Source organism: Perca fluviatilis, chromosome 19 (assembly GCF_010015445.1).
Source record: "Perca fluviatilis chromosome 19, GENO_Pfluv_1.0, whole genome shotgun sequence".
NCBI classification, from domain to species: domain Eukaryota; kingdom Metazoa; phylum Chordata; class Actinopteri; order Perciformes; family Percidae; genus Perca; species Perca fluviatilis.
This window is the reverse complement of record NC_053130.1, coordinates 7997262-8069350: the sequence shown is the minus strand read 5'-3', so window position 1 is coordinate 8069350 and position 72089 is coordinate 7997262. Positions and strand designations below refer to the sequence as shown.

General features: G+C 39.9%; 2 protein-coding genes across 5 annotated transcripts in view; both read right to left on the bottom strand.

The window, feature by feature from the left end:
• Positions 1 to 3015, bottom strand: part of bean1 (brain expressed, associated with NEDD4, 1) — a 52728-nt gene extending 49713 nt beyond the window's left edge. For 2 of the 3 annotated variants that reach the window (XM_039784812.1, XM_039784811.1), the window contains exon 1: positions 2411 to 3015. The gene's annotated coding sequence lies outside the window, so the exon portion shown is untranslated. The remainder of the gene's footprint in view (positions 1 to 2410) is intronic. The other variant, XM_039784813.1, reaches the window with a different exon arrangement.
• An 8451-nt stretch (positions 3016 to 11466) lies between these two features.
• cdh5 (cadherin 5) lies at positions 11467 to 48691 on the bottom strand. Of its 2 annotated transcripts, XM_039784807.1 has the most exons (15): positions 47801 to 48691; positions 37655 to 37888; positions 37019 to 37298; positions 36314 to 36436; positions 34361 to 34528; positions 34036 to 34217; positions 31991 to 32095; positions 31578 to 31720; positions 31341 to 31474; positions 29921 to 30030; positions 28971 to 29073; positions 22941 to 23071; positions 22548 to 22662; positions 18184 to 18316; positions 16866 to 17250 (listed from the first exon to the last, which is right to left on the bottom strand). In XM_039784807.1, the coding sequence occupies exons 2-15, from the start codon at positions 37886 to 37888 to the stop codon at positions 16866 to 16868; spliced, it is 2346 nt and encodes a 781-aa protein (XP_039640741.1). In that variant the 5' UTR covers positions 47801 to 48691. The 2 variants fall into 2 exon arrangements, with proteins under 2 accessions (XP_039640742.1, XP_039640741.1); XM_039784808.1 differs by lacking the exon at positions 47801 to 48691 and having other exon boundaries at positions 11467 to 17250.
• Between the last annotated feature and the right edge of the window lie 23398 nt (positions 48692 to 72089).

Here is a 72089-nt window from a genome sequence, read left to right as displayed (position 1 = left end):
ACTGTATGTCCATTTCTATTGTCAGTTGCATTTCCAGTATGTGTGCATAACTAAGTACAACTGTACTTATGGTAGTTATGCACACATACTGAACTTAGAAGTGGCTCTGCAAAATAAAAATGTTAACAACAAACATTTGGGATATTAAAACTTTCATTTCATGTAGTCACATCCTCCGTACTTTTGTACATGTAATTTCTTAGAGAGTATGGCTGTTGCTTTATCCTCCATAATTTATTTGAATGTAAACACAACATTTATTTAGTATATACATACATTTTGTTGAATGTTAACTAAGCTAAAGCCTGCTACATGCACTCCTTACAGTACACTGTTTCCATTGACAGATATAATCTGCACTAAAGATCTCATATATCCAGTTTAAGCTTCATATATCCAGTCTTAGCTTTTTGTACCTCCGCCCAGAGGGTGGTTTGTCTGTCAACAGGATTATGGAAAAAACCCTGGCCCGATTTTAATGAAACTTGGTGGAAGAATGCAACATGGGCCAAGGAAGAACCCATTAACTTTTGAAGCGGATTCGACTCACGGGGCGGAAACACAAATTGTTTTTCACTTTCTGTAACATTGCGAGATAGGGCATGGCCTTGGTCATGCCCTCTCCAAGTGCCCCTTTAGTTATTCAATTTGTTACAATTTAAAGAGTCAAACATGTTGAATAAATCTGTAAGTGAGAGTAGACTGAAGTCAAAGGGCTTTTTGTAGCGTTGACCTTCACAGTTGAGTGGAGAGGGATAGCCACTCAGATAACACATGGAAGGGCTTTGATATCCTCTGGGGAGCCGAGAACTAAGACTGCATGCAGTCCTGATACTGTGAGGCTCTTTAGATCAAACTGTCATCAGATGTCACTGGAAAAAGTCACACATATTAAAACTGGAAATGTGGCTTTTAACACAACAACACAGATGACCCCACTTCCAAGGGAACTGTATATTTTCCTCTTGGCTATCCTATGCATTTTATTTTTCCCATCTAGTTTCTTCAATCCAGTTCATGTATTCTGTTTTTATCTTGGCCCATATGGTCTCATTACATCACCTGCACCTGTTTGGATTTCCTCTATTTTATAGGCCTAAACAACTGTTATATAACACATGCATGTTGATCACTGATAAAGTGACCTACTGTATGACAACATTTGACCTGCACTGTTACTGTTACTGTAGGGTTGTAAGGCTTTTGTACTTCACTGCTAAAACAAGAGAGTTTAAGTGTGTAGGAGGGAAGCCGGGGAGGAAAGATGAGCGAGAGAGAAAGATCCAAAAATCACTATAACTCGCCTACGAAAGCCCTTTAGGGACCGACAGTGTGTTTGTGGTTAGCAATAGTAAATTTGCTTCATGTTACTTTTGCAGTAATTGCCTGTAACGGTACCATTGTGACATTTTTAGATGAACAACACAATGTAGGCTATAGGGAGTTCTTGTTGGATACTGTGTCTGTAAAACACAGTTGTGAGTGTGTTTCTTTGTATTAATATTGACATCCATCATGATTGTCCATCAAATATTGCCCGTAGCTGATGTGATCTGATGACTGCAAAGAACATTCAATACTCCTCAAAGCAATCACTGACCCCCCTCATGTTGTGTATGCATATGCATCCGTCATGCTTCTGCACTCATTTAATCAGGTTGCTCCAGTGGTGGAAGACATGTTTAATAATCCTTTAGGTAAAAGTAGTAGTGCAGAAATCTAAAAAGTACACATTTACAAGTGAAATACTTAAGTTTCTTAAGTAACAGTACTAAAGTATAGTCAGCTAAATGTACTCACAATATCTGTAAAAAGTAAAAGACCTCAATAAGCAAAAGATTGGCTCTTGCCAGTATCAAGTATTGGATTATTAACACTGATGCATTAATGCATAAGCAGCATTTATTTATTTACAGTTAGATAGTTAAATCTGTAAGAATGCATTATCTATTATTGAGCTGATCATGTTTAAAAATAATCTAAAAAGTAACCAGAAATGATGTCAGTCGGATACATTTAGTGGAGTCAAAAATATAATTTAGTGCAGTGGAAGTTGCATAAAATGTACAAATACCTCAAACGTGTACTTGAGTAAATGTAGCCTGTAATTACATACTACCTAAAGTGTTTATTAATATCCTGTTAGTGCACCTACTGGAATATTACATAATAGCATTGTGATACTGTAGGAGTTAAAAAAAAAGAAGATAAGAGGATAATGTCAGCATAAAGTCACTCTTAAGTACCAAAGATATTAACTGCAACCATACCTCCCTATTACTCCCTAATCTAGTGGTGTAGGCTACACTTGTATATTTGTAGTTTTATGAGAGAGAGAGAGAGATAGTTTAGATAGAGATGGAGAGATACAGTAAGAGAGATGGAAAGCGAGATTACAGAAGCTTCTTACCTGCAAAGAAGGTGTAGAAATGTGTCCACGCACAACTAGAAGTCCTTTCATCAGCTCCTTAATGTCGCTTCACATCACTGACAGCAGCAGCAACAACAACACAATGATCCCCCAGTCCTCTCTCTCTCTCTCTCTCTCTCTCTCTCTCTCTCTCCCTCTCTCTCTCTCTCTCTCTCTCTCTCTCGGGACTTGGCCTCACCTCCTCAGAATAGCGCTTCGTTAAACTCTCGGTGATACCCGAGATTTACTCGCACGATGATCAACACTGAGCAGAGAAGCGCTCCGATCGTCCGAGCATCCTCCTCCGAGCGGTCCCGTCCTTAGCCTACAACATCCTCGTCACCATCACTGTCACCACCCTCCAGTCCGCAGATCTTTTATTTATTTGTCTTCTTTCTCTATGAACATTACTCTGTCGATAGCGGTATCGCCATTAGCTCTTATCTGCCTTTTTCCCCCCCCGCATCCTCATCATGTTCGTCTGACTCTGTCCTGTCTCTGTCCCGTGCCTCGTCCCGTGGCTCGGCTCCGCAGCCCAGTAAGTGTGTCATGCTTGGGGAGAGAAGCGCATCATTCAGGACAGACATATTCCGATGGTGAGACAGGAGCCAGGAAATGCCTCACCAAACACAAAAAAACAAAAAAACAAAAAAAACGTGATGCTCTGAGAAACGAGTGCAATGATTGAAATCACCCCAGAGCTACAAGTCACAATGTTAGTGAACTGTGAAAATGACATTAAAATCCCAACAAAACCGATGACACATAAATAAAGTGATGTATGTGTACACAGGTAATAAAGATATGGACAAGGACAACCAAGCTCAACAAAGATAAGTTAAAAAAATAAATAAACATAAAGCTGTTATGCAGGCTACATGTACAAGTAAGTACAAATATGTAGGCTTATATATAAAAAAGCAACAATGACCAACAACATACAGTACAATGTCTATATACAAGTGTTACTCTATACATTTTAGACAAATACAAACAGTGAAAAGAAATACATATTGAATGGGTAATGTACAGTATGCATGTTTACAACATGCAGGATTTACCTTTAACATATTTTAAACTGTAAATATATTATTTAAAAATTGTAGGTGAGTTGATGTTTTAGTGTTACAGGCCTACATGGCATGTGGAAAGAAACCCATTGGGGATGTTATATTGAATTGTACGCCAGATATTAATTAGGTATGACAAGGTATTTTATTTACAAAGAATCAAGGTGCACCCTTAAAATATACATTCAAGTCCACACCTGTCCACTTTTGTGTACTTTTGTTGTGTTTTTCATGGTTTGGGCCCCATCAGCATTTAAATTTTAGACAATAGTGAGGGTTTTCCTTTCCTTTGTTTTCAAGATGACAGTGCCCTGTATACAAAGTGAGCTACAAAGAAATGGTTTCCCAGTTTGGTGTTGAAGAACTGCCGTGCACAGAGCACTGAGCTCAACCCCATCCGACACCTTTGGGATGAACTAGAACGCCGACTGTAAGCCAGGCCTTATCACCCAACATCAATACACCAACAAAACCACATTAGGGTTTACGAGTGGGTTAAAAGGGTCGAGGTGAGGGATGAAAAAGGGCCCGCCAGGGGATTGAGCAGGGTCGGACGCACTCTGGTGTGGCTGGAACTTCTCGGAAACTGTGGTTTCGAGACTCGGGGTGTCGATGAGCGTCTGGCTTCATCATCCCCCAAGGTTTAAGTCCAGGTTCTTCTTGTTGTAAGGCGATAGTGTTAACCACTGAGCTACCATGGTGGCCTACTAAGAGGGGAGAGAGGAGAAGAAAAGGGTTTGGGGACCTTTTTTACAGCAGACATTTTGACTTGTCATTGTAGGAGAAGCACAGCTGAGATTGATAACCTTAACGATGGCTCAATTCCATCAAGTGTCCCAGTAAGCTGTTTCAGTGAGTCAGCATGCACAATACCAGGGCCTCTCCTAAGTGGAATGCAGCCATCAGTAATGGGTTTAAATACACCTGTGCGTTTCCTACCATGACATGTCAACATGTCTGCCGTGAAAAAGGTCTATTGAGATGATCCTAAGAGAGAGGGTTAGACACACATACATAGGTCTGAACAGGTGATTTTCTAAATGAGTCACAGGTGGGTCAATTAGTGAGAGGCAGGTGATTTGGATTAGTGGGGAAGAGAGAGCCGGAGCATGTTCAATCTCAAAACGGTGTGCACCGTTTTGCCACAGTTTCCTGTTTTTATTTCTTCCTCGGAACGGTGTGAAATGGTGTGCAACAGGCTTTGAAATATGTTTTCTCTCGTTTATTGGCTGTGTCACAGGTGATACCCAATCAGCAGAGACCTGTCTGTAAACATGTGATAATAAAAAGGCAGAGCAGGGTGTTCAATGCACCCCTTTTCTGTTTAAAAAAAAAACGCATTGCTGCGTTTTGTCGGGGCTGAACGTGGCCGTGGTCTTGTTTCTGAACCTCAGTTATAATAACTCCATTGACTCACCTCAATACTGCTTGCAGGACAAATTTCACTTTCATAAAAGACCAGATATTTTGATACATATATTTTGATATGTTAAAGTAGGAAATAATGAAATTAATAATGGCTGGATTGCTTTGCAGACATTTTCTAATCTCTAATGCTTCAATTGATCTCAAGTTTAAACATTTTCGTTTTTCATTTTGAATAACATTTTATTAGGGGCTATTCTTCAAATGTAATAATTTTGCTTTTGATACATGAGATCATTTTTGATATTTGTTTCCTTCTTGGAATGAAATGTGTAATTAACCAAGATGATTTGAGTGCTTCTTTTTTATCACAGCCGCATAGCATTCTGTAAAAGGACAACATGTATTGTATCAATACAGATTGATTTTAAGTATAACATTTGAAAAAGCATAAAAAAGAGGCATTTCCTTCTCTGACATGTTTGAGTAGGCATCAGGGAACATTTTTTGTAGGACGGCTTTCTTGAATAAATTACAATTTACTTATTTTTTACAGATTTACAGAGTGTATTTTTATAATTTGCCACAAAACCAGACAACTTGTATGAATGGAAATGACCCAGGGTGTATTTAGTGCTTTAAACCACAGTGTGGCGACAGAGCACTGCCAGTTTTAAGCCAGTTGTCAGTTTGGCTTTTCTTTAGGTTGTGCTTTGTGTTGTGTTTTCTCGTTTTGGTGATTAATAAATGATCTGTTATCTCATTTCCCATGCACGTAATGAGTATCAGAGATGGTAATTAATATTTAAGCAATTAAGTTAAGCTCAAAACAAACCGAATCGTCACACATAGACTCTTGGAGACTCTCGGCAAAGTGTTCCCTTTTGGCCAGAAAACTCTGTTGTGACATGTTTGCCTTTTGGCTTTAATTTAAAGACCTTTTTTTATATTGGATTCGCAATTTCCTAAGCATCAATATCAATTTTGAATCATTTAATCATATATCTAATTTCTCAATCTGCCAGATTTCACTCATTTAGGCCGGATATCCGTTGCCTTGGGTTTCCTTTGTCTTGGCATTTTAAACTCCGGTGGATTTATGAGGACTATGGTTAACTGCTCCTCAGATCTCTGCAGGGTAAATCCAGACAGCTAGCTAGACTATCTGTCCAATCTGAGTTTTCTGTTGCATGACTAAAGCAACCTTTGAACGTGCACATGTTCCACTAAAATAAGTTCCTTCCGAGCCTATTTTGCAGCGGCACCACGGCTTTTCTCTGGTGACGATTGTGATTGGTTTAAAGAAATGCCAATAAACCAGGGCAGGTTTTCCTCCCATCCCCGAATGCTATATGGAGTAGCCAGACCCTCCTCCAGTGCGCTTTGGAGGAGGGTCTGGCAAAGCGAGACTAGTTGTTCTAAACTATCCAAGACTCTTTACACTGGATATGGATACAACTTACTACTACTCGAAAAGGGGCAATCAAAGAGGATGGGGAAAGGGGATATCCTCCTCTTCACATTGTTGTGAAGTATTCACCGTTCACAGACAGGACGTTAGTCAAACAGCATTGGCAGTCATTGTTTATATCACCCTTCGTGTATGTTTTCCTTTACATTACAGCAGCTGATAAATCAGTCTTTAGTGTTGTAGCGCATAACGCCAACATCTCCCAGCTGATGAGTTACCAGAGCATGTCTTTCTTTTCCAAAACAGGTTTCCAGTAAACACTGTCTACATCTGCCGCAGCCCCTGCTTTTGTAGCGGTTGTTTTGAACCCAGGTTGGTCTGCCAGCGTGTCAGTGGAATGTTTGATGCAGCTCTGCTTTTGTGATGGTTGACTGCAGTGCTTTTTAAACTAGAAATGAGGACCAGGCCTGTTTCCAGTAGGCATCCATATGGGAGGGGTGTATTTGAGTAATCCTGCTCTACCATGACTTACACGTAGGGAACCGAACCCCTGAATCTAGAAATGCCGTGTCCTACCTTCTTAGCTACATGCCACAGCTTTATTTCTGCCTTTGACGAAGACAAAACACATCTGCTTTACAGACCAACAGAGGACATGAAACAAAAGAGACCCAAAGGCAAATCCTGATCCACAGCATGAGGCCAGAACCTGTGTGTGCCACAGTGTCTAGTCGGTAGATGTTTGTGTTAAACCACAGTGAAATATTTGCACAGACAACCCAAAGAAAACAGTTTGTCTCCTCCTGCAATAACAATAGAGACAGAGTTTTTTATTTATGAGATTTTATCGACAGATGCGGGCAAGTTGGCAGGTATTAGAAACAACACTAGCTTGTCTCTGACAATGGAAGACATTCCTCGTGTTGAACTGGACAGAGAGACATACAATCTGTTTTAGAAGCATGGCTTCTTGTTTAAACTCATTGAAATGTATTCTTTTTTTAAGATGATTTTTTCGGGCATTTTTGGCCTTTATTTCCACAGGACAGATGAAGACATGGAAGGGGAGAGAGAGGGGGAATGACACGCAGCAAAGGGCTGCAGGTCGGAGTTGAACCCGCGGCCGCTGCGTCAAGGAGTAAACCTCTATATATGTGCACCCACTCTACCAACTGACCTAACCCGGCCACGTTGAACTATATTCTGACTTTCTTGTTTAGATTACCACGTTAAGTGCTCCAGGTGTAATGATCGGGAAATGTGCATCAAATTAAAATATTTCTGCATTCACTGAAATAGTTAATAAAAACGGTCGTGTCTAAAGTTTTTATATTTCCCTCTTAAGTGATATCTAGTGTGCAAAATAATATTAGTGTTTCTTTCAAAGTTCCCTTTAAAAAGCTTTTAATTGCGATATTTCTATGGCTGCAGCATCACATTAAGTAGAAAAATTAGGGTGATTCCTGACTCCTTTCATGGGTTCACAGTGTGATTTTCTTCCCCCTAAATTTTAAAAGGGTTTGTACAGAAACTGATTTTAACTGGCGTACTTTATACTTTAATCTAAGTAAATTGATAGCAAAGTAATTTTACTTAAACCTATGTTTAAATATAATTAGTAACTTTACTGGAGTATAATATTCTAGTAATCGTTCCATCCCTGATGAAGACATGTAGGGTTTTTTACTTTGATATGACCTCAGTTAAGGCACTTTCCTGTATTAAGATGATATAATTATGTTTAAATTAGGTAATGAGATATCAAAAGAGAATACCAGGTTGGAAAACATACCCCCGAAAAACTTGCTCATATCAAAAGGCCTAGTACACAAACTCCCCTGATGTAAGTGTAATAGATTACATTTCTGTTGTTGCAATGTGCGAAGGTAGCTGCTACTCTCACATCCATCTGTGCTGTTTTTTCATGCTAACAGACACAAACATAGCTGCTCGTGACAAGACGTGGAGTATTCTCTAACTGGATTACATGCTCTAGTCATGTAAACAGCTACCCGTATCAACTCCTTTTGCACGTAAACACATACTGCAGCCCACTTCAAAATTCAGACTTTCTTTGATCAGGCTTCAAAGGATTATCCATTCGCAGTCTCCATGTAATCGTATTCAAGGATAAAGCTTGCCTCAGTTTAATAGTCTGGTTTTGTAGTTTGACCATAACGCAATGTTTAGCATGTTGCCTCGAGCTGGTCCTGCCCCATCCTCGCCACAAGTAGACCAAAGTTGAGCTTGAGGTTGAGTGAGGAGGGAAGATGAGATGGAAGTATGCCTCTCTCCTCTCTCGCTCACCGTCTTTCTTTCCTTTCAGTCTCGCTCCTTCCTGCAGACATCCGTCACATCTTCCAGCCATCCTCCTCGCCTGAATAACTGATGAAAGAGTGAATTTGGCGTCTGTGCAGCGCACAAGACTCGGTGAAAGCTTTTTAAAAGCATTCCCTTTTCCTGATTAGATGGTATTAGAGTGTTATCATAAAGGAAATATGAGAAAATATCAAGGGTTGGATGGTGGAGTACATGGAATCATTAAGAGCTGTGTTTTGGTCATACTGTCCATGGAGATATGACGATGAGTCAGAAATCTGCTGGTTTCTTATTTAGAAATATATCATGTACAGTTTTGGATGTTATGAATGTCAACACACTACTTTAAAGTGTCATCTAAATGCATATACTTTTTCTGAGGTCGTTTACAATGCTCATCTAGTAAGTAAGGTAGTTTTTTGGAGAAAAACAAATGCAGTATTTCTTAAATGCTCTCCCAGGTTGGGTTAATTTGCTATTATAGCCACCTGTCCACCTGTACTGAGCTTGTTCTCCTCGTTTGTAGTCTCGCTTTGCCAGACCTTCCTCCGCAGCACTGCGAAGGAGGGTATGGCTAGTCCACACAGCATTCTGGGATATAAGGGTTATTCTTTGGGGCATTTTTACTTCCACAGGACAGCTGAAGACATGAAAGGGGAGAGAGAGGGGGGAATGACATGCAGAAAAGGGCCGCAGGTTGGAGTCTAACCCGCGGCTGCTGCGTCGAGGAGAAAACCTCAATATATATGTGCACCTGCTCTACCAACTGAGCTAACCCGGCCACGAGCATTCTGGGATATAAGAAGAACATGCTCTGGTTTATTGGCATTTCTTTAAGCCAATCACAATCGTCTTGGGTGGTGCTAAGCGGCGTACGGAGCACATGTGACGCTGCAAAATAGCCTCGGGAAGGAACTTGTTTTGGTGGAACATGTGTACGTTCAAAGGTTGTTTTATTCATGCAACAGAAAACTCAGATTGGACAGATAGTCTAGCTAGCTGTCTGGATTTACCCTGCAGAGATCTGAGGAGCAGTTAACCACAGTCCTCTAATCCATCAGAACTCCACCAACGAGTTACACAGGTGCAAGTGTAGGCCCGACAACACGCTTTGTAAATGATAGTCTGGCAGTGTGAATTGCCCAGCAGACTAGAACAAAATGTTATTAGAAAACTCATCGATATAGACACAACCTGGTTTGCAGCGCCTTTGTGTTCGGAAAATTAGAGTCTTGCCCATCCCGTTAAGCTCGGCCCTCACAACTCCTTAGTCAACTTACAGTAAGTGTATGCCCTGACAACACTCTTGTATACTTTTATAGTCTGGCAGTGTGATATTGCACTCATGTGGGCGATAAAATGTTTTAGAAAATATATAATAGGACACAGCCATGAGTTTGGGTATTGCTTCTGTGTTAGGAAAATTAGAGTTTTCCTATCTTTGTTAAGATAGGACAAGTAGTTAAGATATTTTTCTGTAATGAGGCCCCTGGTCCAATTTTAAAGATGTGTCAACTAGATCAAAATCACAAAATGTCAGATGTTGAGCATAAGAAGTGTGTGTAGTCCCAGCAGGGTGTTAACCCAAGACGTACGCCACTTTGGCATTTCCCTCTTATGGTCTCTCTCTCATTATTACCCCTGTGATGTTGTACACACAGTCAGATCAAGTCTTTATTTCTCATATGGATATGATCACATACATACTGTATATGGAGGTCCGACCCCTCAATCCACCGTCCCCTACAATAATAAAACAGCATGATCCTGTATTGAATTTACACTTGGTTTGAAAAAGAAGAAAAAAGGATATCCCCTGACTCACATGTCAAAGATCAAGGTGGAGGAGATCAGAGCTTTCCCTCACACCGCCTCACAATGTGTAACATTTGACATATTGGATCATTTTACACAAAAGAACAGAGCTGATCTTCACCACATGGAATCTTATATATAAAACACACTGACTTTGTAAAAACTGGCTGCTAATATATACATTTTCTGTTGTTTTTCAGATCCATGTCAACACTCAAACTTTAAAGTTGCTTAGTGAAAATCTGCTACATATCATATACCTGACCCAACTTATTGTTGGGTTATTATCAACAAATTCCACCTTCTCCTTTTTTGGGCATGAAGGATGATTGTTATCATAAGAACCCATAATATTGTTGTTATCTTATATCTTACAAAATCCAAAGCCCAGAAAGTAGGACAACTTTTATAACAACTCTGAAGCAGATGTTTTTGTAAATGAATATCTTAACTTTTAAAATATACCATTTTTCAACTGCTCTTTTTCTTTTTACTGTTGTTGTCCTCCTGAGCTTGATGAAGGAAAAAAAGAAAACGTATCTTCTTCATAACGGTCTCATGGCTGTGAAAGTAAAACCTCCATAAATGTTTGTTTTTCGATAAATACGAGCTCACTTTCTGGCTATTATTTGGTTTGATTCATAAAAAAAAATCTAACTGATGTTGTAGACATGGTAGAACTTAAAACACACCAAACACAAGACAACGAAAACAGATTTGAGTGTTTATTTTAATTCTACACTTACAAAAATGTCAGGTAATAAAAAGTAGTTGCTATACAGTACACCATAAAAACAATATATAAAACGTTGTGGTTGCAATCAAAAAAATGAATTACAATATTTTTTTTAAAGAATAAAGGCACATGTTGCTCCCTTGAAGACCCTTACTGTATTTACACAAACATTGTATTTCTATGTTGTTCGACACACATTTGTTTGTATGTACATGTGCACAATCCCAAGCACACACACAGAGAAACACACAAGTGCACACACAAACAGAAAATCACATATTCACTCAGGCAGCCACTCACACGCAAATCTTTCATTTGTAGAAAAAAAATCTATTGTTACTTTTTACAGCAATAAAAACAGATTGTGTCAAGTTTAACATCTTCTAAAACAGTAACATAGGCTAAAAAAAAAACAAGGTGAGGCCAGAAATCACTTAGGCACATTTTTTTTCTATATACATTTCACTCAAAGAACACTCCCTCAATAACACATGGGATACACAGATGAAAGCTAAATCACTTAAAGGTCTGGTTTTTGAAGCTAGTGTATTAATACATACAATACGGGGTGTTTGTTTTTTGACATAAAAGGTGAAAAACTTTATTTTTTTCCTGGATCTCAACCTGAGAGATTTATTTTCACTGTCCGGATCCAACGTGATTCACTGTTTGATAGAGGAGACAGATGCTCTCACACAACCATTGATGGACAACAAATAAAAATAAAATTGCACTTTTTAGGATTTAAATAACTCAACCTGACAAAATGGAATCACTGTTGCATGGCGGATTTTTTTATGCACAATGCACAATGATGATGGCAAAGAGAAAACAGAAATCCTCATGAATTTAGTAATGTTTTCAATATCTGATGACCATAAATTACTAGAAACTAGTAGGGCACTCAGAGAGTGCAGACTTCAGCCAAGACATGCCCTATCTCACAATGTTTATGCAGTGTGAATTTTCCCAGACGGGAACTCGTGTTTTTGATTATTCACATGAATGCAGCACAAACACTAGAGATGTTAACGAAAGTTAAAAATAATTTGTGTATCGGCCCCGTGATTCAGATCTGCACATGCTATACCCTTCCACCAAGTTTCATGAAAATCCGGCCACTAGTTTTTTTTTTCCATATTCCTGCTGACAGACAAACAAACCAACAAACTCCTGGGCGGAGGTAATTAGTGGATGAAAATGGCAGCCTGAAATCACTGTGTTTTACATGTTGAACTGTAAGGAACACAGTTCCAAGTCATTACAAAATAAAAACAAATACCACACTTTTTTAAAGGAATAATGCAACAATAGTCCTTGTCTGACCACATGCTTCATGTTTTGGATGAGTTTGATTGATGTTTTCGATTAAGGACTATTTTCGACATAGACATTTTTTTTGGGGACAGAACTAGAAAGTGAAAACACTGCTGGCCAAAATTGTTGTTGTACCCATCTACCTCTCCAAATGTCTCAGCTGTTCTCACCCTAAGTACACACAACACTTATTGCTGTTCGGAAAGTATAATGGAGCATCTCTTTCTGCTACAGGTGCTGATTTCAACAACCCCCATTATTTTGTTCACATACCCAGTAATTAAAAAAATAAAAAAGTGCAATTTCGATAATGGCGATATCGTACGGACAAATGAGATTCACAATGTGGGTCTCGATTCTTTGACCCAAACAGATCTGCCTTTTCATTTCACGGCCAGAAAGCTCGGAATAAACTGCGAGGCATACCTAACTTGGAATCTTTACCCTCTCTAGACATGTTTAAAAATACTTTAAAGTCAGTTTTTACGGAACAATATTGCTTGTAACAGGTGCCAGTATTTGCCATTATTCTTTTTAGCTGTATGTTTTGTGTCCGTTGTGTTTCAGTATGGTTTCTGTCCCTGTTTGTACTTGTGAAATCTTTTATTTTGCTGCCCATCTTGACCAGTACTCCTGACAGTAGAGATAGTGTATCTCAATGGGACATTTCTGCTTGAATAAAGGATGAATTAAAAACACAAACAAAGATGGCAGCCAGAAAAGTGTCCAATGAATGTTAAACATGGCTTTAAAACCAGTTTAAAATCATCTTTATCTTGGGTTGGATTTTGGAAATGTCTTCAACAGTAAAAAGAGACTTTCCAAGTTTTTCAAAAGTTGTCTTCAGAAAGATGCCGGGATAACAGGATGTTAACACCACTTGGCATGTGTGATGTGTCTCAATGTTTAATCACACACACACACACACACACACACACACACACACACGCACACACACATCTTTGCTCTCAAGTGTTTCTGCCCAGCTGGAAAACATTACTGCTCTACATTGTTCTCCTCATCTTTCTTGTTTCTTGTCCTCCCATGTTTCTCCTTGCCTCGCTCCCTTTTCCTCTCCAAGGTTGTTTCCCAGGCCGGGCTAACGGGAAGTGAGCACAATGTGTTGCCTCGCGGGAGAGATAACACAGACAGGAAGGGGCGGGAGCAACCCCCCAGATGGACAGGAAGTTGACTCCACTGTTTGGTTTAGCTGATTAGAGGACGGAGAGAGAGGGGCGGTATGGGAGAGATACGGGGCGGCAAACAAGGGGAGCCGGAGAACGAGAGAAAGACTGAGAGTGATGTGGAGGAACTAGCTGCTCTAAGTATATATATATATATATATATATATATATATGAACCCAACAGGAAAGCATTGAGAGGACTTCCAGCTATTGTATTCTCCGTTTATCAAACGGCATTCCAAGGAGGCCAGAGTTTTAAAGAAACAACTTTAAGTCCAAACAAAACAGAATAAACAGGAGAATAAATAAACTATATTCTCTAAACTGGAATGAAATTACCAAAAAAACTAAACAAAGGGACTGCCTTGAGTATATGTGGCGGCGTCTTTAGCACAATGTATCTGTGTATTGCATTGTCAACTGGACTGTTTTAAAGAGAATGGACAACACGTTATAGTTACACAAACTGATTTATAAGTTGTCACTACGGACAATGAGTGGCCTTTTACCTTTATGACTTTTTATAAATGACTTCTTGATTTATCTTCAGAGCCTTCATTTAGACAATAAGCCAACATGTCTGGAGTTATTGTTTAAATGCTACTGAGTCACTGATAAATAGTTATTTGCGAATATACAGTATATCCCACATTATCAGAGGATATACCACACACCCACAAAAGGGAACTCTTACTTAATGGGCACCAACAACCTGGCAACCCAAGTGAATTACAAAAATGATCTATGTAAGGGATAACACCACGCTAGAGCTACAAACAATTAGTCAACCAGCAAGATGAATTACTATTAACTATTTTTAATTTAATCGATAAGTGTTTTCGTCACTTCTCAAGCCACATCCTCAAACATTTTGCAGGCTCCAGCTTCTTACATTTGAGGTTTGCTGCTTTCTTTCTCAATTATATAATTGTAAATTGAGTACTTTGGGTTTTATATTTTTATATATTTGTATACTCAAGGAAAGCCAGCATCTTAAGCTCTATGGCCTCACCTTGGAAATAGTTATGGGGTTTTTCACATGTTTGGACATTTCATAGATAAAACAATTAATCAAATATTCAAGAAAATAATCAGTAATTTGCAGCCCTAATCTACAAAAAGTCATAGAGTTATAAAAAAAAAATTGTTTCTGTAAATATGCTAAAAATCATTTTAAGATTGTCAAGATCAGAGAGTTTGTGACCTGACAGTAGCCAAAAAGGATGCAAGGTTAAAGTTATTCAAGCCACCTCAGAGCCATCACAACGGCCCAATTGGCTGCTTTGGCCACTCGGTGTTTCCGGAGTCTGAATGACTTTTGTTCTAGGAGGCCTCTGAGAATTGGGCTTTCATCTCAACAATAACTGTGATGATAGGTTCTGTCAAATAAAACCTGGGAGCATGCTGTAATTCTGTCTGAGCAGCAGTAGTGCCATTTCCTTTCAGTCTGTCTTTCTGTCTGTTGTCTTTTCTCTCCTCAGAGTAGAAGATAACAGAGAAAATGGACAAAATGACTCATGACTCATTCATATCGGATGGTTGGTTTCAGAAAACAAAAAGAGGGAAGGGGGATTTTTCTTTTTAGATTTCTGCTTTGGAAAACTGCAAGAATGATCAATATCAGGAACTTTCGGTGCAGCTTTTACTTACAATTGACGTTATGTCAAAAATTGCTGCAAAATTGCATTAAGGGAAATGCATATCACGAAAAACCTCAATGAATGGCGTGAGTTTTCCAGCCTAGAACTTTCCCTAAAAATGACCCTTTTTAGTATTTCAGATAAAGCGAACACAACTGGCATCTCGCTGTGATCAAACACTTCAAAAGTCTTTGAGTCAAAACTCTTGTGGCTGCTCAGTTTTTCAGTTCAAACAATAAACCTCTCAAGCGATCATATTTGCAAATCAAATCATTAACTTCAGATCAAAACTAAAATCACCTTGTTCTTGCCGTGTTTACGGCCCTTTTGTCAAATATAAAAAACATCAAAGATCGAAGAGATTACAGGTCATTCATACCAAAGAGAAGAGTAAGACAGAAAAGTGGCAAAAATCTCAAATCAACAAGGAGTTGTTTGGCTTTAGTGTGTAACTTTTTGATATTAATGAACGTCCATTACATTCAAGCCATTGCCAAATGAGTTGCTACTAAGCTAATCAGCTCCACACAACTCTCTCTGTATTTCTCAGTATGGCTATGTTCAGAAGATTGTGTCGTCCAGCGACTTTCGCGAGCAGAAACTTGACTGAAGATAATGACCTCTTCTGAAGAGTCCATCATGTTTTTTTAATCCTCCGTGTCCTCCTTGGCTACTAGCAACTGTATGGAGGCTGAGTGGGGTTATGGGCGATCACAGAAGGCTTGTATCATGTTGACGCGCCAACAGTTTTGTTGTCATTACTTAGAATTCCTCATGGGGGCGACAGAAACTATGCACTATAGCATTAAAACTTCCATTTATTAAAATGTCATTCATTCTAATATTTTATAGCTAATTTAATAATGCATAGTTTTAGAATATTGTTTTTGTGGTCAATGTAGGACTTGTGTCCATTTATAGTTGTCCAAATTTAGTTAGAAATATGCATCATTGGTAGGTGTATATATAGATGAATATAGGTGCTTAGAATGAAAAAAAAATGATAGGATACAAATATTAATCTGCAAAAAAGCCACTGATGGTTAAAAGGGGATGCAAAGTGGTGCTGCGTAAAGGAATAGCGACTGAATGCAAAAGGGAAAATAATTTGGATAACTGCGCAACATTGCTGGCCAGCAGTGACCTGATTAACCCATCAGTTATCCAAGATAAACTCTTATTGGCCTGCCTTGGAGCGTCATCTGACTGGACTTGCAGATCTTCTCAGGTGGAATATAAGGGTTATGACGTCAAACAACACAAAACTGTGATGGAAATAAAAAGCATCCTCACGGTGTGAACCTTGCACTGTCACCTTCATTTTGTAAATGGCATCATGTCCTGGTGTCACTTTAAAAATCTTTCCAACATTCCCTTGGAGGAGGAGGAGTCAAAGGACAGCATGTCATCAAAAACAAAAAATAATACTGAAGCTCTTAGAAAGAAACAAAATGGACCGCATCAAAGCCTGGTTCTATGAGTGTTGAATGTGTATATTTTTTCTGCATGCGTATGGCTGTGTGTGTGTGAGTGTATTTTTATGGCTGTTTTTGACGTGTGTTTTGGCTTCATATATGCTTATTAGCGGACGGTTTCCATCAGTATTGATGGTAGTAGTCAGGTGCATCCACACCGTACAGCTCGGCCAGGGTCCTGAACCTCGGCCCCCAGTCGTTCAGGAAGTCGTAATCCAAGTTGGAACCGGTGGAAGAACTTTGCAGCGAGCTAAGGCTTCCGGCTAAAGACTCCGGTCCCTCGTAGCCGTAGATGTGGAGAGTGTCGTACGGGAAGCCGTCTCTGTCGTGATCCGCCTCATCTTTCTTCACCTCGATCATCACGGCCATGTCGCCCTTACATGCGGTGGGTTGTGCGTGGTGGGGGGGTTTCTGCACCATGGCATAGAGAGAGGGGTGGGGGTGGTGGTCCGGGTGACGGAGCAGGGAGCCATCGTGGCAAGCGGAAGTGAGGATTGAAACATCGTAGCTAAAAGAAAGATGAATACTTGTTAACTTACTAAGAGCTGGTGAACTCCTCATTTAAGAATGGGATCATGGGAGTTAAAGTCATATCAACCATGTATTGTCCATTGTCAAAAACAAAACAGTGAAAAAGTGCTATTAGATAGATAACCTAAGATTATGATATACAATTCAATCCTATTTCACAACTAGGAAGTATAATATTTCATCTTTTCAAAACATTGGTCATTCAGAAAGCCTTCAATCTAGAATGAATTTCTTAGTATAGTATGAGAGTAGAAATTTCATATAATAATTTCTAAAGCTTGTCTTATCCCCTTCATCCTTGTGCTTGCTTCTTTACTACCTCCATCCATGTTTTTTTTATGTTTATTACTATTTTTTTTTTTTAAAAAATATAGATAAGATTAGATTCCAAATTATTAAACTTTAATGATTTCTTTCGGGCAAACTGGGTCATCAAATTGACAGATATAGCAAAGAAAATGAATATTGCAAGTGGGGAGAGTTAATAGTGTATGCTGTTTAAAGAGCAAAATAATAAAACGTAAAACATCAATACAAAGGAACATTAATGCAGTATGAAAAAAAACATTTATACAAGAAAGTATAAAATTAATATATTTGTTGTATTACATTTTTTAAAATATAACTATCAAGATGCATACAGTTTGAACAGAAATAAGAAGGTGAAGAATATTTAGATCTACTGTACAACAAATCACGTCCTTGTTTCATCATCAGATATTTAATTTATTGATTACTGTAGTTGATTGTTTTGTTTGAAAGGTTAAAAATCTTTGAAACTTTCAGTATTTTGTGCAAGAAAGAAAATGAATGAGAATGAATTGGAACATGTGGAGAAAGGGTACTGATAAACTGTGTCAGCACATATCAGCCTTTAGGATGAAAGTGGTTTTTTCTTTCATCTACATACCCATTAGTGTCCATCTCTCCTCCTCCCTCCTCATCGTATGTGACCAGCTGCTCGTGAATCTCCCCGCTGTTCTTCATACTGGCCAGAGAGTCCTTCTGGTAGCGCTTCCTCATCACAAACAGAATCACTATGACTGAAAAGCAGCAGAGGAAAATGTCTTTTAGAACATGAACTGAACATGAAAATAAATAAATGTATGTGGGCCATATATAAAAGATGTCTCCTCTGTTAAAGATATGAGTCTGGTAAAAAAAGAAAGAAAGAAATAAAGACATCCACAGTAGAACACAGATTGTCCTGCCATCTTTCCTGGCAGACCAACCGTTGATGAATATGACAACATGAGAGAAAATGATGCCCGGAAAACCGACATATGAAAAAGAATGGGGGCAAGAAACAAGTGGGGAAAGTGGAACACTAACGAGGGATTGAGTCTAGAAAACAGAGCAAGAATGCGGGGAGTAAATGAGGAGCGGATGGTTTTAGGTGTCTGAGACGTTCGCCTCGAGCATGAAAACCTTAGATGAATCTACTCAGCCAGAGACAAACAGAAGGGAAGAAAAGAGAGGGGAGCGTTAGAAACAGAAAGAGAGATTCAGTAAATACAAGAGGGGAAGTGGAAATGAGTTTGAGAAAACAAAGTGAGGGGGGATGAGAAAGAAAGGAAAAGGAAGGAAAGTTGGACCTGGCAGATGACGAAGAAATAAACAATTGAGAAAGAGAGAAAAGGGGGTGAAGAGAGGGGAAACAGAGGAAAGGAAGTAAAAGAGTAGACAAGAATAGAAGGATAAGAGTTTAAAAAAAATTAAAATGCCCAACACCGACATTTGCTCATGTTCAAGTGACAAGCAGCTGCAGGAATTATGACTCTTGTCCGTGTAGCCACAAAGACTGCAGAGGAAGAAGGTCTTGGTAGTTGGACGGGTCAACGGAGACCACTGTTCGCCTCCTGTTCACAGTCGACACTGGTTTCTAACCCGAAACATGATCTTTCCCTAATCCTACTCAAGTTAGTTTGTGCCTAAAGCTAACCACACCTTAACCATGTCAGATCAGAAAACTAAACATTTTTTATTAGTGCTGTAAAAGTGAGTCCTGTCGATAGATCAGAAAACATGTGTCAACTGTTGGCAGTTACAAATTATGTATGTGGTCATATAATGTGGAGAACATGTTGACGTTCTTGCATAAAAAGGTGAGACATAAAGTGATGTTGGCATCAGGGGCTTTCAACTTTAAAACCTTCTCCCACTCTGCATGTGAACAGTCAAAGTTATAAAGGTTAAATGTGTTTAAATGAATCGTATTGAGAAAGACAGGCAGCAACCCTTGAACACCAGACTCTGTCTGAATTTATCTCCTGGTTGTCAACACAACTGGAATTCTGTCTGGTCGGATCAGTCGTAATGCCCCAATGCTAGCTATAATAGGCCCTGCAATCAGTTTAAAGCTTAAAGAAAATTGTGACATTGCACCAAAAGACAAAGTCAAAGGAACACCAGAGATTTTGAAACTAACAGGGGCATAAAATATAGACTTTTACAGGTTATGTGAAGACAGTAAACCTGGTTCAAACAGTTGATGGTAATGCCTTTGTTAATTTGTACATTTATTTTGTCTAAACTTACTGACCAAGTTAACAAATTTAGAAAGTTTAGGGTAAAAGAAACAAAGTCTTGCTTACACCCTGAACTTCAGTGTCCACTGAAATAAGAGAATGGGGACAACAAAGCAGGAGAAAGAGGAAGAGAAAGAATTAAAGGAAAAGAGAAACAAATACGGAGAGCATCAATGAATGAGGGAAGGAGGAAGTGGAAGAAATGGGAGAAGTTGTGGCTAAGGAAATCAAGAGTGAGGACAGTTGAGGAGAAGAAGGATACATTTGACATTAGATTAGGCCCAGAGCCTCGGTCCCGATATGAACCTCTTTCTTCCTCAGCGGACGGGCAGCATTAGCCATGCCTTTTAGTCGAGCGCGAGCGGGACTAATTTAAGATTGCCTGGGAAACCAACAGATTAATCTTTTACAACACATGCTCTGCAGTTTAATAAGCTCAGGAGATATCAGACTTAGAGGGGAGAGGAAAGAGACAAAAAAACGAATAAGAAGCCCTTTCTTTGTACAAAAAAATGACTGAGAAAAATGTCTTTCCGTGTGTCAAACCAGACTTCTTGTGAGAAAATGCGTCTGTGAAAAGGGAGCGCGGTAAATTACTTTGGGCCCTGGCAGATAATGACAAGTGCATTAAATAGTTAATCTGGCCTGTGTTGGGTGTGTTTGATAAAGAGAAAGAGAGACAGAAAGGGGAAGAGAGGGAGGCAAAGAGAGAGACAGCGAGACCCAGAGGGAAAGGGAAAGAGGAAGAGAGAGATGAAGAAAAAAACGGAGGGGAAAAAGCGCGATAGTGAAGGAGTGTATTAATAGTTAATAGGTTGAGTGTTTGGCGGTGTTTGATAAGCAGACGGCACCTAAAGAGCTGATAAACTCTCCTCATTACCACTCCTATTCTTCTGCTGCTTTTCCCACAATTCTCTTCGGCATCTCTCTTCTCTAACCCCTTTCTGTCTCGCTCTGTCACTCAGTCCGTCTCATTCCACATCAGTTCTCTGTCTCACTCGCTTCTCGTCTGTCTGCCGTTTCACCCCTCCCCACCTCCCATATCTAAGTCTAGATATAAGTTTGTTTTTTTATTCCATCTGTCACTCCTCCTTCTTCCCTCTATCTTAAGTTCTTCTTGCCTTTCTTTGTCAGCACTTTCCATCCTAGATCCCTCTTGTTTGGCCAACTATCTCTGACGTGCCTCTCATCCAACATGACAAGTGTCTCTTTTTCCCCAGAAAAAAGGAGCAGGGGGCGAAGGTATCAAAGAGAATATTGAGCTCACAACCACAGGCATTATTCCCACATCCGTCGCTGCATTATTCATAAAACCAACAACAAAAGGGAGGGGAGAAAGCTCCCCACAAAAACACCAACCTTTTTTTTATCGCAAAGCAAGGGCAAGTGAATCTGTGCACATGCCCCAATCACTCAGTGGTGGCGTTTTGCATCCCTCGTTGATGCCATCTTCATGAATTCCTCTCAGAGAATAAATCTCTGTGGGTTTAGGAAGGTACTTTTGCAACATTTTCTCAGAAACGTCCATTTTTGGGCTCTCTATCACTGATTCAAACTACGATTTTACAAACGGCCGCATATTAGTGTTTGATAAAACTTAAACGAACATCGAGCCACATTTTATTTAACCGACTTGTTTGAATTAAACTTGTTTGTTTACTTCCAACAGCATTCCTACTTCCAACTACAAAAATATGATACAAGCTCAGAGAAGGTCTCAAACCCCAATTAGACATGAGAAGAAATAAAAATGTGCGTCCACACAATAAACAGGAAATAATACTTAAAAACACTTTTAATTGGGCAACGGCAACTTAAAACCATGCTGGGTGTGGACACCCATCACCTTCTCACTGAAGGTGGGAAATGAGGGGATTTTCAGCAGTTTAATTTTGAGCCTTCTGAATTAGTCAACACACTGTTACGAGTCAGCATTTTTGATATGGTTCGGCTATGTTTACACAGCAAAAACAGTTTGGTGTTGGTTGGCTTGGTTTTAAAAAAATTCAGAGGCCAATTCTTCAAGCAGTTTTGCATGCAGTAAATCCTGGGACCAATAAAAGATTACTGCACCGATTTAGCATTGCACTCCTATAGACTACAATGGGCAGTTTAAAAAATATGATGAAGAAGAACCAGAGATACCGTGTTTCTTATTTCATGCACTCTTATTCCTTGTCAAAACCTGGCGCCTACATCACCCACAATGCAACTCGACTACCGACATGCCTGTCTGAGATTCAGGTGTGTACGTGTTATGCTGGTACCGACTAATACAGCCTCAAACTGAGATTAAGAGCAGGCTACAGAGAGCTCCCATCTGCTCACTTCTTTTTAACTCCCAGATTTTCTTCATTTTCAAACTTGTAGTCTTCAGCCCCAACTGACGTGGACTCAAGTGACATCACTTGAGGCAATTATAAGCTTTAACACAGCTCCCTCTGGAGCTTTTTTTCACATACACAGTATTACTCCCTTCAACACCTGTAAAGAGACTTTGATGTGTACAATTGTTAGAGTTCCCCTTTAAGGTTCTCTTGAAGATGAAAAGATGGTCACCGAAAAGAAAAGTTCTTCAGGCACTCTAGGAAATAGCAAGAAAAAAGGATTATCTCCACCCTGATGAAAACCTTGACATATGATCTCTGAGAAGTGCTGTACAGTGCAGCGATGAGCGTTTCCACCAAAGATAGAGAGTTTGAAAGGAGAGAAAGAGAGAGAAGAAAAGAAAGAAACTTAAACTTACCCAGTATGGTCAGTATGCAAAGCAGAATGGCTATCAGGGCATGAACACTCACTCCCATCCTCCGAGCACCGGCTTTGCACTGCGTAGGAATCCGCCTGGCATCACACCGACACGACTACAGGCACAACAAACACTCAATCAGTACAGTACTGAAATTAATTGATTTATCTTGCAGTGTTCATTTACTGTATATATCCATATACACTACATGGGATAAGATATTCTGAGTTTTACTGTATTAAATCTGTGATTTAAAAAATTAAACTTAGAATAGAATTCAGCCGTGCAATTATTTAAATGTTCCTGTGCTGAAATAATCTTAAGCACGCACACACACACACACACACACACACACACACACACACACACACACACACACACACACAGACAGACCTTGATTGCCAGTTTGGTGATGCTGGTCTGGATGGGTCGCCCTCCGTCACTGATGCGCACATCCATGCTGTAATCCTTGGGGTCATCCAGGCTGAACGGCCCCTGTTTCACCATGATGTCTGCTGTGCTGTCTTAAGAAAGAAGCATATAAATACACACAGTGAGTGTACAAAATGACAACCACCTTCACCTTCTACACAAATGTACCTTTTCTTTTTTGCAAACTCCATATCTAATTTGTCTGAGTCATCACTTTGTCTCACTAAAGCGGATCTAATGTTCACCTGCTCTGTACACGGAGTCTTTAAAGTCTATTTATACGGCTAGCATCTGTGCTGCAGAGATATAAGAACAAGAAGAGAGTCGTTACATAAAGGCAGACAGATCATTTGTGATTATTTGTCAGTTTGGTGCATTTAGGATTTGAGTCATTTAGGATTATAGATAGTGGCAGCACCTTAAAAACCTAAAACCGAGCGCTATATGAGGCTAAACATTTTGTAACTTCTCAAATACATGCATCAACATTCTGTTATCTTATTTGCAGATGACAATGTTGTGACAATATAGACTCTAATCATTTGAATGTAATGTGGTGAACTGGTGGCCAGACAGGTTCTGAAAGTCAAAAAACACAATGAGCTAAAAGTCCAAAAGCACCAAAAGGGAATAGAAAAAAAAAAGAAAATAAGAATAGAACAGAACATGTTGAGAAGAGTTTAACGTCTCCTCTGCAGGCCTGACCAACAATACAGCCATTAGTTAAATACCCGGCAGGCTGAAGTTTCCTGCTGAGACGATGGGGAGAGCCTTTCTCCACAATGTCCCTTCGCTGGAGGAATTTCAGCAAACACAATAGCAGGAAAGACCCTTGCAACCCACTTAAATATACCTAGACACACACTGTTTAACTCTCAGACAAAGTAACCTACAGTATATCTCTGGTTTAAGGGCAAGCTTAAATAATAGCAACCTGGGTGTTGCTGACATTTGCACATATTGGATGTTGAATACAAATTATGTCGGACTTATGAAAGGAGTAAGTAAATCACTTGGCTCAAGAATTTTATCCTACCTGAGATATTTTTTAAATTAACTCTGATTCCACCCTTCAGAGTTCTTACAATATCGTAATGATTAATGGAAAAGCAACTGATTATCAGTATATTTAAAAGCCCTTCCTTAAATTAAAAAAAATATATTAAAAAAATACAGCAGCAAAATGTGCTCTTAAAATTCAGTATCCTTGTCATCTAAATAAAAGACACAACTTTCAGTCAGGAGCTCTGATTTCACATCTGCTTTACCCGCCTGTAGACATTTCCAGTTTGTTTGACAAGCTTTGTATGTGAAGATTTGTGCAGTTATATAAAAATAGTAATAACTGACTAATTACTTTCTCACAACAAAAACGTTCTAATGAAAACCGGTCACAGTGTGTTCTGTGGAGTATCCAACGTAATGGATACATTAATGTTATTTTTAAAGGTCCCATGGCATGAAAATTTCACTTTATGAGTTTTTTTAACATTAATATGCGTTCCACCAGCCTGCATATGGTCCCCGATTCACTAGAAATGGCGATAGGTGTAAACCGAGCCCTGGGTATCCTGCTCTGCCTTTGAGAAAATGAAAGCTCAGATGGGCCGATCTGGAATCTTCTCCTTATGAGGTCATAAGGAGCAAGGTTACCTCCCCTTTCTCTGCTTTGCCCGCCCAGAGAATTTGGCCCACCCATGAGAGAGAGACATCATGGCTTTCAAATGAGCAAAGTGGCAGTTGGTCAAGGCCACACCCCCACCCTCCACCTTGCCCACCCTCTCTCCTCCTCAATAGCTACAGACACAGAAATGACTAAGGAAAGCTCATTGTGGGACTGGCTCTAGTGGCTGTAATTCTGCACCAAGGCTGAATTTCGGGAAAGAGACTTCAGATACAGTATTAGGGGACCACTAAGGTCTATATAAAAGCATCCAAAGAGCACCATGTCATGGGACCTTTAAGTGTTTTGAGCACACAAATTAAATCCTATTCATTCCTCCAGTGTAAAGGCCATGCCAGAAAGTGGCGCATCCTCTCAAAATAGGCACTGGTTGACGCTATGGGACACAGGGACTACTACTGTAGCTGGTGAGCTGACGCCTAGCAGAAACCCAATTTGTTCTATGCATGTGTAAAGATGGTTGAGGTTAGGTATTGACCTCGAATGGTTAGGGTCAAGATATTCCGGTATGGATCGGATAGTGACGCGTTATTATAAATCCCACTTGGTTTCTTGGCAAGACCCGCCCTGCGTAGCAGCCCAATTTTTCAAGGTTAGGCATTGACTTTGAGTAGTTAAGGTCAGGATAGCCCATTGGCAACACATTCTCACTCCCAATGTGTCAAAAAGCAATGCTTGGTCAAATGTGGCATTTGTAACTGACGCATAAAGTCTCCTTTAGTGTCTTGGCGTCACTATTTGACGCTCTGGGTCGGGACGTACGTTTAACTGACACAAGAACGGGACAATTCCGAAAAGATCGTGGGTGGGGTTACAAAATGTACGTTTCAGTGACACGCGGGACAAGAACAAGACACAAACCAGTCTCCTGGGTGAAAGTCCTGTGTTCATGGGTTCAGCCATTTACCATCCCAACCAATGTCCTTATGCGGATTTTCGGGTCTTTCATTCTACTCGCTACCATTGGTGCTCTTAATATAACAGTACTACTACTACTAATCTTACAGCACCGGGGTCGAGCTGCTCGAGCTGGTCGAGGCCCGGTGCCTTGCATATAGACGCTAAAGGGTGATTTTAAAAAAAATGTCTTAGATATCTGACGCTGAGAGCCCCTGACCAAGCGTCAGTATTTTACGAGTTGGGAATGAGAACGAGTTGCCATTGGTTAGAGGACTACTCAGGACAGGAGAAAACAAATGGGAGTCATAAAAACGCAGTATTGACAAATACAGAACTAGTCAGTCAAAATCATGGCCACAATAACGTTACAAGCTAGCAGGCTTGCTAACTGCCAGTCAGCAAGCTCATTCGCTCGGTCATACTATGCCAAAAAAGTTCCCAGATGTATAACTCAAATCCTCTTCTCAAACTATTTGCATGGCAACATTCTACTTAATGTAAGTAAACTGACCCATTCAGATACAGTTTATACAACCCCCTCATGTGATCAAGTTTCCATTGTTGTCTAACATGTAGTCACTGAAAGTGTGTGTGCGGGAGGACATGGGTACAGAAGAATCCCTAACAAACTGAATAAAAGATGAAAACAGCTTCTGTCCTCCCTTCATCTCATCCCTCTTCTCCGTCTCGTCTCCTGCTCCTTCTTTGTTTGAATTCCTCTCTTCCCTGTCCCTTTGGATTTCTGTATACTTCTCACTGTCCTCTCTATATTTCGTTTGTTCTCTCCATCTCTCTCTTCCTGCATCTCATTACGCTCTCTTCATCTCTTTGTTTTCCTTTCCTCCTCCTCCTCCTCTCTCTTGTCTGCCTGGTATTAATGCAGTGAGCCTGGTGTAGCCGCCTGGTTTTAACACCGACTGCTGTCACTTCACTGTGCAGCTACACTGACTGTCGGAGTCAGTGTTGCTGCACAGTCCCGTAATCAAAGCACGGTTGTTTTCTGCAAGTTTTAAAGAGCTGGTAGTCAATAAATATTTTAAAAGCCTTCCCTTTGCAGCTCTTGTTGCATGTGTGTGTGTGTGTGTGTGTGTGTGTGTGTGTGTGTGTGTGTGTGTGTGTGTGTGTGTGTGTGTGTGTGTGTGTGTGTGTGTGTGTGTGTGTGTGTGTGTGTGTTAAGTGGCGTGAGGTGAGGTGCTGTCAGATGCTTTTTGGGGGGGCACAGGGGAGAACAGAGGTTTACACTGATAACCACTTATCAAACAACTATCCACCTCCTCTCCTCTCTTGTCCTTTCTGTCTCTTTCCTCTCATCCTTTTTCCCCTCATTCTTGGTAGTTCACATTCCTCTTCTCATCTATTGACTTATGCACTCCTCTTACCCCTTTTTTGTTTTCATTTAAACATTTGATGTTTCTAATGTCATCTTTCCGTCTTTTATCATGTCCTCATCTCCTCCTCGTTATCCTCAATTCTTCATTAACTCCTTTTTACTTTAGCCTAGTTTTTCCCTCTCCCCTCATTTGTTTTCTCCCGTTTGTTTTCCTAACCCTGTTTTCTTCTTTTTTTCCCTCCCCTTTTCTCATCTTCTATCTTCCTTTCACATCCTCCTGTTTTTGATTTTCCTGTTTTCTCCTTACTAAATAGTCTTCATTATATTCCACTTTCCACTCATTCATATCATCTTTCTTCTGTTTCCCTAACTGTAGTTATCCTCTTGTTTGTCCCTCTTTATTGTTCTCTCCTCTTTTATATTTGCCTCCTTTCCTCATTTTTTACACGGTCTCACTTTAATATTACCCGCCTCCCTTAATCCCGATCCCTTCCTCTCGCCTCTTTTCATCTTTTCTTCCACCTCTGCCTCATCTGTGTTTCCTTTTGCTCTCCTCCATCTTCCACTTCCTTTTCTCCATCAGTTCAACACGTCAACCCCTCTAGGCACAAGCGGAGAAGAATTGGATGAGGCAAGTTCATGCCTTTTTTCCCTCTGTTTATCTTCCTTTCAGTATCTGAAGTTTCACTTAAATTAAATAGTAACACTTAAATCTTTCATCTGACTACCTAAGGCTTTCATCTATTCTGACTTTTAATATTTGACTAGAACAGTTGGTACCACTTTTCCTCGGGCTTTGTTTTATACGTGTATGTGATGATCAAAAATGATGAAAACTGTTTAACTTGTGCCATTTTGTGTCCTAAGCAGAATAACCCAAATAGGCATTGGAAATCTGACGTAACAGAGCACCAACCTTTGCCTAAATAATGTCTGGATCAAAGCAAATGTCTCCGTAGAGCTTCACCATCATCTATGTCACAGTGTGTTTATTCGAGCTGACGTTTTCATTTATACTACCCATTTATACTCACAAATGGCACCGGATTACTAACTGTAGATGCTGCTTTGAATTTAGAATAATCTTTTGGTAACAAAAAGCTCTCTTTTTATGTTGAGTATGAAGGAGCCAGCTACTGTGGCAAAGAGTAGAATACAAGTGGGTCAACTGAAATATAACATTGAGTGGTGTAATAGCAGGTCCCTTAGCATTCTTTTAAAATCACACCCCAGTATATGAAATTCTGAAAATGTGGAAAGCTGCCTGTCTGTCTGAATGTCCGTCAGTCCAGCGCTTTGGTCCGTACTGAAATAATTGTATTTTTCAAGTGGATTGCCATGAAACCTGGCAGAGATATCCATGGTGCCCAGAAGATTACTATGACTTTGTGATCCTCTGACTTGTCATCTATCGCACCAAGCAGGTCAAAATCAATTATTTAATTCTATTATTCAGTGATATTTAGTAATATTTCAACACCTACCAGATGGATTGGCTCATTCGTGGTTCCAAGATGACTGGCTGTGGTGTTTCTTTGATCAATAAAGCTTGAATACCTTTAAGCTGATTAAAGTTCTATTTTGTCTTAGAATAATTTTGAAAAGCCTTATTATAATTAAAATAATATAATCAAAACATGCATCATCTCATGCCTCTTGGTGTAGTTTCTCCTGTACTCTTTTCTCCATGATTTTACTGTAAAATGCACCACAGTAGCACTGTGTGTGGCATGTTTCTTTACCATCCTTAGCTGCAATGAGTTTAGAATACATAGAGAGTCAGAGCCACTTTCACTCATTATTTTCAATATTTGCTGCTGTTGTGCGTTCCAGACAGCACTTATGGTCCCAGACAGGCTCTTTAAATCCCCCATCTGGCTGCGAGAACCAAAGCATGCTTTGCGAAGTTAGAATAATTTAAACTTTCAGCAACAAAGCACCGAGCCTCAAATGGAGTTTTCAATCGCTGCATAGCAACAAGTGCCAGGGCCAGCGCTTCTTGCGAGCACCGTTTAGAGCAAAAAGCAGGAAGATGAAGGTAAATATATGCTCAGTGCACACAAATAGGCCTACTCACTGCCATAGTCTTTGATGGAGAAGTTGGAGCTCTCACTGGCCAGGCTGAAACTGAAGGAAGCTGGCTGGTCGTCTTTATCTGTGGCTCTCAAGGTTCCAATTACCTGAGGAAAGACAAAAATATCTAATTAATCCATCCTGGACACAAACTTTGTTTATACCCAATGCAGTCTAAATGTTTCCAGCATATATATATATATATATATATCATTTGGGAAATTAGCACGATTTACTTAAATGCAGTTTCAGGCACATATTGTTGACATATATATTCTAATTACATTTCTCCATCTTTTAAAGATCGGGGGTAGATTACATTGCACATGACATTTTGAGGTAATTTATCATGCAGCTAACTGTTAAGTATTGGCAAGTTATAAAACATTATGCTGTGTATAGATTGGGGTTAGACATTGAGACTGGGTTTGAACCTTTAACACAAAATTAACACTTCACTAGATAGATTTATGCATAAAATGTAACGCAGTTCTATGCCATGTGAGCTGTATCGTTCACACCTTTAACTTCCACCTACTCTAGTTGCATCTTTCATGCTGTAAAAATAGGAGAAACGCATTGCAGCATCTTAAGACTCTAAAAATCAAACTGAGGAGGCCAGTACTTTGAATGGCAGGTAAACCTGGCATGAATTTGTGTTTGTGTGGGATTTCACAAAATTTCATAAAACAGGGCTGAATACTTTTTTTTTGCCACCGTGGTGAACAGGTTGTGACACAGATGTTAGTGAGGCTCCTGTTATTACAAAAACACAACTTAAAACAAATAAGGTCAGGTATTAAAAAAGTCTAAGCCCAATGTTTTATTAAGTGACTATCAGATCTGAGGCTGATACAGGAGTCTGTAGACAAAAAAAGACATTTTGTGAACATCACTCTTGTAGAATTATCCAAATCAAGTGAAACCCTGCTGTGAATACCGTCTTTTTCTTACCGTATTAGTGAGGTCGTTCTCACATACGAAGATCTCATCCACAGTCAGTTCAGGCTTGTTGTCATTGATGTCCTGAACTATGATGTTAACTTTCACAAATGACTCCAAACCTACAGAGGACAGACAACAGCACGTGATTAACCGCAGTGTAATGATGGCTGTTTGTTGCATTGGCTTATTTCGTTATTTGTAGCACTGACTTTGCTTCAGTCTTAACTATCTCACAGTGTGATGACATAGAAATGGAAATAGACATTTCATTGAGCTGCCTGCAGGGATTCTTCAGAGCAAACGTATGTCGGAGGATAAAAAAAAAAAAATCCTTTCATGTAACTCTTATGATGTAATATAATCTCATTTAACGTGGAGGGAAAATAAATCATCTTGTTACCACAGAGGTTTTAGGAAACAGGTGTGCCATCAGGAAAAACAATTACACTTCAAATAATCAATTCTTCATTATTTTTTTTTATTTTTTTTGGTGGTCGCTCCATTTCCTTTGTTTTTCTTCTTTTTATTGAAACTATTTAAACATCCCAAAGAGAAGATCACATGTGAATATATATTTAAAAATCCATCTACATTACATGTCTCCGAAACTTTCAGCTTTAAGGTTTTTTTGTAGTATTTTTGTTTACTTGACTTCTTTGTCTCAGCTCACTTCTCACTTGTTTGTCATTTACATTAACAGGCAGATCTGACAGTGATTACCCATGATTCTGATCAGGTGTGTGTATCTCTGTCTTTGATTGAACTGATTAAGGTCAAGTGACTGAAAAAGGATTTCTATTTGTGAGCTTTTTGTTTGGCAGGTTGTTGTTTTTTGTCACATTAAAGCAGCTTTTACACTTATTTTCCATCACTGATGTTTTGAATATTCGTCTTTTGATAAATGTGGGCCCCTTGTACTGAGATTTTGAAACTATCTTTAGTACAGTACATGTACTATATATCGAGGACCTTGTCAAGCTCAGGGGACCATTGTGTTTCTTAAACATCGTGACAAGCCACTAAAATAGATGTCTGTATTTCATTCATTGCTCGTTCTAAAAATATATAGTTTGGTTTGGAAGCTGCAAGTGAACAAACAGACCCACTGATTTTTCCTGCCTACTCCCTGCTTCTTGTGTGGGTCGACCAGGTGTTGAGGCAATATGTTGAATCTATAACATTCCCTTTTAATGTGTTCCCATCCCTCAATGAATCCATAAGAGCGGCTCAGTGAACGACAAGAGAACTCCCTCACTGTATACACTCTACCGTTGTTAGAGAAAACACATGGTTTTAATTCTTTAGCTGAGGTTCTATTGTTTTAAAGGGAAAATTATTAATAAACTGTGTGTGTGTGTGTGTGTGTGTGTGTGTGTGTGTGTGTGTGTGTGTGTGTGTGTGTGTGTGTGTGTGTGTGTATGACACATACCACTTGGCTCCTCCTGTGCTTTTACTTGAAACATGTGGGTGGCCTCCAGCTCTCTGTCCAGCATCCTCAGGGTGAACAGCTGACCTGTGAGCGGGTTGATACCAATAGGACAGTCCTTGTCTAAGATGGAGTACCTAAACAGAACGAGCAAGAGATGGGTGTAACAGCCACTATGCAGAATTAGTAACTTAGTAGTTAGGCATTTGTTCTTTTTTAGAGGTTTGCACAGCATCGTACCGTATGCTCTTGCTGGCTCTGTCAGGATCTCTGGCTATGACTTTTCCTATGTTGCTCACAATGCGTTCTTCCGTCGCATTGAAAGTGTAGATGGGCTGGGAGAAGACCGGTGCCTCGTCTACATCCAGCACCTTGATGTTTACCTGTAAATTTATATTCATTCAGAAGAGTTGAAAGACATAATTGACTTGTATTTGTGCACATTTGGTTAAAAATTTAAATGGAGTAGAATTGTTGGACTGAACTGGTCTTTGTTTTTGTTTTCAACAATGCATACTTCATACTTCATTCTGGCAACTGAGACCTACTACTTTTCCTTCTCTCCTGTTTTAACAGAAAATTAATGAAAAGCGGGTTGATAACATCACCTGGAGGGCAGCTTAGAGTCTACAGATGGCCTGTCTGATATTTACCTCAGCTGTGGTGAGAGCAGTCTTCTCATTGTCAGCGGTAAAAGGCAGGTTTTCTTTCACCTGGACAGTGAAAGTGTAGCTGTTTGTTGTCTCGTAGTCCAGAGCCTGATGGGATCCCAGAAAGAGTAAAACAATAAGCACTTATTAGATCAGGATTTGATTTAATATTGATAACATCCTATTATGAGCTCTTCTCAACTTTACATTGGCTATGATTGGCCAAGAAATGTTTTTCATATGGTGACAAAAATTAACCCCCAGTGATGCTAAAGCTGGAAATCCTAAATTGTTCTTTTCTTTTACTTAAATGCAGGTTAAGGTGCTCCATATTTGGATTCATCCTCAGATGTACGGTATATATTCTCACATGTATTGCTCTTATTTTTAGACTGAGGACGCAATAAAGTGCATTTGCACTTTATTTTTTACGTTCTCAAATGCATCCCCTATCTTCATCCTCAGTGCATTCACACTGTCGATGCCAGGTGTAAAAAGGCTCTAAATGCCACAACTCATCTGAAATAACCTGGTTACACTCATACTTTGGATTTAAGAAACAGTAAAGTACCATCTATTTCCTTCAAGTTAAACATGTTACCATGCATGAAAATACCTTATTCCTTTCACTTTTTCACCGTCTGCACAAACTGTAGTGTCACGAATACACTTTCATGTCAACAAATATAGCAGCAAGCACTGCTTACTGTCACATTTCTGCTTATCATTTCTTTCCCCTGTATAATCAACAGCCTACTGTTCAGTTAAATGTTGTTTCTGGCGGACTGTTTTATCTGTTTAAGGGACACCACAGGTAGGCAGGATATTCTGTTAACTGGATTATTCATGGTAAAAGGGATACTCAGTTGCAGGGTATCAAAGGCATGCGTAAACAGCTTAACACGAATTAGACCTTAACCGCAGTGTGGCCGATAGCTGGCTTATAATGTACGTGTAAACACAGACCGGTGAGAAAGATGAGAAGGGCTACAGAGCTGAGGGGCAAGTTAAGCAGAGAGAAGATGTTGGTGCCATTCGATTCCAGTGACGGTACAAGCTATAACAGAGCTATTTCATTAGAATACATTTTCAGCTCTCTGATGTCCTTAATACTTTATCTGAACAGCAGAATCCAGTGAAGTAAACCTGCAAGAATTCCTGCACGCATAAATAGCTCTCTTAACCAGAAAGAGGCCAGCACTTTAGGGTTTGAAGTCTGTGGTATACCTCATTGTCGTGCAAAAATATCAATATTTTTTTATGTAATTGGTGGCCGAGTGTAGGGAGTCATAACCAAAAAACAATATTGTCAATACATGCATACTTGAAGTCATGGCACTGTGGCCTTGATCCTTATGTTCAGCTCTCTGATGTTTATAATGTTGGTAATGCAGGCATGTAAATCTGTTTTTATGCTATTCTAGGCTGGAACATTAAAGTGTGAGTATGAAACACCACTTACTGTAAACCACTTCCATTTAATTTTGGATTAACCATACAAATTAGCCACCAACATGTTCTTTTTAAAGGAAATTTAACTCCTGCAGGTACTTTGCAGATGCCCAGGGTATGAGGAGGGAGTGTGGAGTAGCTCAGCAAAAAAAGTTGAAATAGGATTAAAAAAAATTGTGTGATGCTAATCTATAATTACTGACCTGAGTCTGTAACTGCTGGAAGACTTAAAATCAAAGTGTTGTGATTGAGAACATGTAAAAACTAGTTGTCAAAAAGCACACACAAAGCAACTTCAAGTGGTAGTAGTATGATTGCAAACCTTACCAACTACTAACATCAAACTAGACAGAAATGATAGGTACAAATGTTGTGTATTGATTCATATATGCCAATGATCAACCACAGGCAATGTGTTTTCTCTGCTGCAAAATACTATAAATGTCAGACGAAAAAGATTGGGAACCACTGCTCAACTTAATCAGAAATTGCAGGAGGCAAACATTGCAAAAAAATCCACTTGACTCACCAAAAACAAGGAATATAAGCTGATTTACATAATATCATACTCACTTGATGCTACATGAGCCTCCTACCTGTTTGAGCATGAGGTTGCCATCCTTGTTCGGGCTGAGTTCAATGTTAAAAACGTTGATGTTTCCATTTAGAATTTTGAAGATTGGCTCTTTGTTCTGAATCTGATCTCTGTCCTCCAACTCCAGAGTGCCTATCTTCTCATTCAACTTGTGATCCTCTGGAACGTGCAATTCATATGTCTCTGCAGACAGAAACAGACATCGCTGTGAATATAACAGTTTCAGTAAATATGATCATATAAATAACCCTGATTTGATGAAAACAAGAACAACATTTTCAGAAGAGCAACTGATTAGAACCTTTCTCTTCTAAAATATTCCTTACTTCGGGTGAAAGAAGCTATGTTGTCGTTGGTGTCAGTGATGGTGATGGTGACAGAGGTGGTGGCTGTGCTTCCAGTGGCCATTCCTCTCATGTCCTGAGCTTTAACCACCACTACATACTGACTCTTGGTTTCCCGGTCCAGAGTGTTTGTCTTGCAGCTGATCACACCTGCAGAGAGATGGTGAGAGAGAGAGACAGATGGACACAGAGGGTGTTATCTTTGTGGTCAGCTCTGACTCACATTCAAGTAAAAATAGCTTGTACATCTGCACCTCCCCTTCATTGACTTCATTGAACTTGTTGTTCTTAGCAAACTTTTGGAAAAAATTGTATTTGACCAGATACAGTGCTACTTCTTTGTAAACAATTTGACAAGTGAGTATCAGCACGCTTATAGGATTGGTCACTCAACATGCACTGCACTTACACAAATGACGGATGATTGGTTGAAAGAAATTGATCAGAGGAATATTGTGGGAGCAGTACTGCTAGACTTCAGTGCTGCCTTTGATCACAAATTATTATTGAAAAAACTTGTATGTTCTGGTTTTGCTCCATCTGCTTTATCATGGATAGAAAAGTATCTATCCTATAGAACACAAAGAGTTTTCTTTAATGGAAGCTTTTCTGATACAAAACATTTATATTGTGGAATTCCACAAGGAAGTTTGCCTGGCCCTTTACTATTTTCTATTTTTATCAATGATCTTCCACTTGCTTTTAAAAAAGCCCACGTGTCCATGTATGCAGATGATACAACAATATACATGTATGCACCTACTATCAGTGAAATAACTGCAACCCTCAACAAAGAGTTACAGATAGCACTAGAATGGGTTACTAACAATACATTATTCTTAAACATGTCAAAGACTAAAAGCATTGTATTTGGTACAAATCATTTGTTGAGCTCTACACCTCAGCTGAATTTGATGCTGAATAATGTAGTGGTTTAGCAAGTAGAAGAAACACGGCTTCTTGGGGTTATTTTAGATTGTAAACTGTTGTGGACAAGGCATATAGATTATCTTGTTGCAAAGATGGGGAGGAATATATCTGTTATAAAAAGATGCTCTGCTTTTTTAACACCAGACTTGACCAAACAAGTCCTGCAGACTCTAGTTTTATCACATCTAGACTGTTGTCCAATTATATGGTTAAGTGCTGCAAAGAAAGATCTAGGAAAACTGTAGCTGGTTCAGAACAGAGCAGCTCGTCTTGCCCTTCAGTGCCCACTTAGGTCTAATGTAAATAACGTGCATGTCAATCTCTGCTGGTGAAAAGGAGAAACTATCAGCATCACTCCTGGCTTTTGTTAGAAACATTAATGAATTGAAAATTCATAATTGTTTGTATAGTCAACTTACATTTAGCTCTAACACATAAATACCCCACCAGACATGCCACCAGAGGTCTTTTCAAAGTTCCGAGAGCCGCAACACAATCAATGCAACGTACAGTATTGTATCGAGGGATGGTGCATGGAACTCACTTCCAGCAAAGATTGCCAAAGCACAAAATAAATCAAGTTTTATAAAACTAGTAAAGCAACATCTAAGGGCCCAAAGACTGTAACCATATTTTGTACTTTGTTTATGTATAGGAATATTGATATGTAAACAAAGATGTTGTAAGATTAATTTTTGTCTATTCTGTGCTTATGCATTTATTGTGATATTTAATAGAGTACATGAAGAGGAATATGTATAATTATATTTGCAAGAAAATGATACTAGCTATACTGCTTTTATTTTTATATCATATGGCTGTTTTAGCTGTCTTGTCTGAAAATGTCTTATCTGTGGTAATGTTTTATGTTTTGTGTGGTCCCCAGGAAGAGTAGCTGATGTTCTGCATCAGCTAATGGGGATCCTAATACAATCGAAATCAAAAAGGAAGAAAAAGACAATGATGCACAAACAATCATGTTGGACGTCAGTGAAGCAAACCTACCTGTGATGCTGTCGATTTCAAAGCTTAACGAGTCTACATCTTGGGCCAAAGAGTACCTGAGCTCTCCGTTAGCAGTGGTAGGGTCATCAGCATCGGTTGCTCTTACTTCAACTACTTTAGTTCCTAGATGAAGAACAAAAATGTATCATTAATAAGGCATCGTGCTGTTTTGCAAAAATGTCCAACCCAAATGTTCTTGTATTGAGCATCATTGCTGTTGAACTGATTAATATATTATGATTATAAGATTATGTTATAGAAGTCACCAATGTGCCTTTTAGCACAGAAGGATGTGCTAATGATTGTGACAGGTGTTGACATTATGTTTAATTATTTCCCCCAGACTTTTCACAGTTCAGTCTATTTTCAATTTAAACTATCACTGGATGGTAAATGTCAAATCCATACTTGCTGCAATAGAAATATTGTCCTGCTAAAACTTGCTTCATTTATGGTCTGACGACATAGTCTGAAACAATAGTCAAAAACAAATGTAATCCCGGAAAAAATAAATACATTTTCCTCGAAAGAGACAGGGCTATGTGCCCATAAAGCCGATTTAAAGCATCATAATATAGAGCACAAACAAACCTCATTTGACTCTCATCCCCCTCTTCCATCACACATTGAAAAATAAAAACTGTCATACATTTTTTAACCTGCTATCACCTGCTGATGATCTTTTTTGACAGTAACTCTACTCACCTATGGTGGACCTTTCCATAATGGATCCATTATATGTTCTGGGGAAAACTGGGGTGTTGTCATTGATATCCGTCACCTGGACAACAAAGTCTCCAGAATCCTCTATCAACTTGTTGTTCCCATCATACATCCTGGCGGTCAAATGGTACGCGTTCTTCTTCTCCCTGTCCAGAGTTGTGGTGACAAACAGGTCTCCTTTATGATCCACAGTGAAGATGGTGTTTGCTCCTTCACCTTCTATTTTAAATTTCTTCACCTCTGCCCTCTGGCTCGACCTTAGCTGTGAAAGAAAGAAAAAATAAATAATAAGGTTGACTGTCTCCTAGTTGTCAGCATTCAGTTTTTTCCCCAGCTGGTGTGAGGACTCAAATCAACAACCTTCAAGCAAATTATCTTCAAATAAACTGAGTATTCTAGCAAAATCACTCAGATATTCATCAAAGTGCTGGTTAGCAACAAGTAAATGCCCCAGATTCTTGGCATGCTATAGCATTAAAACTGAATGGATGTGACAGAAATACACATTTGCCATGGCAAGTAGATTACTGAACGTTTAAAGCCTAAACTGTAGAGCTGAGCCCAGACAGGAAGTAGACCAGAAACATGACCAGGATTCTTGTTTTAGTTCTGAGCTACCTGTCCTATCTTGTAGGCCCTGGATGCAGGTTGCTCCTCTATCACGTAGAGAGAGTTCCAGATCCACTCTCTCTTCTGCCTGAACAGGACAGGATGGGACTCCTTTTTTACAATCTCGACAGGGCCTCGCTGCTCTGCTTCCACCACTGGTAGGCCAGAATCTTCAGCGAGAGAGACGGACAAGGCCATCATGGCCACAAGCCCCATAGTCCTCAGCTGGAGCCAAGCCATCATCTAGGACAGAAAGGGATAGGGACAAGAGGAGGGAGGGATGAGGGAAAAGAGGGAGTAGAGAGGTGTACAATAATGAATAAGAGTGATGTGAGGATGCAGAGAGGAATATGGAGGCAGAGGAAATGTGAGAGGAGAGGGGGAGCAAAAAAGAAGAGAGAGGAGATTGCATTTAAACCACTTATCAGCTGTGGACAGACCCCTTCACTGTGCCAGGGTGAGACTCAGAGTGAAGGCCAAGGACTCGCTGTCCCCTTACAGTTTGCCGCAGAGCCCGAGGTCTAGCTATCATTTAAGACCAGGGCTCTTAAACCTTTTCAGCTTGGGACCCAAATGAAACATTTAGCCTCTCATCGTGGGACCTGGGCTGAGGCATATCACTAATGTGGTCGTATGGGGATCTATTAAACATAGGCTTGTGACCCATTTTAGGTCCTGACCCACTGGTGTAGCACGAGAGAGAGACAGAAACAGAAAGAGAGAGACAGACAGACAGACAGACAGACAGACAGACAGACAGACAGACAGACAGACAGACAGATGGAGAGGAGAGGAGCTGATATTAAAACCACTTAGGATGTCTGTCTTTATCAGCCATTAGAAAGGCCATTTTCCATAAAGGGAGTTTGACATTTTACATTTTTGATGGGTATTTCTTTTTTTTTCTCCTTTAATACAGCACAAATACTGTACATCAAATTGTGGGGGAAAGAAAGAGTTTGAGTACAACACACTGTGTGCTTTGTTGTTGACACCAGTTCTTGATTCAAAACTAGGATTATAACAGAAGGATGAGTCAGTTTTGCACATTAATTTTCAGTCAAATACAAGTGCATTACGAATCCGACATTAGCTACAAGGACAAGGGGGTTAACACAGAGGGCTACGGCAAATCAAACTCATGCTGTTGTTCCGCAAACATTGCTGCGGGGTAATGCAAAGTCATTTGGCTACAGATTGCACGGCGTTGGCCAAAACAAATAAACAAGCATGTATTCCTGGTACTTCATTACACAAACGCCCCAATTCTACTGTTTACCTTGAGATCATCAAGAAGGAATTTAGTTGTAAAGTCTTTATCGTACTATAAACCGCTGTGCAGTGTTTTGGCATCAAATAATCCTTCAAACTCATGGATTTATGACTTGGATTTAAAGTGTATTCTGTCTCCTTCCCCTACAGCAAATAGTCTGCATTAACACAGACCGTTGTTTTTTTTAAGGCTATTTCTGGTCTGAATGGCGTGCAGCGTAATAAAGAGACAAGACCAACATTAACAGTCTACAGCCACTTTAGCATCTCTTTGAAGCTATAAAGAAATCCAAACTGTTACAGAGATGAACCAAAGTATTGAATTTTGAAGAAAGAACATTACCGTCTGCATCAAAATTGAATAGCAATCCATCCAACTGCTGTAGAGACAAACACTCAAAATCACAAATTTCGTGGTCGTTTAGCTCAGTTGGTAGAGCAGGCACACATGTACAAAGGATTGTTCCTCAATGCAGAAGGTCCAGGATTCAAATCCAACCTGTGATGGTTTTCCTGCATGTCTTCTCCCCTTTCATATCTCAGCTTTCCTGTCCAATAAAGGCTGAAATGCCCAGAAATTATTTTTTTTTTAAATTTAAAATCACAAATTTCAACAAGCTGGTGGCACTTTAGGAAAAGTCAGCGGATCACCAAAGTCATTAGGTTTCATCATCTGGAGAACAGAATGTATGTATGTACAAACTTTCATGGCAATCCACCTCGTACTTGTTAAAATATTGCAATCTGGACTGATGTGGTCATCCCACCGACCAACACACAAAATAAAAGCAACAGAAATGTACTCAACTGTATTTGTTCGCACAATCTTGGAACCCAACAATGACAAGACAAAAATACTGTATGTTTAAAACCAACTTGAGTCCAACTAATATTAAAGCTGAAATTTGGTGGAATCACCTTTAAAATCCAAACCAAACTGGCAGCTCATCTGATGTATGGCTTTTGACTGATAACGAGTAAGATGTTTCACTGTTGTATCACTTGTTCCTGCCTGCAAGTCATTTAAGCACTATTTAATAAAAATAAAAATGTATAGGGCACACAAACGCCAGCAGTCTAGTAAACTTTAGCTGTTCCTCTCATTCTTTCTTACGATCTCAACCTCTCTGTCTGCCTCTCCGTCTCCCCATGGTCCCTTCCTCCCACCACTAGGCTCTATCTAGTAAAGCAGAAATGCCAGGGAAATAATCTTCAAAACATTTCAGTCTATATATGCTCTGCACTCCAGCAGATATCTCAGCGCAGCCCTGTGCCATCCCAGTAGACAGATTAGTGCATCTTATTGTCTTCCAGCCATTAGCAGCATGGAGGGAGATTATGATGAGGGGATTATATCGGCACAAAGTCTTCTCCCTCTAATGGCCTAATCTCGCATTCGGCTGACCTCCGCTGACCTCTTCACACGGCTCCCCACAAATCAGCTCAAACAAAGACTCAACAGTGTTTTTTGGACTTTAGTTCACATCCTTTTGTTTTGGTTTTATTTTTCCTCTTGTGTTTTTCTTTGTTTAGTTTCCTTTCAGGACTAAATTAATTAAACAGAAGTGCATCATCTTTTAATGCAATTTAATGTGGACTGAATAGAAGTGTGCATGTATGCATAGTGCCAATAAGCATCTACTGAATCAAAAGTATTTAGCCTTTTAATGCATAATCTCACTTGCCACTAACATGCTCACTTAACACTTCTTCTTGATTAATAACTTCAAAAGCACTGATGTTTTTTTCCATTTTATATGTAGTTACAATTTAGAGTTTCAATATTTTAAAGCAATTATTCTGGCGTACACCTAATTAACTCAACAAATTGATTCCATTTATCAGTTCGCTCTGAGCTCCTAATATGTTAATGCATGTCTCAATCTTGCCATCCCATCTATCTTTTCTACTATCATATAAAACACCTCAGAAACACCAGCTTGAACCTAAAATATGAGTGTATTAAAAAACATGACTGACTGGATGACTGTCAATACTGAAGAAAACATCTGAACAATGAATGTGTGGTGAGGTCAGAATCATTTCAAAACGGATTTGTGTGTGTGTGTGTGTGTGTGTGTGTGTGTGTGTGTGTGTGTGTGTGTGTGTGTGTGTGTGTGTGTGTGTGTGTGTGTGTGTGTGTGTGCGCGTGTGCGTGTGTTCATATTTGTGACATGACTCTGACAACAAGGGCCCGCCAAGGGATTTTGTTCCCATTCTCTGTGCGTCCCCAATGCACTGACAACCTTGGGTACTTGTCTATGTCCAACCAACTCATAGCGATACGATAGCGATGCAAAATTCACCCTTCAGCGTCTGCATGGGACGCACCGGGCATTGCAGTAGCTCCACTGCTGCGCTGTAAGATCTCTAACCAATTTTGGAACCCCACCCACAATCTTTTCCTAAACCTAACTGTCCCGTTCTTGTGCCGCATGTCAGTTAAATCGGTCCAGCCCCAGAGTGTCAAAAGTGCCGCCAAGAGTCCCGACCAAGCGTGAATTGGTTGAAAGCCACACTGCGTCTGACTAAGACGCTAAAGGAGACTTTTTGCGTCAGTAACAAACGCCAAAGACATCTGACCAAGCGACGCTTTTTGATGGAGTGACAATGTGTTGCTGAGTCGCCTATACCATCAACCACCATTAATGGAAAAATGAAAAAGTCTTAACCATCACACCAACAGGAAAATTAGGATGTAAGAATGGAGGAGGGCAATGAAAAGTGTGTTTTCCCTTTGTAACTTATATAAATAAAATATTACATTTCACATTAATAAAACTGATAAATCATTTTCTTGGAATGCTCAGTTTACTGTCTTTAATCTCCCCTGATACTTCGTCAAATTAAAATATCTTTCATGACCATATCTTCTGTTTGTGTTGCTTTTGATTAGTGTAGTTTGCTCAAATTCAGTTGAGTTCAGTTTAGCTCTCATGCTGCTTTAACTTTTGTTCAGTTAGGTTCAATGCATACATTTTTTCAAAAACATTTGCCCACATTACAGACATTGATAGCAAAAGAGTGAATATGTTTTTTATTTATTTATTTATTAAACTCTTCACTTAATCTTGACACACTTCACAGTGAGACATGGCTATTGTTAAAGACCAAGCATGTTTCCTGACCTGTGTCCTGCAGTCTCTTAGACCTATCTCTTAGCTTTTACTGTGCGTCACCCCATATCCTTCCCCTCAACATGTTCTGGACAAACTAAGCAATCACACCGTGCACGGCACATGTATGTTCTCACGCAGCTTCCAGAAACATGAGCACAGGAGTCCTGAAATGACTCTCAGGGAGGAAGAAAAAAAATCAAACAAGCAGAGTATGTGACCTATAACGGAACACTTTAAAATGAAGAATATAATAATGCAAAGTGTGGATAAATAAGTCACTAAGTTTACTGTATCAACTGAAGTTTGTTTAGCTGACTAAACTTGAGCATGAAGAACTTTTTAAGTCATCAAATATAAACATTTTGTGTCAAAGATATGATTTTGTCAAATAGATGTATTTTTTTTTTTAGAATTGGTCAACCCACATTGAGACCCATTTAGGTGTATTTAAGATTGCTTCCTTAACCACATAAGACCAACAAAGGATGAGAGGTAGATCAAACTCAGAACTCAAACATGAATGTTGTGGGTGTGTGAATGATGTGATGGATACATTCATGCATCAGTTGTTCATTTGGGTTAGGGGGTAAACAGAGTGAATTAGTGAGTGAGCTTTGCTGTCTGTTTGTCTTTAGCTGTACTGCTGTTCATGTTGTTGGTTGTTGACTAAATCCAATGGGATGTTCGAACTATAAGTCGAAAAAACTCAACTAAACTGTATTGATTTTCCATAACGCCACTGGACACTGAAAATTTGAGATTGTATTGACAACATAATGTTAACAAAAATAAAATTTCCAAACCAGAACTTTTAGGTTGCTATAATATAAAATTCATTGGATAAAAGTAGATAGTGTTATAACAAATTGGAGCTTTAGCTGTCCTGGGATACTAAAGAAAAAAATGTCTATCATGCAAAGAACACTTGCTTGACTTAAAACCCAACTAGACTTTTCCTCGCCATCACATTTAACATGTTGCTCACACGTATACAACAACATCCTATGAATGGGTTCCGCATACACACACACACACACAGTACATACACAGAAAAACACGCACAGTTATTTCTGTGATGACAAATCCATTGGGGGACATTGTCCCTAAAAGGGCATTTTTTTTAAACTGCATTTCCGTCTTCAGAGGGCGGTGTATTACTCCTTCCCTTTTATCAGCAGCAGGAAGTATAAACACAATGCCTTCTGGGAAATGCTGTAGGGTCTGTTAATGAAGGGTCATCATTAGTGAGTGGACACACCCTTCCTGGTATTCATCTGCTGCTGCTGCTGACTGCATGTCTGTCTCTCTCTCTTGGGTCTGCTGTCTCACTTTGTTTCTGTCTGTGTCATACTTTGTCTTTTTCTCATTCATGGTGTTAGTTTCTCTGCGTCTCTGCCTCTCGCTGTGTCACTCTTCTGTCTTCCTTCCACTTGTTCTTTCTTGCCCATTCTTTCAATCATTTCTTTCCTCTTAAATTTTTCCTCTTCTTTCCAGTTGAATCACTCAAGATGAAAACTGCATCTTGTTTTTCACACAGTCTATTTCTGTGTCCTGTCTATCATTCCACTTTTTTCCTTTTCTCACCTTTTCTTCCTCACCTTTTTTTCACTTTTTACCTCACCTTAAAAGCAGATTTAGCACCTTAAAAGATGGCGTGGAGGACAAACACACCAATTTAGCAACTTTTTTGTCGCAATTAAAACTTTTAAATCCCTTACTGTTACCAAAGCAGTAGATCGATACAGACTGATGTATGAAATGTGAGAGGAGTCTGGAATATGAGCAAGAAGATTGGCATAAAGTTTCAATTTTTGTTCATACAGTTGTTTGTACCTGTCATTATCTATTTCTGCTGTTAGTTGTAAGTAATGATAACCACCTTTTTAATTTTCCTCTCAACTGCGAGCGCCATGCATGCAAATCTCACTTCAGGATTATACAAAGTTATTTATGGCATCGTTTATCAAAGGTATCTTTCTGAGGTATGAAGAATAAATAACACCCAGGAATATCTGTAATTACATCTGTACATTGTCCGCAGGCAAGGGAGTGTGCGTGAGATTGACTAGCAGAAAGGAGGAGCAGAAACAGACAGACGCAGAGATACAGTTGTCATTCTCCGGGATGTTTTGTGACTGGCAGACAGGTCTGACCTAGTTTCACTCAACCAAAGGCTAAAGCATAGAAACAAGTCAACAAGACTTCATAATCCTGGCGGTCGCTGAGGGGTTGTTGAAGTTTATGCAAAGAAATACAATTCAGCCTTGTCCTCAGTGATGAAATCTGAGCGGGGACAAGGGATGTATGTGTCTTTTATCCATTTGTGATTGTCTGTAAGGCATTAATCATATCTTGGACACTGGTGAATGGCACCTATAAACTTGAGTAACAGACAGGATGGATTTTCTCTTCACTGCTCCAGTACAACTTTTGCAAAAAGTGAGATATCCAATGTATTTCTTTATTCTCTTAAATTATTTCAATATATGACATTCAAATACAGGTGGCACCTCTGCCCAGTGGATTACATTATCATCTGACATTCCCTAATCTGAACCCCGACCAGTGGCAATAGCCGACGAAGAGTTTGAGTGTACAAGAAGAGCCTGACTCCAGACCTGCTGCCTCCATCTGGTATTGAGCTCAAATCAAATTTGAAAACAAGTCGATAAGAGTTTTGTAGACAAAAACAAAGATTGGGATCCTCATCTTCCCACGCCAGAGCCAGAAAAATGGCAACAAGCATGAACTGATTGATGCATCTATAATTGTTGATGTAAGTCGACTTACAGAAATACCAACTCTTAAATGGACATATTGCTTTGATTGAAATAAAAAATGGGTTCCAAGTGTCAATTGAAAATGTAGTTGATAAGAAACATACATCACTTGCTACTGATTGAATAGAGTAAAATGACTGGATTGCCATGAAGTTTGTTAAGGCTACTCGTGGTCCCCAGAGGATAAACCCTTTGATGATCACATTACCTTTTCTCTAGAACCACCCTTACATGGACATTTGTACTATGCACACAATATAGCCTGCTGCATAATGGAACAGGCTGACTGCCATGACATTTAGTTATACTCCCCAATGGAAGAACCTGTTCTATAGAGCCATCCTGGGGTCAAATTGGACTTGTTTTGGCCTGCTGCTATAGTAGTAAGGCTCAACATCAAAATGGTTTCTTTTGAGTACATCGGCCTGTATGAGCACTAGAGGAGCTCCAGTCCAAAAGTCGTGTTACATACTGTAGAAATCTGAATCAAAATTATGTCTCTGACACAGTGTGGCTTACTACCACCCTAAAATCAGGAGTTTTTTATTTGTGTGTATGTGGCACAGGAAGTGATTTCACAGCCTCAAATCTGTGATTTCCAATTGCTAAATACTGTAGTGTGTTTGAGATTAAAACAGGTTTAATCACAGAGCAGCCTCTAACAATCTGTCTGCCAGCAAGTCCCACCAGGAACCGTTACTACACACACACACACACACACACACACACACACACACACACACACACACACAGTGTCCTGACACTGTCATGTCACAGAGTATATTCATGCTCTGATTGGTGTTGAAGCGCCTTCTAGTTAATTCTATTTTCTTTCACAATCAGACAAATCAGATGTTATTACAGCGAGCCTGTTATGAATGATGTGGGCCAGCTTTAAAACTGACAGTAATGACCAACAGTCATCTGAAAATAATTTAGAGCCTAGCGTGTTAGCCACATTGGTTTTGGCTCAGCTGTCAGCCCCTGTCTCCGCTGAAGGCGAAATTTCCCAACTACGGCACCTCCTAGAAGTGAAAATGTTAAAGGAGCCCAACCACAAGGGACTAAAATGTTCCTGTCCAAACTGCACATACTGAATGATCTGAACCTAAACAATCATATAATTCATGTTCTTTAGAGTTGTTACATTTGAAGCCGATTGTCTGTCTTTTGTTACAGCCTTCATCTTTAACCATCACATGACAACTGCAGGTGGTGAAAACATTTGAAAATCTGTCCAATCAGGTCAGTTTGCAGCATTTGAAAGCCTCACATTCTCCATATTGAACTGAGCTGGAGCTATGAACTAATCAGGCAACCAAGTACATTCAATGATTATACATTTTTAGTATGTTAAATTCAATTTTCCTATTACTGTAACATGTTTTGACACATTTTCATCTTGTGGAATGTACTGCCATCTGTAATGTCTGATGTCAGACATTTTTTGGATCATATGTCCCTATTGATCCATAAAAATTAAAAATTAAAAAGTCTTGGAAATAAGATTCAAGATGAAGTGTGGTTTTATTATGTACAATGCAGAATACAGGTCAGTCACTGAAAATAAAACCGTAACTGGGTCTTTCAGTTGTAATCAGCGACTTCAGCTGAGCTAACATCGCCACAGCTGGACAGCTTGTCAACCACTCTGACATATATCTGAATGAATGGCTCTAATCATGAATTGTGTGTGTGTGTGTGTGTGTGTGTGTGTGTGTGTGTGTGTGTGTGTGTGTGTGTGTGTGTGTGTGTGTGTGTGTGTGTGTGTGTGTGTGTGTGTGTGTGTGTGTGTGTGTGTGTGTGTGTGTGTGTGAAGTCTCCCAGATGGCACCCAAAGGATTTTCACTGATAGTTCTCCCTCCAGGAATTAGACCACTGGGTTTAGTTGCATCAACGGCTTTCAACCTAACAACCAAATCAAATCACCTCTGTCCCTCTGGGTCATGGATCCAGATCCACAAAGAAAAAACATCACCACTGAGGAGCTATAGTCACACACACATGGTAGACAAAATAACAGAATAACAGAAACAGTTCACCTCGTATTGGAATCCAGGACAACTACACCACCAACTACAGCATAAGAAATACCTTCTCAAACAGCGTCTCAACAAAAATAAGTGCTTTTAATGAGAGTCCATGTTATTTTGTCCACCCCTTCAAGTACTGTTTGGCATAAACTGTTGAAGGGTGATATATTACACAAGTTGTAGGGCAGGGAACGCTACAGCTGACAAAATGACATCACTCAACTGACAAGAGCTTTGCAGCTTTGGGAATATTAAATGGTGTCATTAATACTTTATAGCCACACCAACTTGACATCAAGTTGAAGTTGAAGTTTTTTCTACAGTAGAACTCCTTGAAATTAACAGCTGAAGACCTCCTGGTGGATTTAGTTTGCTTTAAAAAAAAAAAATCCTGCTCTGTCCACAGATCATCCTGTATCGCCTTAATGGTTACAGCCGTCTGTCTTCGGATATGACAGTCCAGCCTCTGGGGGGAAACAGCGCTCAATTACAGCATTCAAATCCACACCGAGCTGTCCGAGATCATAGGCATAGCATATGTGAACAGTGACGGTGGCCGACAGCCTGTCCTTAATGGGGTTATAACCATCATTTCAAGTTATTTTGGTACCTTCTTTTCGACAGTTTGACCAGCATTCATGAGCGTTTCACCCTGGAGTGACTGGGAAAGTAGCCCGGAGCGTTTTTCAAAGGATCTGGGTTACATTTTCGGGCAATGCTGCTTTACACTGCTTTTCAATCAGAAAGAAATGTAATTCACACTCCCATTTGCTGAAGAGGAAAGCGCTGGAGGCATCTATCTGTACATTTGTTTCGTCTTTAGTTTAGCACCTTTCTTACATACAGTACTTGTTATCTAAGGTACAAACACACACACATAAGACACCTGTATAATAAATATTTCCTTTTCAATTTTTTCCAACCCAAGATATAAAAAAAAAAATACCTTACCACACAGACTGTCCAAGCCAAGAACTGTTGATCAGTCCTTTACGTTGGTACAAAATGAAGCCCAAATCCTTCAAGGTGCTCTCTTCCTCAATCAAACTGGGGTTATACTTTATTAATGTGGCAGGTTGTTGTAGAAAAGAGTGGCTGGTAGGTGGTCGTATTCTCAACAGGGAGTAGTACCACCTCCACTACGTCTTTTCCTCGCTCTCTTCTCTCCGTCTTCTGGTTTTTCTGATGTTGAAAGAGAGCAGCAGGTGTTGTACAGGCAGGGATTTCTCTCTCGTCTAGATTTTCACCAGGTTTCTGTACAAATCCTTGTCTGGACTGTGGTCCAGATAATACGATAAGTCTGTGATGAAGTATGGGTGAATTCCTCTTAAATGAGAATGAATTCCAGAGGTGGATTTCCAAAGAGCAATGCAATTATTGGACCAACAAATTTAGGGATAAAAAAAACAGTTCACAGAGTTCACAAGGTTTTTCTGCAGGAGTCCAACAGGTTTTGAGGCTCTCTTGCTCTTTTTTTTCCTCCTGCCGCCTCTGATGTGGTTTTCTCAATCAGCGGCCAAAAGTGTTGAACCACAGCTGTCCGACCACAGTCCCCTCTCATACAGGTCACTGCCCACTTCCTCTTCCTGTTATTGTGGTCAGTCTTCTTCGCTAGTGCTCCCTGCTACCGCTCCTTTTCCTGTCCTGGAGGGGGAAATAGTGAGGGAGAGAGAGAGAGAGAGAGAAAGAGAGAGGTATGGAGAGGTATGGGAGTGTTGGAAAGACAGAAAAAAAAGAGAGAAGCAGAGAGGGAGCGCATATGTCAAAACAGCTCAAAGACACTCGCAGAGGCACAGAAAGCAGCCGGCTCATGTTCATGAAGCAGATGGAGTGAGAGAGTGTGTGAGAGAGAAAGAAGGGAGGGAGAGTAAGGTGGGAGAGGCGTTACTTCTCAGTCTTTCTCAGAAAGAGAGAGAGAGAGAGACGGAGAGTGGGGGAGAGATTTATTATTCATGTGTGTGAGATAAGGATTAAGTTAAACAGGTTATTGGGGATAATCCTTAGAGATTTCCCCACATGAGGCTAGTAAATATTTCACGGGGCTGACTTCGGCGGGTGAGTGTGTGTGTTAGTGTATCTGACAGAGAGATCTTGTCTAAGCCGGTTAATGAGATGAGTCGGACGCCCCGCCACACACATACACGCACCATCTCCATCTATCTCACCCCCCTCATCTTCTCTTCAGGGGGGAGTTGGTCTTCAGTAATTTGGTGGATTGGACAGGAAAGCCAGCTGTGTGTTTTTACATGAAACCTCTCCCGTGGCAACAGCAGTCCTGTCTTTCTTTTTCACTTCCATCCCTCTCCCTCTCTTTCTCACTCTCTCTGTTTGCTCGCTCTCTTGTTATTTGCAGTTTCAGTTCCACTCTACATATAATATTTTCATTACAGCTAGGAGCAGTACTGTCGAACACCAACATCACAAAAATCAACATTTACTATGAATTCTCTTTCTTTATTGCAGTAGCTGTTCATACAAAGTATCTCTCTAATACAAAACGTAATTTTTTCTAAATTTTTTTTTATGTTCTACATACATATGAAGGACAAAAAGGTTGTTTGTCACAAAACTGTTACAAATGTCCTTTTACCTTTTCCAGATCAGCCACCTTTAGGGAACAGTTTTAGCCACCAATGCCGTGTTTCCACCATGCGGTGCGGCTCTGCTTGACTTGACAGAGTCTGAAAGAGTGAAGCGAGTGTAGTTAGATGTCAAGTGAAGAGTGAAGTTCATCGTCCACCAAACAGAGGAATGTCTGCACTTCGTCCATTGTACAGTGTAGTGTACGCATTGAACAGCGCAATTTTACGGGCTGCCACCTTTTTCAATCTGGGGCAAGTAAATGAAAAAACTGCAGTCGCTATTGACGTTATCTTGGCTATTTAAAATTGGCGTGTTTATGCAGGTTGTCCCGTGTCGCGCTAATGACATGGACCTGCACTGCCCAATCAGTGGTCTGTAGTGTTTTAACTCCACCGTCTAGTATCAGCTCAGCACGCTTGGAACCTGGACCAAGATGGTACCAAAAAGGTACTAGGTACAATCCCCAACTTTTGCTCATGATAAATGAAACAAAAATATTAAAAGAAACCAATGGTGAAAGACCCCTGCTCCTCCTTCCCACTCGCATTGGATTAGAGACATTACGTCCTGTATGAATTTAGAGAAAATACGTTACACTACCCAGGGATTTGAGAATACATTTTACAAAATATGGCGCCCCTTCTTGAAATTTTTTGAGAAATCAACTACAACAATATCAGAGTAGCTAACTCCTTCCCCTCTTTTAATTTATTTTATTTCATTCTATTTATGTATGTTTTTTTTAAAAACCTTTCAACCTTTATGTATTATAATTTAGACTCTTCTAGGAATTTCTTAATGCAGGTTTGTTTGTAATTGGGTGGGAGGGTGGGATATGCGTGGGGTATGTTCTGGTTCAAAAACAAAAGGGAAAAATACGTATATATTCCATCGTACAGTAATTGTTTTTGTAAATTTGTCATTCAATATAAAAAAACCTTTGGACAAAAAAAAGAAACCAATGGTGACTAGTGGAATGTAACAGTGTACAGTGTCAAAGTCACATGCTTTGTTTACCCATCATGAAACTCATGGATCTTTTAGTAAAACCATTCTTCTTGGATTATATTTTATCATTTTATGGTACCCGAAGCAACACACTGTCACTGTATCGTCTGAACATCTGCTTGCAATGTTACAGCAACATGCTATGACTCTTTCACCTGTGTTAGCTTGTATTCAGATACAATTTGGATAATTTGTATAACCCCTCTTTCTTTTTGTTTCCCCGTGAAGTACACTTTTCTAAGTGTCTTGTTTTTTTACAAAGAAGAACTAACATCTAACTTCACTGCGTGTGTGTGTGTGTGTGTGTGTGTGTGTGTGTGTGTGTGTGTGTGTGTGTGTGTGTGTGTGTGTGTGTGTGTGTGTGTGAGAGTGTGTGTGAGAGTGTGTGTGAGAGTGTGTGTGTGTAACGTGTATGTGTGTGTGACTGTCAATTTAGACAGATAAGGGAGAGACTAGTGACTTTGATGACACACCAGAGAGAAAGAAAAGGCCTGGAGGAAAGTGTCTGAAAATATATTTTTTAAATCTATCAACCAACTTTATTCTATGTCTTCTGTGTGGTTTATGTGTCTACATTTGTATTGTGTGCAATATGTAATGTACATGTTACTTAACATAAACAGCTTTGTAAGTATTGATCATTTTTGAAAACCTTCCTTTAAATCACCTTTAAATGTTGTTAAATGTGATCAAACTGAATTGAGCAGAGACAGTTATGTAGCCTAAATATGTAGAGAAAAGAACGAGACAGGAAATAACAAACAGAAAGTTTGTCCTCATGCCGGCTGTCTGTTTTCTTTTGACGCGTACACGAGTGATGGTTGTCCCACAAGCAAGCAAACAAAACGTCACAAATATGATGGAAACTCTCTTGTTTTACACATCTCTTTTCCTCTCCTCCTCTGTGCCTCTCTGTCATTCTGTCTTTTCAAAAATCCTCATGCTCTTGGCCTACTTTCCTAGAGGAAAAAAAACACTTTGGCACTAAAAATTGCATCCTCGCTCAGCTCATGACATGTAAGGAAACGGGTGATATCCCACACTGGTGGTTTGACTGGAAGAAGACCTCTGGGAGTCGAACATCAAGGACTGGAGGACTGAGAGAGAGAGAGATAGAGAGAGAGAGGAAAATGTCTGACATGCCAGATCTTTTTTAACGGCGCTATATCTGCCTAAAGAGGCCGCTTTCATCATTAACATCTGAAGTGCTTTTATATTTTTTATAAGCATATTTAGACGGTTGACAAAAAAAAACATGGAACACCCAAATCACCACCGCAAGCACTGCTACAGAGGTGGGTGATATTGGGTAGGAGCGATGTTTACATTGCTCTGAAAACCCACACATCAAAGTGATTGATTGACAGAGCTATTTTATAGACAATAATATATAAAGTCCTTTCCCACAAGCTTATTTTGTCTATACATAAAGTAGAGTTTCTGATTTTAAAGGGCAAGTTCACCCAAAAAACAACAACACATATTTTTCCACTTTCCAAACAGTGGTCACAAATTTAATTTAAAGCTATGTTTGATTACTGATTACTATTGGCTTTTTAGTGTTACAAGTTGTGACAGCCTAGAGCCTGTTGTCTTGTGCCTGTGTACTGTTTTTTTTCTTGTGCACTTGCAGCTCTGTGGCTAAGGTAACAACGTAACTGGGAGCACCTAGCCAGTCCTCCCAGTCTACTTAACGCCACCTGCCCAGAGGCCAGTGTGCAGCAATCCCTTCACCCAGCACCAGTATGAGTTCACCTTTGTTTGGTTATTTTCTTTGTTAGACGCACCTCAGCCACAGACTTGCAAGTACACAAGATAAACAACAGTACACAGGCACAAGGCAACAGGCTCTGGGCCGTCACACAAGTATTATAATTTATGTCTGCATGATGTAACAAAGCATTAACCCTAATTGAAAACCCTTTAGAACTGTCAGGGAAGTGAAGTTACTTCTAATTACTGCAGCTATGCATGGACTCCAAAGCATCTTTGTAAATTGGTTAGACTGGTTTAAAAAGCAGCACCAACACAGTGCTGAATTGACTTTCATTAGGTGAGTTTCTTCTTTTTCTAATCATATTGAAAGTTTTTCCCATAATTTTTTGGAGATTGGAAATAAATGGCTGCCTGTTGTCCTTAGGTCTTGAGGCCAGCATTATGTTTCACCCCCTTTACCCTTTGGTCATAACATGCTATCTCCATGCTACCTTTAATTGTAACAATTACCATTCCGCACACTGTTATCTGCAAGCACCAGACATAGGCCTACTTGTGTAATCAAGAAGAGCAACAGACTGCAGTTGTGAAATCTGACCTTCTGTCCAACCAGTGCATTGGTATTACCCCTAATTATCACAAAGAGCTTTAAAGAAACACAGACGTGCTAGTCAACCTACATGTTAAAGGACCACAGCGCAGTTTTACTGTATCTCAATCAATTTCCCATCGACTAATAAAAGACAACATACACCAGTAAAATTAGTGACTATTGTCATATATTTCTTTCCCCATAAGCCTTTATCTGATCAGACAGTCAGAGGATGAGGAATAGTAAAAAAAAAAAAAGAAAAAAAGGTTTCCCGGTTTTAAAATCTTACTTCATCTCCCCTTTTACTTATCTAGTAAAGAGAACAGGTCTTGGGGCTAAAATGAGTCTTTCTTGCTGCCATTTGGCCAGTGCTTGCATCATCAGTTGTAGGACTTTGGGTGGTTAACAGAGCCTGCCAACGAAATACAGAGTATTGCAAGTAGTGCGGTGGAGTATAAAGGCATGTCATAATATGACAAAAGCAGATATATGGTTGAAAAACTGTGAAGTGGTTCCTTAAATGATGAGAAGAGTTACCTATTCTCTATATTCTGTGTCCTTGGCAAATCATTTGATCCAAAGCACCATGCTAACATGTAGCCTTTCGTTAACACTATTTCATGTATAAAAGAGAACATGAACTTTAACACACAAATGAAAGCTAATTCAAAATTTTAGTTGCACAAATCAAAAGGAAGGTAGAAACTATTTTGTTATTGAAAAAGATAAAGATGACCAGATTGAAAACTGAAACTTAATTAGACACAGATAGCAGTGCAGCAGTTCTTTTTGAGTCAACCCCTTCCAACTTTAGTTTTATGAGCAAAGCTGTAGTGCATAAGAAAGGAAGTGGTGCTGCTAGTTTGTTTAATCATTTCTTCCAATGCAAGCAGATGTCTTGTGGGAATTCTGCTTCTTTTGAAAAAGAAGAGCACCATGGAGAAATGCCACGCTGGTAAATATTGAAAAATGAGAGTGCAGAAAAGCTGAACACAGGTGGCTAAAGACAAATCTCCAGCTTCATTATGACATCAAAAAAGAGTGACTTTGCATATGTGAAGCTTTGAATCCTTTGTTGTTGAAAGGTGCTATACAACGGAAATTGCCGTGTCTAGATGCTATTTCATGAATCCAAGGTTAAACCTATTATTACACGAAAATAACTGGTTACGTAAGGGGGTTTCTGATCTGCTTCTACATTATGAACTATCCAGACCTTTCAGGTCCTCTGGGACAGGTCTGCTTACTGTCCCCAGAGTAAAAAGTAAACACAGAGAAGCAGCAAATATCTGGAACAAACTCCCAGAAAACTTGACGTCTGCTTCAATTTTCAGCTCTTTTAAATCGGTGTTTAAAACTTTTCTGTTTGCTACTGACAAATCACATTTCATATCATTCATTGCACTGTACTTCTTACTCTCTTCTTTTAGCTGTTTTATTTCATCTATTTTTTAAATTCTATTTCATTTTTTGTTTTATTTTAAATCCTATTTAAATGTGTCTTTTGATATTGTGTGTATTTCTGAATGCTTTTCATGTCATATGTAAAGCACTTTTATTTCCCTTGCTGTTGAAAGGTGCTATAGCCTACAAAGAAACGAGCCCTGCTTGGATACTACATCTTGAATCCAAGGTTAAACCTCTTATTACAAACTGGGTAAATGGGTTTGTAAATGTTTTCACCTTGAAACCGTTAGCCTTCAACATGCACTATATCCAGACTTTCAAAATTATTATGTCACATATTACACTTTCTGCATGAAAGACTCTGCTGAACTCTTACATTAACAGACAGAAGAAGCTTTACTTTAGAATATTCTGCACCCACCTCATATGCCTATTAACAATGTTTCAATGCTTATTAGTGCACAAGCCAATCACTGAATAAATTCAGCATGTATTTTCAGTCATGATTCATTAGTCGCGCTGCAACACATTTGATAATCGCCTCACTATCACATAAAAGGCTGTTAGAAAAGCTTTATGTAAATGTCAGTCAGTACATTTCAGCACAGTGATCAAAATGGGTGAATGGTTTTTACAGACTTCCTCACTGTGTTGTTGCATCAGACGCATCATTCATTTCCAGTGAAGCACTGCGTTTCTTTAGTTTTACCTCATCCTTAGCAGTTGTTGTACATTTGTGTCAAACATGGGATTATATATCAAATTCAATGTATACATTTGAGCAGATATATTAAAATATCCAATATCATGCATGTGATTAGAGGACTCTTAACGCTTTAACTTTTACATTCCACTCAAGTAAGACTTATTAGCGTCCACTTTCCGAGTGATTTCAGCTAGGTGTTACTTTTTGTTCCACATTAAAACTCAGAAAGGGGTCTAGCTGGCGTAAGTCTTGCTTTGCCAGACCCTCCACCAAAGCGCTGGAGGAGGGTCTGGCTACTCCACATAGCATTCGGGGACGGGAGGAAAACGTGCTGTGGTTTATTGGCATTTCTTTAAACCAATCAAAGTCGTCTTGGACAGAGAAAAGCTGCAGTGCCGCTGCAAAATAGGCTCGGGAAGGAACTTGTTTGGGTGGAACATGTATTCGTTCAAAAGTTGTTTTAGTCATGCAACAGAAAATTCAGATTGGACAGATACTCTAGCTAGCTGTCTGGATTTACCCTGCAAAGATCTGAGGAGCAGTTAACCATAGTCCTCAGAAATCGACCGGAGTTTAAAATGCCAACACAAAGGAAGCCCAAGGCAACGGATATCCAGCCTAAATGAGTGAAATCCGGCGGGCAATCCCGGAAGTGGAACGTCAAGGATATAGACTAAGCTAGCGTTAGCTGTCTGTCCTTCATGTGTCCAATTGTGGTGATGGAAAATGATCAGACAACAAAGCCTTGTACTTTAACACAGGAGGCCGCTGTTCGTTTCTCGTTTCCAACCAACAGTCAACGTTGGTTTCTTTTAATCATGACCACAATCGTTCCCAAACCTTAACCAAGTGTGTACTATTGTAATCATGACGACAAAGCTCTCCTAAACTTAGGGAAGTAGTCTCTTTAACCCAAACTATTATCTTTCCCTAACTATGTATGTGTATTTTGTGCCTTATCCTAACAAAACCTTACCCATAAAGTTGTTACATTATGAAACAGTTTTTTTTACAGTGATTTGTAAAGTTTTTGACGGCACAGGCAACTGATATTTTGTCATGAAATTTGGAGGACGTGTGAAAAAATACTCACAGCAACAGGTGGTCCTCCATAAGCAACACTGTGAGCTACATCATGATTTGAGAAATGACGCAGAGTAACATAGTCACAGAGTTTTGCTGGGAGTGTCCAAACAATTGGGACTAAGCAACAGCTAACAACAATCAGTCTGATATAGATTTGGTAGAGATCTACAATTTCCTCTGTGGCACCATTGTATTTTTTCTCAGTTAAAAATGCACAGACCACAATAAAGAGTCAGAAACCAGCTTACAGCTTACTTGTAAGACTTGAAAGGTTAACAAAATACCTTCAAAATGTTTTGGCCCAGGATGCACCATCCACCAGAGGAAAAGATCTCTGGTGTACCAGCTACTAAAACAGAGCCTAACAGAAGCCTGGCTGCCTCAGGCAAACTGTGGCTACCCTGCTTCATCACAACAAACAATTTACAACAGATCAGACTGAGTTGCAGGTGATTTGGTTTTTGCTTTTGCTTTCCCTTATGCTGTCAGTCAGCTAAATCTAGAAGTTCACGGTGAGCTATAAAGTTCTCCAAAGTCATTGGTTCCTTATGCTTCTGATAAGCTGTAATCAAGAGTAATGGAGTGACACATGTAAGTATAGTTTTGCTGAAGTATATTTGTCAAAGCCTGTATAACAAATATTATCTAATGAATAGTATCAACTAAGAATCAACAATGCAGCTAAAGCCTGTCTCTGCTGTTGCTATTCAGCACCTGTTTACCTGCGTTTGTACAGTTTATTATAAGTAAGAGTAGCCTTTAACATGGCCACTGGTTGGTCTTATTTATTGCATCAAAGTCTATAAATAACAGCAGAAATATACCAAATGTTCTGATGCTGGTGGCTGATTTAACACAGTATGTGTTGTTTTTTGTTAACTAAATTCTGACACATTCAGAGCACTTTGCACTCTAAAAATGTTGTGAAAATCGAGTCATCGCGAACAAAGAAAAACGCCTTACTCTCCCATGACCTCGGCTAAAAAAGAACGTAATTTCAGTTTTTACTACCTTCAATTATTAGGACACATAGATCCAGAGAGATGGGACATTAACCCCTACTGTGTGCATATGTGTGTGAATACGTTTGTGTGACTATAAAATGCTTGCTTATACTGTGTGTGTGTGTGTGTGTGTGTGTGTGTGTGTGTGTGTGTGTGTGTGTGTGTGTGTGTGTGTGTGTGTGTGTGTGTGTGGTGTGTGGTTTGTGTGTGTGTGTGTGTGTTGTGTGTGTAAATAGACAAAGATCCCTGAGGACAAATGATGAGGAGATGATATCTTGTGAAGTGTGCCCTTTAAAAATAGCAGGGTCGCTGTCAACTTTACTCAGCTTTCTGTTTCTGTGTGTGTGTGTGTTTGTGTGTGCGTGTACGCCCCTACATGCCACCATGATCTATGTGTGCACTATTGTGTGTGTTTGGAGCACAACCCTTCCTCCACTGTGTGTGTGTGTGTGTGTGTGTGTGTGTGTGTGTGTGTGTGTGTGTGTGTGTGTGTGTGTGTGTGTGTGTGTGGACAAGTAACAGCTATTAGGATCTGTCGTCATGCATGACTGAGCTCTACATGACCTGTGTGTTGTGTGTGTGTGTGTGTGTGTTGTTGTTGTTGTGTGTGTGTGTGTGTGTGTGTGTGTGTGTGTGTGTGTGTGTGTGTGTGTGTGTGTGTGTGTGTGTGTGTGTGTGTGTGTGTGTGTGTGTGTGTGTGTGTGCACAAATAAATTTGTGTCTGCATAGAGGTATGAGGTGCATTTAACCAGAGCTCCTATGACGGAACATGGTAATGTGAAATAACGCCTCAGGGTGACACACAGAGAGAGAGAGAGAGAGAAAGAGAGAGAGAAAGAGGGGGTTGGGGGGTAATAAAAGAGGAAGATGATGAAACAAAGGAGCAGTATAAAACAAATATCAACATTTACAGTATTTAACATTTACCATTTCACTATTACCATATTATAATCTTGTATTTTCGGGAACTAAGTAAACATGCGTGTTTTGCTGACCTAATATTCAGACTGAATGGCCATTTAGTTACCCCGTCTTTATTCAGTGTTCTTGTTTGCTACATTTTGTGGATGCAGGAGATGATTTTGCCCTCACATGTTACAACTGACTGATGGATTCAACTGCTCTCATATAATGTCAACACTAAAGGCCTCAGTATGCTATAGCAAAGCGCTTTTCTGGACTTTTGGGGACTCTTACAGTGTCTTGGAATCCCTTATCAATGTTCAAATAAAGAGAGTTGAGGTTCCCACAACTTTTTTAACTTTCTGAAAGACACAATTTTGACAATCAAAAGAAAAAAAACACAGGAGTCCGGTTGAACCTGGCTCAACTTTTGTTAACTGTTTAATGAAGATAAAATGACTGCCGCCATGACAAATTTCCAGAATAGCAAAATCCTGTTTGTGAGCATTATAAACTGCTGTGCAATGTTTTGGGTTTCTGATAAACCTTCAAACTCCATTACCAAACTGAATTTTGTACCTGGTGCAACATACCAAGCGCAGCCCCTTGCATTCTTTAAATGCAAAGCTGTTTTCAGAAAATGTACCTTTTGTAAAAAATTCACAATGAGGTGTCATGATAAAGGAAAAGAATAGGTTAGGTAAACTCAAAGATTTCCACGTCAGGCTGTGTCTAAACAAGATTAAGCATTTTCACAGCAGCTCTTTCAACGTATAGCACACAGGTGTAATTAATAACACTGACGATGGCTGCATTTCATTTAGATGATCTAGTTCCAGTGCCCTGGTATCATGCATGCTTGCAAATGAACACCTTTGCTTCAAATGCTGAGACATATCAAAATGTTTGAGAAGTGGGCATCGATTCAGAGGCTACTGCTTTGGCTGGATGAAAAATTGTATTGGAAACATTTGACTTGATGGTGGCGTTAGATGAAAAGTTAAAGGTCCAATATGTAATATATTTACTGTAATAAATCCAAAAATGACCCCAATGCGTCATCAGATATTAAGGAAACATGCTAAGTTGAAATACTATCATTTCTGACAACAATGCTAATGCCAGTATTTTCTCCTTCTGAAATTTCCGTTCCGTGACGGAATTTCTGTTTGTGTTTTGGCCTGTGTGTTGTTATCAACTGCCCAGTTTGACAGCCAGGCCGGGTTGCCAGATATACCTGTTAAAACATAAACCCAGCGCGCTACAGCTGTAACGTTATTACAGCCATGAAAGCAGCAAACAAACAAACGGGAACAACGTGGATAAATTCTACCCGACCAATAAAAAACCCTGGCATGTTTCTAACAGTTGCGTGACCAGAGACGTTACAAACCCCGGGTAAATATTGGAAATGTATTTGAAAGATGGAGACAGCTTAGAGCCCAAAAGGACGCCGAGTTGGCTAATTTCCTCCTGAACAGGTAAGCATTAGCTTCAGGCTAATTTATCACGGCTACAAGGGACGGGCATTTTATGTCGTTTCAACATTTGTGTACTCACATTGAATTATATAGCTAGAGTACAAGAGTTGGTTACTCACAAAAACGAATTGAGACACAGCCAGTAAAGTGATCTGGACTGGTCCTGGCTAACGCCGCTTTGCTAACCCTGCTAACGTTACCGGAGGACCAGGCAAGCGGGCCACGGCTGTTAACAACGTGTAGCCTGTTCAGAGGCCGTAGCCATTAAACGGTGAGTTAGTTTAAGCCAAGAGAGGGGGGCTTTAAATCGGGAAGAGAGGACCGTGAGTTTGCAGTGTGTTTAGCATTTCCTACCGTAATTCTAAGCCTAGGAAGTGTGTCTGTCTGTCGAGTGGAGATGACGGCGAGGTTGTTGTGTTTTTAGCGGTTCCTACCATAATTCTAAGCCGAAAGTGGGTGTGTGTGTGTGGGGGGGGGGGCGAGGGGGGGGGGGGGGGGTTTTTTTGGTGTTTATAAAAAAAGCAATTAAGGGTGTTTTTTTGGGTGTGGGGTGGGGTAATGTCTGGTTGTGGAGACAAGCGTCTAGCAACATTGTTGTGGATGCTGTTGTCTCAGCCTGGCAACCTCCGTAAACTTAGGAGGAGGGGGCGGAGGAGACGACTCTCTCCAGTATTTTGAATTTGTACTGCAGTAACTATTTTAAACACTAGCTGTCAGTATTACATATTGCACCTTTAATTTAAGAGAACAGCTAAATTAATACAATTTATCCTGAGGGGACAATGGATGTGCATATGAAATATCATGGCAATCCATTCAATAGTTGTGACATTTTATAAAAAAAAACACAAATGTCAACCTCATGGTGGCGCTAGAGGAAAGGTTAGGGCATCACTAAAATCAGCAGGCTTCACCCTCTGGGAACCATGAATGAGCATTCAAAATTGCATTGCAATACATCAAATAGTTATTGAGATATTTAAGTCTAGACCAAAGTGGTGGACTGACAGATCAATATTTGCCATCCATTCCATTAGCATGGCTAAAAATCTGTTTGTATTACACTTAGGCAGATGAATGCAGTCTAAAAGGAAATTTTTATTAGAAAAGAGTATAGTAGTTGTAGAACATTTGAGAGAAATATGGAGGTAGAGAAGAAGTAAGTAGGGGAGGTAAGAAAAGGAGGGAGGCGCTGAAGGATAGAGGAAACTCTCTCTGTTAGTCATACACACACACACACACACACACACACACACACATACACACAATTAATATGCAACGCCCCGATTAAAATCCAGAGATACGAAACGACCTACAAAATTCTGCCAAACTGACTGTCCTCCCTGCTGCCTTGTCTTGTTTCACTCCCCCTTCACTCCTTGTCTCTCCCACCTGTCTGTCTCTTATTGCTCCTGTCTTTCATCACTCCCTCCACTCTGTGGCCAAAACCTGTCAGAGGTTGAATCAATGACGAGACGTCTGAGGGTATCTCTGTGTCTCTTTGGATGTGTGTTTCTGAGGTCTGACTGAGATAAAATGTGTGTGTCTTTGCACATTGTGAAAAGAAATCTGTACATATATGTATTTCTTCCTCATTATGGAGACATTTTGTGATTGTGTGGTTTAATGTGCTCTGGCTTGCTCTCATCTCAGTATTTCATACATCAAAAAGTGTGAAAAAACACGTGTGTGTGTGTGTGTGTGTGTGTGTGTGTGTGTGTGTGTGTGTGTGTGTGTGTGTGTGTGTGTGTGTGTGTGTGTGTGTGTGTGTGTGTGTGTGTTTCTTTGAGGATGCTAACTAGTGGATGCTAAATAATGCAGCGTTCTGCCGAATGCCTCTCCTCCCCAACAACATCCCCATTAGTGATTCAGGGTTTGATAATGTTAATGCTTTTAACACAGTCACTCCTCATTCACATCAAACTGGAGAAAATAGCAGGGCTGGAGAGGCTCGCACATACAGTATACACAAATATGGGCAGAGGCAGAGCCACATACAGACTTGTACCAAACCACAGCGCATACATAGAGAGACAAATACATGCAAAGATACTCACAGAAACTGACAGATACATGCAAACATATAAGCTGGATAAGAAAGAGGTTCAGAAGAGCAGGGCTTTTGATCTTTTTTTTTTATTATTATTTATTAGTCCATACAATCTAATCAAATGGTCTCTTCGCTGTTTTCTCTGTGTGTTTCTGCTGTGCCATTTTTAATTGTTCGTAGCATGTATGTTTGCCAGGACTATCTGAAAAAAGATACACTGAAACACAAGAGACTTTACTGTTAAATAAAAGAAAAAATAAACTAGCTGACCGGCTATCAAAGAGGTTAGAAGAGCTGCGCATGTGACCCGGAAGGTTTTCAAATTGCAGCTAAAGAAGCAGGTTGTCCAATTTCCTGAGCAGTGTAACTCCACTTTTGGTGGGGGGAGGAAACAGATGTGCTTCCTGTGATACACACAATGTTGTCAGCAACTGCTCTTCACCTGCCACTGCTGAGAATCCCCAAGAGGTCATGACAATGAGTGGACAACCTGCAGTAGTTACAAGGATGTGATCCCTCACTGACTTCCCACCCTCAAACAGTGCCAACAAATCAGATACGAAATACAGACACGTGAATCTGCAGGATGACTTTACGACACCAAAACAAACTGTGGTGCAAATGAAGAAAAGAGCGCGGCTGTATCAAGAGAGGTGGATTTGACGCAGAGAGTCATTTTCTACCAGTGGCAAACTATGTTACTGCAATAAAAACATGGCCCAAAAACTTTTTACCTATAGACCTTCCGTTAAAGGAGAATTCCGTGCAATTTTTACGTTAATCTTGATCGCTATAAATATGCGTGTACTTTCGTTTGAAAAACACCCAACACAAATCGGTGCAGGCAACACTTAGTAGCTGCAGCTACATGTACAAGCTTCCACTGAGCTAAAACGGCAGTTGTCAGGGCAAGTTTTAGAGTGCCTTTGTGCCTCTTTTTTTGGGGGGGGGCTTTTTTTTCCTTTATTAACAGTGGATGGACATGAAAGTGGGAGAGAGATGGGGGATGACACGCAGCAAAGGGCAGCAGGTCCGGATTCGAACCTGCGCTGCTGCAGGACTCAGCCAACATGGGCCAAATGCTCTTATTGGGTGAGCTAGAGGCAGCGCCACCTTTGTGCCTCTTAACAGACACCTTGGCATCCTTGCTTCTGATTTCTCCCCGCCTTCGTCACCTTCGTCGCCTTCGTCACCTCCGACTCCCGAAAACAATCCGGTGGTCTGGCTGTGTCCTCCAGAGGACAAGTCATGCCTTCGCGACAAAAACTTGAAGTTTATTACCCCTCAAAAATAGGTAATTGAGCACTGTAGTGGTTATGACCATATCAGTGACTATGTAACTACATGGAAAATTAGAGAAGGCTATCTGTAGTCTCGCGCTGAAGTCCTGGTGTAGCAGGAAAAGGTAAACAGTGTGCAGATCGCTCTGAGAAGCAAGGTCGTGCCTGCTAGCGCAGCTAAGGGAACTACTACACCGATGGACACTGCCAAGCCTCCTACTCACCAACACCAGATCGATCACACACAAAATGGATGAGCTACAAATACACACGGAACTGCTGCGTGATATTTTGGCTGAACACACTTATCACGGACGGCAGCTAACAGCTAACAGCTAGCAGCTAACAGGACGAGCTAGCTACCAGCAGAATCAAGACAGGGTAGGTGAATTAAAACAATGTCTGAGTTGAAAACACATCTTGTTGTCACGTAAGGGCCCTGTTCATGTTGCACAGACATTTTAATTGCATTTTGTGTCTGTTAAGAGGCACAAAGGCACTCTAAAACTTACCCCAACAAATGCCGTTTTTAGCTGAGTGGAAGCTTGTACACGTAGTTGCAGCTACTCTGTGTTGCCTGCACCGATTCGGGTCGGAGTTTTTGAAACGAAGGTACATGCCTATTTATAGCGATCAAGATTAACATAAAAATTGTCTGGAATTCTCCTTTAACTAGGCACCTTGAATGACAAACATGGTCAATTCTTACTCTGTATGAATCATTTTAAATCAAATCTTGCCTTGAAATTCATCATAAAGTCCATGGCCCACTATTTGGCTATGTGTCCTGTTGGCAACACAATTTAGAAGTAAATCAGGTGGAGAAATGAGCTTGTTCAGGATATGTACTGTATGAGTCATTTTTCTTGGAATGAATGGCCCCCTCCTTGGATTACGGTATCAACTGCCATAATACACCAGTGCCTTTCAGAGTTTTTCCTAATGAAAACATTATCTGTGTAACAGAAAACCACAGTTTATAGGAAATGTGGTCATAGTTTGTTTTAAATCACAAGTACTAACAATGATGTTAGATGCCAATCATCCCCCCCCCCACCACCAACCACAACCAAAAAAAAAAACCCCCCCCCCCCCCCCACAAACAAAAAAAACCAAACCCCAACCCCGCTCATGCGTTTTATTCCCCCTTGTTTGAATTTCGGGCCGCGCTCAGCAAACAAGGTGAAAAGAATGAGCTCCCGATTTTAAATACAGAAAAAAGTGACAGAGAAAGACTTTATCTTTTCAAATGACTGAAATTCAAATGAACTCACAGAGCAGAAACAGAAAAATGTGTTCAGTTTAAACTGCCTGAGGCAGAAAGGGAGAAATAAACATGCTCTGCACGCTTCCTTTTGTTATTCCTCCCTCTCTTTTGGTTTGAAAATGGAGCATCTTTAAAGGAATTCTACATCACTGTGACATTTTAGATTTATAGAGAAAACGATATAAATGAAGTATGTTTTCATTGTTTCAGATACAGTATTGTATTATTTAACATCCACACCCAAATTTGAAACGCAATGACTGCTTTGTCTCATTTTAGATTCAGAGATGCTTTGTGTGCGCTCCCTTCTAACTTACTGTTTAACTTATTTATTGTCTTTTTAATCATTTGTCTACAGGCACAGTAATATTATAGTTTCCACTATCGAGGAACCGTGCTGTTGGGATCACTGTATGTCCCTCTTAATTAGAACGTCTTCGAAATGTGTTAAAACTGTAACTTAAACGTAAATAATTTCATTTCCAAGGTCACCTTACTGCGAGGTTTTCTTCGACACCGTTATGCAGCTGTAATACGGAGAGCATCAAGGTTAAACCGTTTTGATGTTTTCAGTAGGTGATCTCCCTCTCTCCGTCTCTCTGGTGATGCAACCTCTCCTCACTCCTTGCCAAACGGTGCTAACTAGTACAGAGACTCTGGGACCGCCTCCCGCATGCCTTTTCCTTTTCTTTTTTTTCCTTCTTTATGAGAGTTTTTTTCTCCTCTGTATGCGATTCAAATGCCCTCCCTAGAAGCACGCGGAGTGCCGAGCAGGCCAAACAAATCTGACTGAGTTGTTTATCACAAGCGCTTGAATGTCAACTTGGCAAAACCTGCAGCTATAGCTGTTGTGAGGGGAGGAATGAGAGTAATTACACAGACTGACAGACATAAACACACACAAAAAGCTTGCAAGAGATGCAACAGTGCAATCAGAGACACAAACACACACACACAGTGTTTTTTTATGATAAATAGACCGAGGCGATGCTTTCATGTTGTCTCTCAGTTTACTGTATGATGAAGCCATTCATTCTCTCTCTACCTTTTTCTCTCTTTACTTAATGCGTCTTTCTTGCATTCTCTTAGCCTTCTTTCTTTCTCTCTCTCTTTCCATCTATTTCCCTTTTTCATCCTCTCTCCCTTTCCCCTTTCCCCTATGTTTCTCACTTTTTGGTTCAATGATTGGAGACTTCAAATTGCCACTGAATTTCATCATGAAACCCCACTCTGCTCCTACTGCCCTTGTTGCCTCCTGCCAAACACACAGCGATATGCTAGCACACACGCAAGCTCATGCTAACATGCCACCAGAACCTTTTTATTCAGGGTTTCTATCAACACACCCATGTCAAAAAACGGCTATAGAAAAAGGGGCTCTAAAAGAGAAACAACAAAAAGAAAACTGGAAGTTTCTTATTTGCTAAGAGCGAAGAAAATATTTATTGAAGCGTCTGATGCACACAAATCCATAAAAGCACACAGAGCAGAGGAGGGAGATAAAAATGACTGCAAAAGAACATTCAAATAGGCAGGCAATGTGTTTCGAGCTCAGTGCTCTCCCTCCGGCTGCAGCTAACCACTTTTCACCCAAACATGCATATATTCAACCAAATTGACATGCAGGTACAATCACTAAATACTCCTGGATGGTCCTCTGGGTTTCAGAATAGTATTTCAAAATATCACACCCATTCATTCTTATATCACCAGCCAAATGCAAGTAAAGAAAGATATTTCATTGAAATACAAATCTATCTTTTTAGTCACTTCTTGCTTTGACTAATTCAGGCACAACTTTGATTCATCCGTTTGCCAATTCTCATCAACTGGCAGGTATTTCCAGTGAAAAAATCCTTGTGATGAGTGTTACACCTCCAAAGGTGGGTTGTCTAAACAGAGGATCAGAGTTACCATGAGCAGTCATATCTGTGGCTAAATGAGTCACTTCACTCCAGTTTTTATGCACAGAACAATCTGGATCTCCTGGTCAAATCAACGCTGGGGGTCCACAGGGGACAATATTCAAGTCGTGGCATGAATACTTGATAACTCCATGGATGCAATGCCAAAATGTTATATTTTACTAGGCATTTTAGACAATTATACAATATTATTATTATTATTTAATTTTTGTTTGTTTGCTGTTGTTTTTTTTGCGGGGGGGGGGGTTTATATTGCAAAACCTAAATATATATCACATAAAACATCAGTTGAATTACAATGTATGTGTGAATGTGACTTTTGTGGCCATCCGCCTCTTAAGAATATTAGATATCTCTAGTGTGCAAATGTGATGTTTTGATCCAGTGGTAGTACTAACAAGAAGGGTTTATCCTCTTGGGAGCATAAATGTACTAAATGTAATGCAATCTGCACTTCACCGTTTGGTGTTTGTTTTGTACAAAATGGCTAATTTGGGGACCTGGAGGAAAGGGCAGGTTATCTCTAAAAACATCAGGAGTTATCTTCTGGGAACAACTTCTATCCACAGCAGATGTTGTGTAAGGCAGGTTGAGTTTCTGAAGCGTCAGACTGACACTGACAGACAAACGTCTCTCAGTCCATGGCCATTAACTGTAAAAAAAATAAATAAAAAACAAACCACAAGGGAGGGGGGGGGGGTTTTTTTTTTTTTTTAAATTTTTTTTTTTTTTTTTTTAATTTAAGGTTTTTTTTTTTTTTCTTCTCAAAAAAAAAAAAGGGGGCCCCCCCCCGGAGCCCACCAGCATATTTTTTTTTTTTTTTTTTTTTTTTTTTTTTTTTCCCACACTGGTCAGCTGGCCTTCAGCTATCTTTAGCACATGTTAGATTTTCACTGAGGATTTCCTACTGCTCGTGTGTGTGTCTGTGTGTTGTGAGTGTGTGTGTGTGTGTGTGTGTGTGTGTGTGTGTGTGTGTGTGTGTGTGGTTGTGTGTGTGTGTGTGTGTGTGTGTGTGTGTGTGTGTGTGTGTGTGTGTGTGAGTGTGGGATTTCTAAAAACGTGAAGGTTCATCCTCTGTGGATCACACATATCTGCAGCTGATTTTGTGACTGTTGAGTGTAAAAAAAAACACTTGAGTAGAGATGGTCATCCAACTTGTTTCTGCAACAGCCAGAGTACTGAAGTGACGTACTTTAAATCATTGTTGTCCAGCTGTGGACAGGTCACAAGTTTCCACTGGCTCAACAGGAATGCAGAGGTTACAGGGTTTCACAGTGCTCTGTGCATGTGTGTGTATTACATGCTGCTACTGTTTCAATAGGAGGAAGTCAGTGTGACCCTGCACAGTTGCAAAAAATAAAAAATAAAAAAAAGAATCCCTGATTTTTTTTGCATTTCACCCTCCTCATGTTACTTTGTTGAGTTGTCATGTACTCACACTTACTGTCCTGTAGGCCATTGTGGGTGATTCATATGAGAAAAATGAGGTTGATGATTCATTCCATTCATTCTAGGTGAGAAGAACGCTGCCTAAAGCAAAGAGCTGGAAGAGACCAAACTTTCCCAGACCAAACAAGGGACACAGATATGGTGGGAAAGCAGAAGCATTAGAAAAGAGGAGAAAACATGCAAAGACAATATCCATCAGATGTTACAAGCTCACATATTGAATGCATTTCTGTATCGGAAATCCGTGCACATCTCTCTCGCTCCTTTTTTGCCACTAAGTTCAACCTTACAATGCTCTCTCTATAGCAGTTTGGTGCACATTGTTTGTCACTGTACAGTACTCACGACATCTATTGAATGTCTGTCCGTCCTGGGAGAGGGATCCCTCTTCAGTTGCTTTTCCTAAGGCTTTTTCCATTTTTCCCCATTAAACCTCACTTGTTGATTTAACTGGGGGCCACTGTAAGTAAGTAAAGTTTAATTTTATTAATATGGGCTGCTGCTGCTGCTGCTGCTGCTGCTGCTGCTGCTTTGTATAAAGTCAAATATTAAGTGTTACTAGTATAAATTTAGAATGTAATTACTAAGATGTGATCCAGTAGTATAATTATTTTATGATTAAATAAAATTACCATGAAAGTGATAAAAATGGCCCTAATACACAATTGAGTGAGGAAAAAAATGCTGTCTGAATAAAAAACTAATTTCTTATCTCACTTTCTCTCTATCTGTCTCTCTCCCTTGTCCTTCAGTGGCCTTGTGACATGCATTACCTCTCTTGTTACTCTCTCGCTTTCTCTCTCTCCACATGTCGGTTTCACATCGCTTGCAGTTTCTCTTCTTTATTCAGGGAACTTGATGAATATAACCAGAAACGCTGAGTTTTTTCTTTCAGTGACTGTATTCCCACACTCTCCCAAATCACCTGATAGAGCAGGATGAAATAGAATTGAATTCAACAGAATACAACAGAATACAATAGAAGACTAGACTTTAATGGATAAAACCGAAATCCATTAAGTGGATGGCAGCTTTCTCTAATAAAATCTCTCTCAATATATTTTCCTGTACAGGTTATTCCGTAATGTAATTCAGCCAGAGGAACAGAGCCAGCCATGCATGACTGACCGGTGGACCAACAGGATTACACAGACAGTAGATTTGGAAGCTCCTTTCAGTTTCACACTGTAAAATCTCTTAAGAACATCTCTGATCTGTCTGAAGTCAGATGCACATTTTTCTCTTAATCCCATCCTTCTTTTCTCTCCTTATGTTAAATTCTGCACCTAATGTTTATTTTTTAGCCAGAGTTAGTGTCATGGCTGCATGATCGTCGGTCTGTATACTACTTTGATCCAGACTGAAAACAGCTGTTGGATAGATTGCCGTAACATTTTCTACAGAAATTCATGTTCCCCAGAGGATGAATCCTTCTGACTTTTGTAGTCCTTAGTTTTCCTCAAGTGCCACCATTTAGGTTGACTTTTTTTTATATAATGAAATATCTCAACAACTATTAGAAGGATTCTCATGAAATTTAGTACATACACTCATGTTCCCTTCAGGGTGAACTGTAATAAAACTTCATCTCCTGACGTTTCATCTAGCACCATCATCAGGTCAAGTTTCAATAGATGTAGATGTGTTCTGTTCCACTATTAGCCTAGAAATCTAGACGCACCCTAGCGGCAGCAAATGTAATTTGCAGCCAGGGTGGTCTAGCAACTCTCCATTGGCTTGCGAGCTGGAAAAACCAAACTCTAGTCAGGCCAATCACATCGTGTATAGAGTCGGTGGGAGGGCTTAACATAATGACAGCAGAGTTGCGACGGTTCCGCGTGAATTCCCTGCTACTTGAAAACAAAGAAGATGGCTCCTGCTGCTGCTGCTGGCGAACAGCGGTCTTTTGAATCGGCTTTGGCCGCGACTCTGGAAGACTTGGAGTTCAGCTTTTCTTTGAGAAAAGAACAAAGAACGGCACTGAAGTCATTCTTTAAAAAGGAAGGTGTGTTCGGAGTTTTGCCGACCGGATACCTTCTTCGTTGCTCTGCCTGGTTGTAGCGCTATCCTATTACGTGCAGAGAGAATCTGAAAGACAACCGTTTATCCCGCCCCTCGGAGTGAGCCCTGCCAACGGTGAGTTCCCAGACCCAACATCTGGATGTGGGTCTGGCTTGTCAGGCTATTCCACTATAGGATGCTCAAATAATGTAAATAATGTCCTAATAATTACTGTCAAAGTAAACACATTAGCTTTACTGACATGGCTTCCTGCCCCCTATAATGGAACAGAGCCGTCGTTAATGTTATTAGTTACACCTATGTTACACCTTTTCCTGCTATGCCAAGCCGAGATGCACGTTTCCTGACTTTCTGTCCCTCGTGACTGTAGGGAGGGTTCTTCTTAAGACTGTCTGATTGTGTAACAAATTCTCTTCAGCTGTAATGATTTACTTTTTTATTTCAGTTAATTATATACTCTCATGTTCACATTATTACTTTTGGCTGACCCTTCCTTTATTTGTTCAGCTCAGCTCGATTTGCTGCTTTGGTATCAGTGGATCATTCTGTTGTATTGTGATTCTCCAAAACTAATAAATACTGATGGACGCTGCCCACACATATGAGTGTCTGGGTGTGTTTGTTGAACTCCTCTGCTCTCTTTCCTCTCCTGATATTCAGCAGTGAGACTCCATTACGTGGACTTTCTGTCCCAAAACAGATTATCTAATTCTGATTCTCTGAACAGATTCACTAAGAGCTGAGGGGGGTGATACAGCTTTCAAGCCAAACTTTTACATGCTACAAATCCTCTTCCTCTCCCTCCCCATTTACACAAATCCTCACCTCTATCTCCTTTTTTGTTCTTTCTCCTCCCACAGTTAATACTTTTAATATACTTTAAAGAGGCTTTGCATTTATGCAGTCATGACAATCCACTGGGGAATTTGTTGTACAAAAAAATTGTAAATATATAACAAACCAGCCATAAAAGTATGAAGCAATCAGAGTTGTAGCTTCAGTTCAGTGGGCTTTTTGTATTTTTAGTTAAATAAGTAGCCTGCAGGCAGGTTTACAGGCTGTGATCTAGTGATATAAAATATGAAGTGGAAAGTTCTCAGAATCTTGTATAATAATAATATACTCAAATGTTTATCTGGTGCACCACAGGGATTACTGCATTCTGAAAGAAGAAAACTGAACTAATATCTTGTGAACTGCCCCAGTTGTACAAAGTTTTAAAAAGAAAAATAGTCCACAAAGTTTCAGCCTTCCTCCTCCTCACAACATCTGTGCGTGTGAAAAACAGCAAAACAACAACCCGAGAGTCCCATCACCAACACCAGAGTTCTGTTATGACAACTACGCACTCTGGCCACGACACTGACCGAGCAGGCACGATTCTATTTGTGTCCAGAGGGTGCGTCCAGATGGAGGTGTGAGAGGTGAAAGGTTGTCTTGTGTTCATGTGTGCTTGTCAAGGTTTGCTGTATTCCAGAAGTAAAAAAGCATCACACGCCTTCAATGTAGGCCTATTTAATAATGAATTTAGGCCAAACTGACTACAGGCAAGAGTGATAGAATTTGTAATAATATAATAGTTTTGTTCTTAAAGTCTGTGCTTTGTTTCGTTTACCATTACTTTCAGTAGCATTTTTTTGTCTTTCCTTTTGATCTTTGGTTTTGACACTGGGTGGGCTTAGTGGGTCCCAAAGGGCATTTAGCAAGTGATTGGCACAGGTCAAGAGTCACCTCTGAACCACCAACCTCACTCGAGTTTCACTTGCCCAAAGCAAACAGAAACATGGAGATGGCAGAGAATTAAATACCTTAGGCAAGTTACCTCTGAAATTTTGATTTTGTATTCTTCTGTTTGCCGTTTTATAAATCAATGTTTCAGTTGATGCGGTTAACATGAAAATAATAGTTCATTTTATGATGAATTGATTAACTTTCTATCTAGCACAATTTGTTGGCTTATGACTAAATACTTGCAAACTAGAGAGAGCTTTATTTGTCAATCCACACAATCCAAAGTGCATGTAGTAAGCAGTTGAAATGTATCTTACTTATTCTTTATACACCCATGGGCGCAGTCTGGGGCTTCGGGGCCTTGCTCAGGAGGCAAACTGGCACCTCTTCAGCTGCCAATCCACTCCTTGGTCTGTATGGGGACTTGAACCAGCAACCCTCTGGTTCCCGAGCTAAGCCGCGACAGACTGAGCTACTGCTGCCCCTAATTAACTAATGACATTCATTGTTTTTAGTTCTAATTAGTAAATGTTGAATGAGTGCTAACAGCTAAACAAAGATGGTGAACATGGTGAGCATTATACCTGCCAAACATCAGCATGTTAGCACTGTCACTGTTAGCATGTTAGCATGCTGATGTTAGCATTTAGCCCAAAGCCTTACTGTTCCTAGGTTCAGTCTCCCAGAGCTGCTAGCATGCTGTAGACCTTTACTGTTGTGGTTTCAGATTTACAGTGTTCACGCTTCTTGGCCCTCAGGTGACATTTCCTAAAGTTTCTCAGGTAGTTTTTTTTTTGTTATCCATGTCGCTGCATTAATTCAAGGCCTGTGCAGAGAGTGTCACCATCCTCAGTCACCACCACCATGAAAAGGTCAGAAAAAGCCTGCAGGTAGAAGACAATGATGTCCAGTCATAAACAAAGAAGACAGTGGGGGGGCTGACATCAGCTTTACCCCAGGCGACAACAGCATCTGGTGTGTTTGTGTGTGTGTGTGTGTGTGTGTGTGTGTGTGTGTGTGTGTGTGTGTG

Excerpts from the sequence above, each read along its gene's own strand:
- cdh5 (XM_039784807.1), bottom strand. The coding sequence starts at position 37,888 with ATGATGGCTTGGCTCCAGCTGAGGACTATGGGGCTTGTGGCCATGATG. Across the intron at positions 36,437-37,018 it reads TATGGAAAGGTCCACCATAG|GAACTAAAGTAGTTGAAGTA; the intron begins GTGAGTAGAGTT and ends TTCTTCATCTAG. Across the intron at positions 31,475-31,577 it reads AGAGCCAGCAAGAGCATACG|GTACTCCATCTTAGACAAGG; the intron begins GTACGATGCTGT and ends CGTTCTGTTTAG.